We start from the raw sequence: 60948 nt of genomic DNA on the forward strand, positions 1-60948 counted from the left end.
CTATGTGAGTGGTTTAGTATTCAACCAGCGAATGCGTAATTGAGTTTCTTTAAAACAACGCGCAGCGTCGGTCCCATTTCCGGCGATGCCCGTGTTATTTTCTTCAGAAACGTCATTTAATTTAAACCTGAAGAGGCGGGACGGCAGGTTTTTTTTCGCAGCACCCAGATTAAGCGGGATTCGGAGTTTTGCAGTAGAGCACGGACATCTATCTCAAGATAATACTGATTACAGACATGAAGCAATTTAAATAGATCAATATACTTTTCAGAGACAGAAAGAAAACTCCGAGTATGAATATAAACGTAACGCTGATGATACTGAGTTGTTGGCCATAGTCACTAAACTTTTAAGAATAAACCCTTGCTTCCATTTCTCCTAATCGAGGATACAGAAGTAAAATTCCAATAGCCTTCCATGGGCCCAGTCGACCCATTCCTACCTTATACCGTGCTACAATTTTAGGAATCATTCGAGTAAATTTTATTTTTACCCTTATAGCGTCATTTATAAAGTCATCTCATGAATTCTCATCTGTACTGAGACTTCAAACATTCAGTCTCGAACCGTTCTTCTTCTTCCCTTAACAGCGAGCTTGGCAGCAGTTGTGGTCCTATCACGGGAAAGATGCGGTCTCTCCAAATGCGTCACGTATTACCTGGTGGCAATGGCGGTGACGGATCTGCTGGTCATTGTCACGGGCGTGATACTGAATCGAATAAACGGTATCTTTTTCGTGAACAGTTTGCTCTCCACCACTCCCGCCTGTAGTCTCAGCACGGTGCTGATTTATTTCAGCAGGGATTGCTCGGTGTGGTTGACAGTCGCTTTCACTTTCGACCGTTTTGTCGCTATTTGTTGTTTCGAGCTGAAAAGGAGACATTGCAATGAGAAATCTGCTGTTGTAGTTATATCTGTTGTCTGTCTTCTGACAATCGTGAAGAATGTACCCTATTACTTTGTGTATCGGCCATTGTATATACTAGATGGCGTGCCCTGGTTTTGCGATTATAAACCAAGTTTCTTCACTGAACCATTCTGGATAGTGTATGATTGGTTGGACCGCCTTTTAACGCCATGCGTCCCTTTCCTTCTGATCCTGCTGTTCAATGTTCTGACCATTAGACATATTCTGTTATCGAACAGAGTCCGCAGAGGACTTCGGGGTGAGAAAGAGGGGAAGAATCTCGAAGATGCAGAAACCGAGAAGCGTAAAAAATCCATGATATTACTTTTCACTGTCTCCACCAGCTTTCTGATACTGTGGATTACATATGTCATTAGTTTTGTATACGTGAGGATTAAAGGCGGTTCTTATGTATCAGGATTCAATTTCGGGAATCCACGCTACATTCTTCAAGAAAGCGCCAACATGCTTTCAAACCTGAGTTTCTGCACGAATTCTTTCATTTACGCAGTAACCCAGGCTAACTTCAGAGAGGAGTTGAAGAAGACCCTGAAGTACCCCATGACTGCAGTTACAAGCTGTTTTAATAAGCAAAAATGAATAAATTCTGCTGCCATTGAAGTTTACGTCATTCAATTTTGCTTTTCAATATATTTTAAATTATAGTTTTATAAATCTGTATTGTAATGCACTTCTGCACCAAATCAACAAATTTCAAGACATTTTAAACCTGATTCTGAGATGATCAATTTCAAAACCACCTACGCAATCCATATCGCCAATTGGCTTTGTAATTTTGGGGGTGCTGCATATATTAAGCATGTATCATTCAAATCTGGTAAACAGGTACTGTACAGCTGGGAACTTAGAACCAGTGTACAAGTTGGTTTTAAGGAAATGGTTGTGGACTTTAGGAAGGTCAGAAGGATCACCCCCGTCTACGCAGATCTGGCTCCTCCATGAAGTGCACCAATTTCACTTCACGGACGACCTCAACAGGTCCCTCAATTTTCCTCTCTGAATAAAAAGGCACACACTCCCACTCCATCTCCGTTGAATTTTACAGTAGCACCAATGACAGCATCCTGAAAAGCTGCATCTCCATTAGGTATAGGAGCAGCAAAGCTATGAATAAACACTAGAATGAGATGGGAAACTGTTTCTTCCCTCTGGCCATATGTTTCTGAACTTACTACCACATGTCATTCAAAATATCACCACAAAATTTGCATCGTGCCCTATAATAATTAATTTATAAACTTTATTTTGTTTATCTATGCACATTGCATTTCTAGATTTAATTCGTAATGTTTTTACGTTATTGACCCGTACATATGTGTTGCACATATTACACTTGACACCATTTTCCGGAGAAGGTTGGCTCGTTTGTTGGTTTATATGTATATAGTTAAATGACAATAAACTTGTCGTGACTTGATTGGTCTTGTAACTGCCTGCTAACAGGATCACTGCCCTGTTGCTAGTTAAACCAACAATCCCTGGACCTGAACTTTCTGCATCAACTCATATAATTTTGGGAAGGTAGAACTACAGGTCATGGTGAAATATTTCCTGGGAATGGACTAAGCCAATGGACAATGTCCAGGGAATGCGAATTAAATGAGATGGCCGTTGCCAAAATCACTCATTCACGGTATTCAAGGGCATTCATCATAGAACACAATATATTCAATGAAATCTACTCACAAACACTAGCAGCATAAGAAGGCAAACTGCACAAATACCCAAAAATAAGTTAATGGTAAATAAATAAGTAAATTCATAGCTTAATAGACAAATGGACAGATAGATAAATAGGTAGATTGAAATAAATAAATAAATACATACATACATAGACAAGAAAAAATATATTTATTGTTTTATTGCCTTGTTTTACTCCTTTTATAATTGTACTTCAGTACAGGCAGGAGAAAATAAACCCATCACTAAGGATGGAAGATTTCCGATAAGATGGCGTTGTGTGCAAACGCAAGGCCGCCCGCGCGGGGTGTGTTTGGTGGTGGGGGGGGGGAGCTGTGGCAATCAAAGGCGCATATTTCTTCGTAAGATTTCTATTTACGCAACAAAGAACTTCAGGTACTGTAGGGCTACTCCATCAGTGAACTCATTGATCGGAGTAGCTGGATAGGAGCTGGAGGAACCACCCAAGGTGTTGAAATAGCCAGCCGTGATGTTGGGGGAAGGAGCAGGCCGAAATGTTGAAGGGGACAGTTGGGATATCGGAGGGTTCTGCGGGAATGTCGGAGCAGACCTTGTTGCCTCTACTCAGAAGGATCGACGTTGGTGCAGCATAACCATGGGAGATTATCTCGTACATTTCACTTGCGATCACAAGACCCTGTTGGACCTTGATAAAGCAAGATGTCGCAGGCCTGTTACCCTTGTCTGGTGGTGGGACAAATGACATGGGAGCTATATAGTCTCGACTGTAGCAAGAATTAGTCCTCATGCCTTGGGCTTGCCAGATGCTGCACAACAGGTGAAGGATACGGAAGCCCTGCGCCATGCTGTCCGCATTCAGCTGTGCCTGGCCTCTCCAGTCGGTGTTGCCCTCCCGTGTTCGAGAGGTGGAATGACAGACTGGATTGCGCACTTCAGCGCATTGCCGGGAGGACGATCGACTGCCGGATATTGTCACTCAGGGCCTTATAATATATATCTATTATAACATATGTTATTTTGCTCGCTTTTTTTGAATTATAAAACATGTTTTTTGAACTTTACTTGCTGTCTTCAAGTTTGACTGCTGTTTTAATGTTTTGCACGATGTCCCCAGAAAAAGGCTGTCTTATTCCGTAGTATCTATGTATGATTTGAATGACAATTAAACGATTTGATTTCCATTTGATTTCATTGGGCCATCCCTTCACATATTTGGCTATAATCTAATAGTTCTGCCAGATATATTCAAAAGTTCCTCAACATATCAAAAGCAATGAATTCGCCATTGTAAGTATCTGTGAATAAATTCATTACTGTTGCCACCTTGAGTGAATCACCTGAGAGGGAATCATCTGAACCACCGATCTCCTTTGTCTACTCTGCTTGTTACCTTTTCAGATAATTCCAACAGATTTGTCAGGCAAAATTTTCCCTTGAGGAAACCGTTCTGACTATGGCCCATTTTATCATGTGCTTCCAGGTACCCTAAGACCTCTTCTTTAATAATCATCTTCATCTTCCCGACCATTGAGGTCAGACTAACTGGCCTATAGTTTCCTTTCCTCTGCCTACCTCTTTTCTTGATTAGTAGGATGACATATGAAATTTTCTTGTCTTCCAGAAACATTCCAGAATTTAATCATTATTAAAAGATCACTACCAATGCCTCCATAACTCTTCAACTACCTCTTTCAGAACCTTGGGCTATACAGCATCTAGTTCAGGTGATTCATCCACCTTCAGACCGGCCAGTTTCCCAAAACCTTCTGTCCAGATATTGTATGTTCACACTCATTATGACCCCTGACACCTGGAACTTGCAGCATACTGCTCGTGCCTTTGACAGTGAAGTCTGAATCAAAATACTTATTTAGTTCATTCATTATTTCGTTGACCATTTTACTATCGCTCAGCATCTCTCTGCAGATTTCCTTGTGTTTGCATAAAAACAAGAACTGGATTGTGAACAGCTTCTTCCCTCGGGCCATTAAGTTTCGGAAATTCCTGCAACATCGCATTTGAAAAATCACCTGATAGTTTGCATAGTACCCTACAATATTTGATTTGTGCACTTTATCTCTACGTAATACATTTGTAAATGAAATTCTTAGTTCCCCAAGTCGTTATGCGTTATATGTGTTGTGGAAACTATGGTGCTTTCCACAACGCACAATCAAATTCAAAGGATATTTATGATCAAAGTACGTATATGTCACCGTAAGCTACCTTGCGAATGACTTTCTTGCACGGATATGCAGAAAAAATAAAGATACAATGGAATTTATGCAAAACCACACATAAACAAAGACTGAAAGGCATGCAATATGCAAATTAAGACAAATCGCACAAGTATTAATAAAAAAAAGAAAAAGTGCTGAGAAAATGAGTTGAGGAGTAATTGAAAGAGAGTACATAGGTTGAAGAATCAGTTCAGATATGAATTAGTGAAGTTATCCACGCTGCTTCAGGAAGCTGATGATTGTCGGGCAATAGCTGTTTATGAAGTTGTGGCATTTAAAACTCCTGTGCCTCCTGACAGATGGTAGTAGCGAGAAGATATCATGGCCTGGCTGGAAAGGGCGATTGATAATGAACGCTGCGTTCCCGTGGCGGCGCTCTTTCTAAAGGCGCACAATGGTGAGGAGGGCTATTACTGTTATGGATTGCGCTGTTTCCTCCAAAATTTGACGACATTTCTTTTCCTGGGTATTCGTATTTCCTTGTCACTCCATGATGCAACTAGTCACGATACTCTCCACTGATAAAACGAGATATTACGGAGCAACAAAATAAATCGTCTTTTTATATACCCTTTCTACTATCACACAGTTTGCGACAAACGAGAGCACTTGCTCCGGCCACTCCTTGAACACCAAAGTGACTGAATTGCATGAGACTCCTGACTGTACCGCCCACAAGCAAAGAACCGGATGAGTGTTGGTGGCCATATTTACAATTAATGGAGAGACCATGTTGTGAAGCTATCAGCAATCCTGAGTCCTGTCATCAGCACGACCAAAAGCATTCGCTGTTTACTTTTGGCTCGCTACTAACATGCAGGTAATTGGCTCACTGGGGAGTCCCGAGCAAAATATAAATGCTGGAGATAACCATAAACCAGAACCACTTGTGAAGAGAATGCATGGACCAGTAAGCGGACTGCTATATGCCATTTACTATCCTTTTCTGGCAATCATTGGTTTTCCCAGTAAGTAGTGCATCCTCAATCATCTACTGTACCTTGCTTATAGTGATTCCAGAGATGTTTGATACCGAATTCGACTGTTTTGTTTCAGCAGCGCTACTTGTAAGTGAGCAATTACAACTAAAAATCTAGATGGCAAACTTCCTGTATTTACAGATCTGTGTCCAATGGTGATTCTAACAGATATTCTTTGACAACTCTCTGAGCCATTTATATTTTCTCGTTGAAATGTTGCAGATTTTATCTCAAGAAATAGTGATGTGAATATATCTGTGCACGTTAAATGTCTAACCTTTATTTAATACTGTACTGTATGATTTAACATTAGCAGTAACAGATATATAAATGTATCTGATAACGTGCATGATGCTACGATGTATTGTTACACATCAAACAGTATAACGTAAATACACAATTTCATATTGCAAACTAGTTCATGCTGTATAGAATTAATTCAATTTTGTCTTCCATTTTACTGGGAAATGCTCCAAGGACTCCTTTATGTCCAAAACATTAGTTGCATGCTAGTATAATATACTGCAATGAATTTAAAGTTTCGATACGCTCATTTTTTTTCTTCTACTTGACATTAATTCTATTAGGGAGGGACTTCACAGCAAGTATAATTTCTATATTTGTGACTGTACCATACTGTAACGTATTACAATTTTGTTTTGTTGCCTTGTTAAATAATATTTTATGTCTGGCAGGCTGCCGTAGCATTCCAGGCATTTAGCTTATGCAACACAGGCTAAATGCCGCACGATCTGAGCATCCCAAGTAGCATCTATGGAAAGGAGTTAGTTGCCGACTTTTCCGACCGCATACCTTCATCAGGGCAGGAACAAAAGATAAGAAGTTAGGTCAAGCTGGGAGGAGGTCAGGAAGAATGTAGGTGATAGGTGAAACCCAGAGAACGGAGGGCACTAATGAAGGGATTGGAAGCTAATCAATAAAAGAGCTAAAAGTCTGGAGAAGGGGGAATTTGATAGGAGAGGCAAAAAGAACATCGGAAAAAATGGAAGGGGGAGGAGCACCAGAGACAGTTGATGGGCAGGTAAGGAGATGATGTGAGAGACGGAACTGGGAATGGAAGGGTCAAGAAATCGATGTTCATGCCATCAGGTTGCAGCATACACAGACACAATATAAGGTATTGCTCTTAAAACCTGAATATGGCCTCATCGTGGCAATAGAGTACGCCATTAGATTTAGTTTACGCAGAGCTGAGATTATCAGCTCCGTGAGTGGATTAGTACCCAACCAGCGAACATGCCATTGAACTTCTTTAGAACAACGAGCAGCGTCGGTCACTATTCCGGCGATGCCCCTGTTATTTTCTTCAGAAATGTCATTTCCTCATTTAAACCTGAAGATGCGGGTTGGCTGTTTTCTTTGCAACACCCAGATTAAACGGGATAGAGGGTTCTGCAGTAGAGCACGGACATCTATCTCTCTGTAATACTGGTTACAGACATGAAGCAATTTAAATAGATCTGTTCAATATACCTTTTAAAGATAGAAAGAAAATAACGGATATGAATATAGAAGTTATGCTGATGAACAAAGTATACATGATTTGTTGCCAATATTCACTGAACTTTTAAGGATAAACCCTTGCTTCCATTTCTCGTAATCGAGGATACAGAACTAAAAATCCAATCCCATTCTATGGGCCCAGTCGACCCATTCCAACCTTATACCGTGCTACAATTTTAGGAATCACTCGAATGAATTTTATTTTTACCCTGATAGGGTCATTTATAAAGTCATCTCATGAATTCCCATCTGTACTGAGACTTCAAGCATTCAATCTCGAACCGTCCTTATTGTTCCCTTAACAGCGAGCTTGGCAGCAGTTGTGGTCCTATCACGGGGAAGATGCGGTCTCTCCAAATGCGTCACTTATTACCTACTGGCAATGGCGGCAACGGATCTGCTGGTCATTGTCACTGCTGTGATACTGAATAGAATCACTGGTGTCTTTTTCGGGAACAGTTTGCTCTCCACCACTCCCGCCTGCAGTCTCAGCACGGTGCTGATTTATTTCAGCTGGGACTTCTCGGTGTGGTTGACGGTCGCTTTCACGTTCGACCGGTTTGTCGCTATTTGTTGTCTGGAGCTGAAAAGGAGATATTGTACTGAGAAATCTGCTGCTGTAGTCATATCTATTGTCTGTATTCTGGCAACCCTTATGAATGTACCCTATTACTTTGTGTATCGGCCCTTGTATATATTAGATGGCGTGCCCTGGTTTTGTGATTATAAACTAAGTTTCTTCACTGAACCATTCTGGATAGCGTATGATTGGTTGGACCAACTTTTAACGCCGTGCGTCCCATTTCTTCTGATCCTGCTGTTCAATGTTCTGACTATTAAACACATTTTTGTATCGAATAGAGTCCGCAGGGGACTTCGGGGTGAGAAAGAGGGGAAGAATCTCGAAGATGTAGAAACAGAAAAGCGGAAAAAATCCATGATATTACTTTTCACTATCTCCGCCAGTTTTCTGTTTCTGTGGATTACATATGTCATTAGTTTTCTATACGTGCGAATTAAAAGCGGTTCTTATATATCAGGATTCAATTTCGGGGACCCACGCTACATTCTGCAAGAGAGCGGTAACATGCTTTCAAACCTGAGTTTCTGCACGAATTCTTTCATTTACGCGGTAACCCAGGCTAAATTCAGGCAGGAGTTGAAGAAGACACTGAAGTATCCCATGACTGCATTTACTAGCTGTTTTACTAAGCAAAAATGAATAAATTCTGCTGCCATTGATGTTTGCGTCATTCACTTTTGCTTTTCAATATATTTTATATTAACGTTCTTGATCCGTCGATCTGTTGTGGCCATTCAGGTATGACCACTCTGTCCTTCGGCTGGACTGTTCTTCTGTGGTGGACTCATCACTCTGGCATGAGTGGACACACACACAAGCCCCCACCGGCCCTGCTATAACACTGTAAGTCAAATTGACAGATCCTTTGTTCGGTATCCGATGCCCCACACCTTCACGTGGGTTCCAACACTCAACCTGTGCTCAATAGTGTGTCTCCTGGTGTGTCTGAGTGGTGTCTCCCCAGACCTCACTTTTATGCCTACTCACGGGGTCTCAAGTGTCAATCAGTTTTGAATGGCTTTGTCCATCAAACCAGCTCACACCGGCTGACCACTGAGGAATTTTAATGAACAGAATGGTATAAGGTAAACAACCTTCTCAGAAGCCTTTCAGAAGTCATATGGTGAATCAACAAGTCTCTCTCCCCCTGCTTTATCTCTGTCTTATCTGTAGCAGATGTTCCAGTTCCAGCATGATTTTCCCTTACATCTCCCTCTCTCTCTCATTAGCAGCATAGCAACAGTAACGGTTTGCGATTCTCCCGGGGGGGGGGGAACCATGGGCAATTCTCCACTCTTCTGCCCATCGGAGATGTTCATCCTTCATAACACCCCCATCCTTCTGGGGATTTTCACAAAGGTGAAAATTAATTGATACAGCGTCTTATAGAATTACACAATCTAACAAAATACAGAAGTTATTCTTAGCTAGAATAACAGAGTTCTCTAGTCTGGTAGGTATTATGCTTATCTTTTCAAAACTCTCCGGTCCCTCCTCAACACTCCTTTCTGCCTCATCGGTTTTCGTAACTGCACCGACCACCGTGGGGGTCGATTCATGATAACTTTTCATCATGTTTACGTGAACTAACTGGCTCGGCTTTCGTCTGTCAGGTGTTTCGATCACATAATTCAGCGAGTCTATTTTCTTAATCACTTTATACGGTCCTTGAACCCTTGCCTGTAGGGGGTTGGTAACCACAGGGAATAGGACCAAAACCTTATCGCGCACGTGAAATTCTTGCTCTCGAGCTTGTTTATCATACCATTGTTTCATTTTTGTCTGGGAGACTTTAAGATTTTTCATTGCCAGATTGCATACTTTATGGAGTCTTTCTCGGAATTTCAAAACGTAGTCAATCACATTGACTTGTACGTTCGGGCTGGACCACTTCTCTTTTAGTACGGTTACAGGTCCTCTGGGCTTGTGACCAAAAACGAGCTCAAATGGACTGAACACCAGAGATTCCTGAACCGTATCCCTTACAGCAAATAACAGAAGTGACAATGCATCATCCCAGTCTCGAGTGTTTTCCTGACAATAAGTTTAGATCATGGTCTTTATAGTAGCGTGGAATCTTTCCAACGCTCCTTGGGAGTCCGGAAGGTATGCAGAGGCTAAAATTTGTTTCACTCCCATCCGTGGCAACATTGGCTGAAATGCACGGGATGTAAATCTACTCCCCTGATCCGACTGTATTTCCTTAGGTAGCCCCACTGAGGTAAAGAATTGAATGAGTGCCTTAACCACCGCAGGGGTCTTAATGTTCCCCAGAGGCAGAGCCTCTGGAAATCGTGTAGCAGCACACATCGTAGTCATGACGTACTGCCGCCCACTCGCAGTTTTAGGCAAAGGACCCACAAAATCCACATTGATTCGGGAGAAAGGTTCCTCAAAAGCGGGTATCGGTCTGAGAGGTGCCTTAGGAGTAAGTTGATTCGGCTTTCCTACCACCTGACACGTATGGCACCTTTCACAATAGTCAGCAATATCCTTCCGCATATTTGGCCATTAGAAATCTTTCATAACCTATCCACTGTCTTCCTTACTCCCAAATGTCCACCTCGATGTCCCTTGTGAGCCAAGTTCAAAATTTCATCCCGATACTCCTTCGGAACTACCACCTGATGTACCACCGCCCAGTCCTCATCGACTGGCACCGTGGTCGGCCTCCACTTCCTCATCAGCACTCCGTCCTTCAGGTAGTAACCCTCTGGTCCTTTATCCAGTTCTGTCTCAGAAAGAACTGACTCTTTCAGTGCCACAAGCTCCTCGTCACGTCCCTGCTCCTTTTACAAATTCTCTCCTTGCTAAGGGCAGGTCTACCTCCTTTACTCTCTTTCACCTCCCTATTCTCCGCTTTACCATCCCCTAACCCCTCTTGGTGCAGGGTCGGTAAGAACATCTCAGCCAAATCAACACTGGACACATTTAAACTGTCCACTTTCTCAGCCGCCTTTCTCGACGTGCTGCAAGTGATTGCGCATGCGGGATAGATCTCAGAACCTAGGGGTGTGTCATCAGCACTCACAGTCTTGCTTATCAGCTTCACTGCTGAACACAAGTCACCACCTGCTAAATCATCACCAAGAAGGACGTCCACGCCGTCTTTCGGTAATTCTGACCGCACCCCTACTTCGACTGATCCAGATACCAGGTCACATTTTAAAATGATCCTGTGCTAAGGTAGAGCTTCTGTTCCTTTTCCTATGCCTCTTAATACCACCTCTCCAGTTTCAGGACCGAAATCTAGCACCTTACTTAGGATCAATGACTTGTCAGCCCCAGTATCTCTCCAGATCCTCACTGGAACTGGGGTTTCTTCTTCTTTCACATGCACCGCCCCTTCCGAAATAAATTTCTCACGCTCCTCTCATACTCTCTCTACCTTGGCCTCCCTCATTGATCTGCTGACCGACTCAATGCAACCTGCAGGGATCGCTGTTTTCCCTTTTCCTGTCTCCTTCTTCGGAGCAAAGCACTTAGATGCAATATGACCAACTTTTCCACAATTATAACAGGTCAAGCTGGGAAACTTCCTGCCAGCCTGCTATTCCTCTTCCTTACCTTTGCCAGTAGCTCCCGGCTTACTCTCAACCTTAGCCGGCGGGCTTTCTCTACCGTCCCTACGGTCTTTCTGGTAATTCTAACTTTGCCTTGTGGGTTAGGGCGTACTCGTCTGATAATTTGGCAGTCGCAGACAGAGCCTTTGTCTCCTTCTCATCCAAGTACGTCTTCATATTTTCAGGGATACAACTTTTAAATTGCTCCATCAGCATTAACTCCACCAGTTTATCATAATCTCAAGCAACTCCTTTTGAGGCGCACCAACGCTCATGACACATTCGCAACTCAAGGGCAAATTCTAAATGACTGTGGTTCCAGGGCTTTCTCAAGTTCCGGAACTTCTGTCGGTATGCCTCTGGCACCAACTCATAACTCCTTAATACAGCCCTTTTTACTTCCTCATAATTCCTAGACTCCTCCATGGACAATGCCGAATACACTTGCTGAGCCTTCCCCCTAAGTACGCTCTGTAACAGAACGGTCCATTTCTCCTTAGGCCAGTTCTGGTTCACAGCCACTTTCTCAAAATGGAGGAAGAACTTATTATCGACATCCGTCTCCTCAAATGGAGGTACCAACTGGATCTCCCGACTAATCTGGAGCCCCTCACTTGAGCCTACCGCCCGGTATCTTCCCTGCTGCTTTAACCTTTCCATTTCCAGCGCATGCTGCCTCTGTTTCTCCTTCCCCCTTTCCTCCATCTCCCTTTCAGCTTTCTCCTTCGCCCTCCGTGCCTCCAACCCAGCCCTTTCTTTCTCCCTTTTTGTCTCCAAATCCTTTAGCTGGATCTCATAGTCCAACCGTAATTTTTCTAACTGAAACTGGGCCGCAACATCAATCGGTTTCTCCTCAGGGAACAGGTCCAATACATCATAAGTGAACACATCCTCGGTTATATAATGCTGGGCTATAGCCCTCTGTATCTCCCACTTTTTCATTGACGACTTCAACTCTGAGAGATCTAATAGTTTCGCAACATTCACCAAGTCTGTCTTTGTGGCACCCTCTAGCACCTTCAAAGTCCGGCTTTCTATAAATTTGTCTATTTCCATCTCTGCTGGTTTCCCATCTGGTTACCCACGCAACCAGATCAGATAATGGACGCATAGCCCGATTCACTGGCCCCCTAATTTGGCAATCAAAGCCCGGAAGACGAGGCCCCAATTTGTTACGTACCCCGTAAATGGGTGTCTGACCAGCATAGAAAGAAGAATCCGTTGGAGTCTGGTGGTACTATTTTTAAACAGTGTTTATTAGTAAACTACACAATTCAATATCAATAATGCAAATATGTGGATAATACACGTTAGCAATACTAAACATAAAAGTGCGGGTATAATAATAATCAATAATAAACAAGCTCTATCGATGTCTAGGGAATAATGAATTGTCATATACAAGTGTAAAGTTCAGTTCAGTTCAGCCGTGCTGAGGTAGGTGTTGGTTGGTGTGTTGTAATCTTTGGAGAGAGAGAGAGAGAGAGAGAGAGAGAGAGAGAGAGAGAGAGAGGGAGCAGTAACAGCTACAGGCAGGCAACCCTTCCTTTACGTTCTTGATCCGTCGAATGTGGCCATTCAGGTATGATCCCTCTGTCCTTCAGCTGGACCGTTCTTCTGTGGTGGACCCGTCACTCTGGCATGAGTGGACACACACACAAGCCCCCACCGGCTCTGCTATAACACTGTGAGTCAAACTGACCGATCCTTTGATCGGTATCCGATGCCCCACACCTTCACCTGGGTTGCAATACTGAACCAGTGCTCAATAGTGTGTCTCCTGGTGTGTCTGAGTACTGTCTCCCCAGACCTCACTTTTATCCCTACTCACGGGGTCTCAGGTGTCAATCAGTTTTGAATGGCTTTGTCCATCAAACCAGCCCACTTCGGCTGTCCACTGAGGAATTTTAATGAACAGAATAGTATAAGGTAAACAACCCTCTCAGAAGCCTTTCAGAAGTCTTTCAGAAGTCATAATATGGTGAATCAACTAGTCTTTCTCCCCCTGCTTTTTCTCTCTCTTATCTGTAGCTGATGTTCCAGTTCTAGCATGTTTTTCCCTTACATCTCTCTCTCTCTCACTGGCAGCATAGCAACAGTAACGGTTTGCGATGCTCCCGGGGGGTGGGGGGGAACATGGACAACTCTGCACCCTTCTGCCCATCAGAGCTGTTCATCCTTCATAACACTGCCACATCGCATTCAAAGTATCACCGGAAAGTTTGCATTTCACCTACAATACGTAATTTATAGACTTCATTTTGTTTATCTATGCATATTTCATTTCTAAATTTCATTCGTAGTGTTTTTAAGTTATTGTGTGGTATATGTGTGTTGTACATATTACACTTTACACCATGATCCAAAGAAAGTTGGCTCGTTTGGTGGTATATATGCAGATAGTTAAATGATAATAAACTTGAAGTGACTTGATTTGGGATAGCGTTCAGCTGATGTACCTATTGCTTTGGTGACAAATTGCAGGAAAAAAATTACTAAGTTGTCAAAATGACACATGTTCACATGCAATATCATTGCTGTTTTACAGTCTTGCTTTACCCCTCTTATAATTGTACGTCAGTGTAGGCAGGAGAAAGTAAAACCAACACTAAAGATGGAAGACTTCCGGTATGACTACGGTGTGGGCAAACACACGGTCTCTCGATGAGGTGTGGGGTGCAACCAAAGGTGCATATTTCTTTGCAAGATTTCTTTTTACGCAACAAAGACAATTCTACTCCAAGAACTTAGGTGATGTAGGACTACTCCATTAGTGAACTTCTCATTGATCGGAGTACCTGGACTGGTGCCGGAGGAGCCAGCCGAGGTGTTGAAATCGCCGTACATGATGTTGGGCGAAGGAGCCAGCTGAAAAGCCGAAGGAGACAGTTGGCATATCGGAGGGCTCTGCGGGAATGTCGGAGCAGACCTTGCTGTCTACTACTCTAAAGCATCGACGTTGGTGCAGCATAACCTTGGGAGAGTATCTCGTACATTTCACTGGCGATCACAAAACTCTGTTGGACGATACAGGGAATGTAAGTTGCCTCGGGCCTGTTACCCTTGTCTGTTGGCGAGAAAGATGACATAGGAGCTGTATAGCCTCGATTGTAGCGATGTCTAGGCATCAAGCCTTGGGCTTGCTTGCTGCTGCACACCAGGGGAAGGACGCAGAAACCCTACACCATGGTGTCCGCACGCATCTCATGCTTGGCCTGTCCAGTCGGTGCTGCCCTTTCCTGCTAGAAAGGTGGAATGACAGACTGGATTGCACACTTCAGTGCATTGCTGGGAGACAGGACATTTGACTGCCGAACATTGTCACTCAGATCTTATTATATATATATATATATATATATATATATATATATATTATACATGTTCTTTTTGCTTGATTTTTGAATTATACAACATTCATTTTTGAAATTTACTCACTATTTTCAAGGTTTCTTCCTATTTGAATATTCTGCACCATATTCCAGAAAAAGGCTGTTTATTCCGCTATCTCTAGGTAAGATTTGAATGACAATTAAACCTGATTTGATTTTTATTTGATTTAATTGGGCCATCCCTTCACATATTCGTCTATAATCTAATAATTCTGCCAGATATATTCAAAATTTCCACAGCAGATCAACAGCCATGAATTTGCCATTGCAGGTAATTGTGAATAAATTTATTGCTGTCAGCACCTTGAGTAAATCACCTGAGTGAGAATCATCTGAACATGTTAGTGAACTGACTTCGGGAGAGAAATCTTATTTCGAGATATGTTGATTCAGCAGTTAGACCAGACGATATAGCAGCAAAATTAGGCATTTAGTTCAATCGAGTCTGCTCCTCTCAGGTTCCTCTCAGTTTCTCTCCATACTCTTCATGTCCTGACCAGTTAAGGATCTATCAACTTCTACTTTAAAAGTACATAAAGATATGACCATAAAGAATTTCACAGATTCACCATTCTCTGGCTAACGAAATTCCTCTGCATCTCCATTATAAAAGGACACCCAATTCTGAGGCTGCTTCTTCCAGGCTTTGACTCTCCCACCACAGGAAATATCCTCTCCACATTCACTCTTTCAAGCCTTTGAACTTTCGGTAGATTTCAATCTGGTCACCCCTCATTCGTCCGACTTCCAGTGAATACAAGACCAGAGGCTTCAGACGCTCTTCGTATAACAAACAGTTCAATGCTGGAATCATTTCCGTGAACCTCCTTTGAATCCTCTCCAGTCTCAGCACATCCTTTCTAAGATAATGGGCTCAAAGCTGCTCACAATACTGCCAATGCTTACTGAAGTCTCAAAATTCCATCCTTGCTTTTATATTCTAGTCCTCTTGAAATAAATGCTAACATTGCATTTGCCTTCCTCGACACAGACATAACCTGTAAACTCCAGGAAATCCTGAACAAATCCTGCATCTCAGTTTTCAGTATCTTCTCTCCATTTAGAAAATAGTCAACCATTTCTTCTACCAAGGTTCATGGCCATATACTTCCCGACACTTTCATCTGCATTTACTTTGCCCATTCTACGAAGCTGTAAGTCCCTCTACAGCCTCTCTAAATCTTCAGAACTACCTGCCTCTCCAGCTCTCCTGATATTATCTGCAAACTTGGCTACAAAGCCATTAATTGTGTCATCCAAATCATTGACATATAGCGTTAGAAGAATTGGTTCCAAATCAGACACTGTGGAACACCACAAGTATCCTGCAGCCAGTCAGAAAAGGCTCTGTTTATTCCCACTCTTTGCATCCTGCCAATCAGCCACTGTTTTATCTATGTTAGAATCTTTCCTGGAAGGTTCCGGCGACGTCATCGTTGAGAATGGCAACTTAAGTCGTTATCTACTCAGGAAAAACGCATATTTTGCCCCGTTAACCCATCAAATATGGTATTTTCCGGAAGTATTTGAACTGATAAGCGGGGCAAGAATGGGGAAAAGGAATGGAAATAAAAAAAGCGACACTACGGAGCCTGTGGACGAGAGGAGTGCAGCGAGCGGCTCTCCTACACGACTGCCTGCTAGCGAGGCTGACGCTGGGCCTCGTTCAGGTGAAGCGGCGAATATGATCGACAATTTGAAAGAGATAAGGGAGTTCCAGAAAAATATAAAACAGCAGCTCCATCATATTACGTCAGAGCTCGCCACCGTCAATCAAAAATTAGCGGTGGCAGAGACTCGAATTGAGAAGGTGGAAGATCGTGTGCAAAACGTGAAACGAATACTAAGTAAGACCATAAATAGAATTAAATCAACTAGAAGGTAAACTGTTTGACCTAGAGGGAAGATTATGGCGGAAAATTATCAGAATGTACAACGTTCCCGAAGGAGAGGAGGAGTTGGCTGTGACGGAGTTTGTCGGGAAGTTGCTGCGGGATGAGCTGGAGCTTCCTGCGACTATGCAGCTGGAAATTGAGATAGCGCGACGGGCGATCGTCCCGAGGCCTACCCGAGGATGAGCAGATGAGCCACGCTCAATAATAATTGAATTCCCTCGATACAGTACCGAGGCGGAGATTCTACGAAGTCCTGGAGTAAAAAGAGGGTGTTTTTAGACGATGAACTAATAAATTTCGACCAAGATTAAACCCCGTCCACCGCGGTTCTGTAGAAACGTAAAGAATAATCTGAAGTAAAGCGAATACTAAAGCAGGAAAGGATTAGATTTCAAACTCCGTACCCTGCTAAACTTCGAGTGTTTTATCAAGGTGGGATCCAACCGTAACAGACAGTAGAGGAGGCGACTTCAGACATGAAGACCAGAGCGTTGCCCGTCAGCGTGATCAAACCGACTGAAAGCCTGGCAGACGAATTATCCCGCTCTGCTTGGTAAGTAGTGCGAGAATCGAGAAGACAGAAGACGGGAGGTGGCCAAGAGAAGTATATCAGAAAGAAACCGGTAGTTTTCCAAAGACAGCCCTCACCCCCTCCAGAACAGCCATAAGGTTTGGATAACTTTAAAAATGTTGAGAAGCTAGACACAAGCAAAAGAAGACAGTGATATAACTATCTCGAGAAATACTTATTATAATGTGGATTTTATATTACTCAGTTATTCTTCTTTATTTGCTCACTTACTCCTTTTTCCCCACCAAAATAAAAATATATATATGTGTGTGTGTGTGTGTGCGCGCGCGCGCGCGTATATGTGTATGTATATAATATATATGTATATATGTGTATATGCATACTTATATGTGTGTGTATGTATGTATGTATGTGTGTGTATGTATATATATGTATAGGAAGAGTACACAGGGAAAACTTTTCTGTTCACTAACTTTCATGAATACCGCAATGGGGTCCTCAACTCACAGGTGGAGGGATTATCTCCCACAGCTAAACCCCAGGTCATCTACCAGATTCCTCAGCCTTGAAATCACACATACGTTGCCTTTTTTGTTATGGTTAGGGTTAGGGTTCTGTCAAAATATTGGGAAAAATTACGCTGATTGTTTTGACCAGTCAAAGTGTAAAGATGTCATGTTTATCCTGGCTATCAGTGATGTAACTAAAGTCGCACTGTCTGATAAGATAACAGAGTTTGGAGAAGTGAGGCCATGGGCAGTGCAAATTTTTAAGACATATTTTATGCAACTCAGGGTGAAGAACTTAAAGACAAGTTGTTCTCTTTTCAGCAAAGTGAGGAACGAGTTGCCTGACCTGAAAGTTCTAATGGCCCGTTAGCGGTAGATTTAAATTCTGAGCTGGGTTCAGCAATTACATCACTGGTTGATAAATACCAAAAGTATACCTGCAGTGAGCCAAATTTATCATAAGTTGAGAGTGATCTCTCGAATCAACCCCACACCTGATGGGAAAGAGAACATCTCGGTTACTGGATGAATGGTAGTGTTCAGATAATGTGAAAAGTGTTTAAAATGTCTAGTAGCTGATATAGTGAGGCTCCGAAAGGTAGAACATCCATTAGGCACATCAGCTAATTGCTGGCAAGCAGTGGTAGATGCTTTTGGCAGTACTGCAAGTTCAGCTGATCTTTTCATGAAATTTATCCTCACAGTTACGGAGAAAGAAGAGAATCTATCTGCCTACCTTTTTGGCTGGATAAATTGCTGCACTCTTTATGCCACAATGGGGTCATTCAACTGTCTAAGAGAAATTGCCAGAGAATGGAGCAAGTTGTGAAGGGCACGCTGTAACATAACATGAATTTTCTACATATTTGAATAATCCACTAGATGCGTCCTGCTCCTTCTTTTACCAAGTTAATTCGAGACGTTAGAGGGGAAGAAAACATGATTGCAAAGTGGAACATTTCCAAAAGCTGAGTAGTAACTTCAGTGATAGACTCTGCTGCTAAAGTGACACCTGATGCCACAGCGATAGAGCTTTTGAGGAATGATGTGGAAAACCTTTGAGCTGAGTTGATTTGACGGATATCTATAATGTTTCAGCTAATTCTGACACGTCTGTTGGGAAACATGATCCATGCAGCACTTAAAGCGCAGAGGAATGCTGGTGAAAAGGAGTCTTTAATAGAGAAGAAATCGGTATTTTCTGTTATAACTGGGGAGAGCATGGGGATTTTAAGCAAAACTCTGAGGGACAGGGATATCTTTGAAAAGTAAGTCAGCAGTTAATCAAACAAAGAAGAAAAGAAGCAAATCTATGGAGGGACGCAGTAAAGGAACGGGCTGACAACTCAGAGAGGATACATTCTAATCAATGTATCAAAGAAAACAGTGAAGTGCAAAATACTATTCCTGAAGGTTTAGTGGGAACAAACTCTGATGTATCCATATGGATTGAAGGTGTTTATTCGAGAGCCATACATGACATAGGTTCTCAAGTTACTTTGCTTTATAAATGATTTTACAACAGGTTTTTAATGAATTTACTATTGACAACACTCAGTGTCCTTTAGATTTGGGGGCTTAGTACTGTCGAGCATCCATACAATGTTTATTTGTCATTGAAACTGGAGTTTTCAGAAGCGGATGTTGGAGTGAGACCATTGACACACCACTGTTGGTTTGCCTGGATCTGATTGAAAAGTTGAAGCTTTCATTCTTGTGGGAACAAATACTCCCATTGTGAGTAGGGAGAATGCAAGAAGAGAAATGGAAAGAATTTTTTAGAAGCTTTGTCCATTCACTTGATGTTAAGAGCTGCTTTTGAGACGGTGCAAGTTCTCCTAAGCAGAATGATTAGCATAAACGAGGAAGTACATGGTACACCCAGTCTAAACCTGCAATGTTACATCCTGGATGAGTAGCTGGAGTGACAAAGGACATCCTTATCGAAAGAACGTCTCACCGGTTAGCAGCAGTGGAGTTTGAAGATGTTCAATAACACCTGCTTAAAATGAAAGAATCTGAATTCAATCATGGGACAGGGGCAACTGAATTCCCAGAAAGTACAAGTAATAGACGAGGGGAAGCGTTCTCCAGTGGACAGGAAAGGGTTGGCTGACGCTGTAGAAGCTGAAAGTAAGGAAGTCAGAAAATCAGTGGACCCCCGGCAAGGTTGGCAGATGATGCACCTGGGAAATAGAGTGTTATGTAATTTCCCATGGTGAGATATGTAACTTCCATTTACAAATAGCCAATATAGACAATAGGTGCAGAAGTAGACCTTTCAGCCCTTCGAGCCTGCACCGCCATTCTGAGATCATGGCTGATCATCTACTATCAATACCCGATTCCTGCTTTGTCCCCATATCCCTTGATTCCCCTACCTATAAGATACCTATCTAGCTCCTTCTTGAATGCATCCAGAGAATTGGCCTCCACTGCCTTCCGAGGCAGTGCATTCCAGACCCCCACAACTCTCTGGGAGAAGAGGTTTTTCCTAAATGACCTATCCCTTATTCTCAAACCATGTCCTCTGGTACTGGACTCTCCCAGCATCTGGAACATATTTCCTGCCTCTATCTTGTCCAATCCCTTAATAATCTTATATGTTTCAATCAGATCCCCTCTCAATCTCCTTAATTCCAGCGTGTACAAGCCCAGTCTCTCTAACCTCTCTGCGTAAGACAGTCTGGACATCCCAGGAATTAACCTTGTGAATCTACGCTGCACTTCTTCTATAGCCAGGATATCCTTCCTTAACACTGGAGACCAAAACTGTACACAATACTCCAGGTGTGGTCTCACCAGGGCCCTGTACAAATGTAAAAGAATGTCCTTGCTCTTTTACTTAATTCCCTTTGTAATAAAGGCCAACATTCCATTAGCCTTCTTCACTGCCTGCTGCACTTGCTCATTCACCTTCAGTGACTGATGAACAAGTGCTCCAAGATCTCTTTATATTTCTCCCTTATGTAACTCTACACAGTTCAGAAAATAATCTGCCTTCCTGTTCTTACTCCCAAAGTGGATAACCTCACACTTATTCACATTAAAAGTCATCTGCAAAAGTATCTTCCCACTCACTCAGCCTATCCAAGTCACCCTGGATTCTCCTAACATCCTCATCACATGTCACACTGCCACCCTGCTTAGTATCATCAGCAAACTTGCTGATGTTATTCTCAATGTCTTCATCTAAATCATTTATGTAAATCGTAAACAGCTGTGGTCCCAATACCAAGCCCTGTGGCACCTCACTAGTCACCACCTGCTATTCCGAGAAACACTCATTCACCATTGTCCTTCGCTTTCTATCTGCCAACCAGTTTTCTATCCATGTCAATATCTTCCCCCCAATGCCGTGAGCTCTGATTTTACCCACCAATCTCCTATGTGGGACCTTATCAACTGCCTTCTGAAAATCGAGGTACACTACATCCACTGGATCTCCCCTGTCTAACTTCCAGGATACATCCTCGAAAAACTCCAATAGATTAGTCAAGCATGATTTGCCCTTGGTAAATCCATGCTGGCTCGGCCCAATCCTATCAGTGCTATCTAGATATGCCACTGTTTCATCTTTAATAATGGACTCTAGCATCTTCCCCACTACTGTTGTTAGGCTGACAGGATGACAGTTCTCTGTTTTCTCCCTCCCTCCTTTCTTAAAAAGTGGGATAACATTAGCCATTCTCCAATCCTCAGGAACTGATCCTGAATCTAAGGAACATTGGAAAACGATTACCAATGCATCCGCATTTTCCAGGGCCACCTCCTTCAGTGCACTAGGATGCAGACCATCTGGATCTGGGGATTTGTCAGCCATCAGTCCCATCAGTCTACTCATCACGGTTTCCTTCCTAATGTCAATCTGTTTCATTTCTTCTGTTACCCTATGTCCTTGGCCCATCCATACATCTGGGAGATTAACTGTATCTTCCCGAGTGAAGACAGATCTAAAGTATTTATTAAGTTCTTCTGCCATTTCTCTGTTTCCCATAACAATTTCACCCAATTCATTCTTCAAGGGCCCAACATTGTTCTTAACTATCTTCTTTCTCTTCACATACCCAAAAAAGCTTTTGCTATCCTCCTTTATATTTCTGGCTAGCTTGCGTTCGTACCTCATTTTCTCTCCCCGTATTGCCTTTTTAGTTAGGTTCTGTTGTTCCTTAAAAATTTCCCAATCATCTGTCCACACACTCACTTCAGCTCTGTCATACTTCCTTTTGTTTTTAATGCTATGCAATCTTTGACTTCCTTTGTCAACCACTGTGGCCCCTTTCCCCCCTTTGAATCCTTCCTTCTCCGGGGGATGAACTGATTTTGCACCTTGTGCGTTATTCCCAAGAATAACTGCCATTGCTGTTCCACTGTCTTTTCTGCTAGGATATCCATCCAGTTAACTTTGGCCAGCTCCACCCTCATGGCTCCATAGTCTCCCCTGTTCAACTGCAACACTGACACCTCCAATCTGCCCTTATCCTTCTCAAATTGCAGATAAACACATCATATTATGGTCACTACCTCCTGATGGCTTCTTTACTTAGATTGAGATTGCTGAAATCACAACATTCATTTGAATACTGTGTTATTTATAATGGTTTATTAAGTTCCAAAGTCATGAGGACATGACTATTTTTGGTGAGGGAGAATGTAATGCCCTAGTTAACAATTCTACTACTGTGCTGTGAGGTATCATTTTTCGACACTTTTCTTCAAACACAATGTGTCCTGCTGGAAGACATGTTTTGACTTCAGCTAAAGATACGGAGCCATGTTGTCCCACTCAGGAATGTGTGTCAGCAAATTTTATGTTTATGTTGTTACGTATCCCGTAACTGGAGAACTTACCAGCAAAGATAGAGAGGTCTGTTGAAGTCTGATGTCACTATTTTCAATCGTTTTTATTTATAAAGGGGCACAAAAGTAAGGTTAATGCAAACATTCAGATAATGCACATCACCAATACTCAATCCAAAGCGCGGGTATAGTAATAATCATCATCAAGAAGTAATCTCGGCTGTTGTCTAGGGGATAATATTTTTGTCCATTGGAAATATAAAAAGTCATTCAGAAGTCTGCAGACTTTAGCCTTTCGAGGAATCGCTGGGTTTCACGTGTTTTAGAGGGATCGGTGAAAACAAAAAGAAAACTTGCCCGTGTCTTTATGAAGCCACTCCATTAAAATCAGGGGAGCGTTGTTCTCCCCATTGTTAGTTCGAAGTCCTTCTCAGTATTATCAGCCACCCACTCCCCAGGCAAAGGAGTTAGGAGCACACGTGGCGTTGAGTGGCTTCCAGCTCTCACGGGAGCGTTGAGCGAGCAAGTTCTTCTGGTGCATCGCTAGGGTACTGCCTCCTGCAGTCCGCTTTTATCTTTACTTGCAGAGTTGGAGATGTCCATCAAAGTAGGGGGATGCACACTCCACCCCAACATTGCCCGAGGGTGTCCAGGTCCATGGTAGCTGTCACGTAGTAGGGACACACAGGCGCCTCTAAGAACAATGGCCTGAACCGTTGCATTGTCTCTCACTTCCAAGACCCGAATTAATAGAGATCTTGCGATTCTCCGGAAGGAGGGGGCTGCTCCCACTCCTTCAGCCCCTCAGAGCTGTGGTACCTACATAACACCTCCCCTCTAAAAACCGCGTTTTTTTTTCCAGCGGTAAAAAAACGGAGTTGTACAGTGTCTTACAGGATTTTTAATCTAACACAATACCCAAGCTTTTTCTCTTTACAGAATACTACGCTTATACATTCAAGTCAGTATCTAAATAGTTAACGATTACAGTGCCCTTTTCTTTAATATCTTAAAATCGCGTACCGTACTAAAGTCTTCTAGCATCAGACTTCAATTCAATAACCATCTATTTATTATTATTATTATTTTTTCTTACAACAAAACTAAGGAGGTGTGACCTTAGCTTAGGTGCATTTACAAAAATTTATGCGAACACTGATCTTTTCAGTCATTTTACGTAACCAGCAGGTCTCCCAAAAGGGGCTGTCTTTATTATTCACAGGCTTTGGCACAAACCCGTTCAACCTACTTGGCTGTTTAACAATGGCATCTCCATTAACCATCACCTCTTTTACGGCAAGCTCCCCCGTGGTGAACTCCCGCCAGCCTCGTTCATCGGGATTATTTTTGCAACACCATGCCCCAAACTTAGACCCTTTCCACCCAATTCTTCGATTTTACCCAGGTGGCTGGCCCTTTTATCAGTCCCCTTCAGGCTATTGGTGTTTGATTCGAACTCTTCGCTCAAGTAGCATGTCGAAGGCAGCCTTTTCACACCCCATCCTGGCATAACAATAGAGTGGGGGGCCCCGCTATCCCCCGGCTCACTCTGTGAGCGATCTGCCAGGTTTAAGATTTATTCCTTCGATTTGGAAACTACAGACTTTCCGTTTCCTTCAATAACAATCCTCACCCTCCCATTCTTAAATTTGGCGTTAACTTTGAACCCACCTTCGAGTACAAACACCGGGGAACTCACACTTCCCCTGGTTACCAAGTTTAACCCTTTTCCCAATGAACCAAGTCTATCTGACCCACAAGGACGGCCGCCCTGTTCCACTGAATCAGATACCTCAGACTTCTTCTGAGCTCCATTACCAGGTTCAGCACCTCGTGCATCCCCATCTCTGACACACTCAAACTGGACATTGGCCTCTTCCAGGCTTTCAACACCCGTACCTTTTCCAAATTCTCACTTCCCCCCCCCCCCCCCCCCCCGATCCTCCCAGTTACTCTCTGGGCAGCTCCCACCCAAGGAAGGCGCAACCCTGCGAGCTGAAACAACCTTCTCGGCCTTTTCAGCAGACTCCTTCGAGGCAAGGGTATCCTTTCCATCTAGGACTGTCCTCTTCTCATTATCGGGAACACCTTTAGAACTCTCAAGTTCTTCAAATAATTCTGCCAAACCAGACAGATCATCCATGTCCAACTCTGGACCTTTTAACAGCTTCATCTGTTTGTCATCAGTATTTCCTACCTTTAGGACCTTTCTCTTCACTAAGGGCAGATCTATCTCCTTTCCCTTACGCCCTTTCACTTTACTACTCTTCGTCTTACCACCCTCTAAACCCTCGTGGCACAGGGTCAGCAAAGACGTCTCGGCCAAATCAAAACTGGCCAGATTTAAACTGCTCTCGTTCTCAGCTGTCTCTCTCGACATGCTGCGAGTGACCGCGCTGGCGAGATGGTCCTTGGGCGCTAGGGGCGGGGCCACCACAGTCGCCGGTCGCCAGGTCGACAGCATGGCTGACCAAACCTTACCCCCTGCTAAGTCGTTTCCCAGCAGGATGTCCACATCAGCTCTCGGGAATTCTGAGGGTACCCCTATTTCAACTGGTCCATACACCAGCTCACAATCCAGAATGACCTTATATAAGGGCACCATTTCTATACTTTTATTTATCCCTTCCACCTTTACCATGCCCGTTTCCCGACCAAATTCTAGTACCTTACGGCTAACCAGGGATAGTTCAGCGCCCGTATCCCTCCAGATTCGTACGGGAACTGGTGTGTCTCCCTCCGTCACAGACACGGTTCCATGTGACAGACAACTCCCAGAGCCTTCTCGTACTCTGTCTACCCTCGGCTCTCTGGTTGATTTGCTGATTACCACGGCACACCCGATAGGGACTGCGGCTTTCCCTCTTCCTATCTCCTTTCTCGGAGCAAAGCATCGAGATGCAATGTGCCCCTCCTTTCCACAATTAAAACAGGTCAAACCCGGAACCCTCTGGCCGTCTTGCCTTTCCCCCTCAACCTTACCGCTAGCTCCCGGTGGGACCTCTGCCTCACTCGTCGGACTTTCTCGATCGTTCCCACGGTCTCTCTGGGGACCTTTATTCGAGGAAGTCTTTGTCTTGTGGGTTAGGACATATTTGTCCGCAAACCTGGCAAATTCTGAAATGGACATCCGGCTTCTCATTCAAATACATCCGGATCTCCTCCAGAACACAACTTTTACATTCCTCAATCAAAAATAACTCCCTGAGACACCCATAATCCTCGTCCACCCTTTCCGCGGTGCACCAACGGTCCAAGAGCACCCCCTTCTCATGGGCTAGCTCGGTATACGTTTGATTCCACCCTTTCCTTAAATTTCTAAACTTTTGTCTATAGGCCTCAGGTACCAATTCATAAGTCCGGAGAATGGCCTTCTTTACCTCATCATAATTCTCCGCTCCTCCCTCCTCCAGGGACAACGCCGCATATGCTCGTTGGGCTTTCCCCTTTAACACACTTTGTAACAACACCACCCACTGCTCTTTTGGCCACTTCTGATTTACTGCCACCTTTTCAAAAAGCAAGTAATAACTATCAACATCTGTCTCCTCGAACGGGGGCACGAATCTCAACTCCCTACTAACATTAAACTGCTCCGCTTGGTCTAACCCTTGATCTCTTCGCTCGTTCCTCACCTTTTCAATTTCCCAGTCATGTTGCCTCTGTTTCTCTTTCTCGGCCCATTCCCTCTCTTTCTCTTCTGCTTCTAGCTTCTTTAGGTGAAATTCATGCTGTCTTTGCCTTTCTCTCTCTCTCTCAACCCTTTCTTTCTCTCTCTCCACCGCTTCCAGCTCTTTTAACTTAATTTCACTTTCCAACCTTAATTTCTCCACCTCTAACTGAACCGTCCCACTTGATGGTACTTTTTCAGGGATATCTCCCAATACCTCATCTTCAAACACATTCTTCCCAACGTAATACTGAGTTATGGCCCTTCGTACCTCCCGCTTTTTCATGGACGACCTCACTTCTGCGAGGTTCAACCCCTTCGCTAAATTTAACAAGTTTGATTTGGTGGCCGCCTCTAGCGCCCCCACCGTCGGGTCTTCCATAAATTCACCCACGTCCATCTTTGCTGGTTTCCCGTCTGGCTACCTGCGTAACCAGATTCAAGTTTTGGATTTGCAAGCCCAATTCACTGGCCTCCCAATTTGGTGTCAAATCCCGAGACGAGAACCCCAATGTTGTTACGTATCCCGTAACTGGAGAACTTACCTGCAAAGATAGAGAGGTCCGTTGAAGTCTGATGTCACTATTTTCAAACGTTTTTATTTATAAAGGGGCACAAAAGTAAGGTTAATGCAAACATTCAGATAATGCACATCACCAATACTCAATCCAAAGCGCGGGTATAGTAATAATCATCATTAAGAAGTAATCTTGGCTGTTGTCTAGGGGATAATATTTTTGTCCATTGGAAATATAAAAAGTCATTCAGAAGTCTGCAGACTTTAGCCTTTCGTGGAATCGTTGGGTTTCATGTGTTTTAGAGGGATCGGTGAAAACGAAAAGAAAACTTGCCCGTGTCTTTATGAAGCCACTCCGTTAAAATCAGGGGAGCGTTGTTCTCCCCGTTGTTAGCTCGAAGTCCTTCTCGGTATTATCAGCCACCCACTCCCCAGGCAAAGGAGTTAGGAGCACACGTGGCGTTGAGTGGCTTCCAGCTCTCACGGGAGCGTTGAGCGAGCAAGTTCTTCTGGTGCATCGCTAGGGTACTGCCTCCTGCAGTCCGCTTTTATCTTTACTTGCAGAGTTGGAGATGTCCATCAAAGTAGGGGGATGCACTCTCCACCCCCACATTGCCCGAGGGTGTCCAGGTCCATGGTAGCTGTCACGTAGTAGGGACACACAGGTGCCTCTAAGAACAATGGCCAGAACCGTTGCATTGTCTCTCACTTCCGAGACCCGAATTAATAGAGATCTTGCGATTCTCCGGAAGGAGGGGGCTGCTCCCGCTCCTTCGGCCCCTCAGAGCTGTGGTACCTTCATTACACTATAAAATCTCTTCTTATTATTCTGAATTCAAGTGAGTACAGATCCAGGCGACACAATCTCTCCTTATAGTCTAACCTCCTCATATCTGTACTCAACGTGGTGAACAACCTCTGAACCACCTCCAAAGCCAGTATATCTGTCCTCAAGAACGGAGAGCAGAACTGCACACAGTTCTCCAGGTGCAGCCTCAGCACTACCCTGTACATTTGCAGCATAGCTCCCTGCTCTTAAATTCAACCCCTCCAGCAAGGAAGGCCAGCATCCCATTTGCCTTCTTGAAAGCCTGCTGCACCTGCAAGCCAACCTTTTGTGATTTATGCAGAAGAACTCCCAAGGCTCTCTATACAGCAGCATGCTGCGATTTTTTAATATATAAATACTAATTTCCTCTTTCGTTTTTCCTTTCAATGTGGGTGACCTCGCATTTACCAACATTGTAATCCATGTGCCAGACCCTGGCCCACTCATTGAACCTATGTATATCTCTCTGCAGACTCTCCATATCTTCTGCAGAATTTGATTTTCCAATCAATTTAGTACCATCAGCAAACTTAGATACACTACACTCAGACTCCACTTCCAGATCATCAATGCATATCATGAACAGTTGCAGGCCTGGCACCGCTCACCACCGATTGCCAATTATAGCAACAAACATGTATCCCAACTCTCTTTATACAAGTTAAACCATCCTCCATCCATGCTAATACATCAACCCCAACTCTTAACCCTGTGCATCGTGTGAGAAGTGCTTTGTGCAGACATATGGTTCAAAGGAAGAAGGGCCAAGACTCCTGAATTAGCCAGTTTGTTTCAAATGGTCTTTGAGGGAAGTTCATTTCAGTATAATATACTGCAATAGAATTAAAGGCTCGATATGCTGATATTTTTTCATACTATTTGCTCATCATGCCCGGCTGCGCAAAAATTCCAGACTAGATTTAATTTATGCTGCACACGCAAAATGCTGGAGGGACTCAGCAAACCAGGCAGCATCTATGAAAATAAGTAAATAGTCAACGTTTCCGGTGGAGACCCTTCATCAGGACTGACAAAAGATTCAGATTCTGATTCAGATTCAGTTTATTGTCATTTAGAAACCACAAATGCAATGCATTTTAAAAATGAGACGACGTTCCCCCAGAATGATATCACAAAAGCATATGACAAAACAGACTACATCAGAAAATCCGCGTAATGTTTAACAATCCCCAATCCAGAGTACGGAGAGGCTGCTGCATATTAATACTGCGCTACCGTCTACCGTGTTGCCCGGAAAGGAGCTCCAAATCCACCAGACAAAAACAAAACCAAAACCTAAAGCTACAAGACCTGCACAAAACCACATAATTACAACATATAGTTACTACAGTGCAAACAATAGCATAATTGATTAACAAAATACACTATGGGCACAGTAAAAATAGTCCAAGATGTTAAAGGACTGTAAGTTCAAAAGAAATCACCACCGTTTCCACAAGTCCCCAAGATTCCGACAGACTCGCTATCCCACGCCAGCGGCAGAAGGGAGTACCCCTGCTCTCGACTTGCACGGCGCCGTCCGTCTCGAGAGGATAATAGGGGGTTGCTTACTTTCCATCAGTGACTTTTATAGGGACTTTTGCATGCTCAGTGCCCTTATTATGATCAATAATCCCTCGTTTTCAACCATCAGGCAGGAGACTCCTATGTATAAAAACAAGAACTGGATTGTCAACAGCTTATTCCCTCGAAGCGTCAATGGATAGTTTGCATTGTACCCTACAATATTTGATTTGAGCACATTGTTCTGCGTAATTCATTTGGAGATGAAATTCTTAGTTTTCCAAGTCATTATGTGTTCTATGTGTTGTGAATACTATGGTGCTTTCCACAACGCACAATTAAATTCAATATACGAAGGATATTTATGATCAAAATACATATATGTTACCGTATAGCACCTTGTGATGGATTTTCTTGCACGCATATGCAGAAAAAATAAAGAAACGCAATAGAATTTATGCAAACCCACACATAAACAAAGACTGAAAGACAAAAGCTTTGCAAAATAAGACAAATCGCACAAATACTAATAACAAAAAGGAAAGAAAATAATGCTGAGAAAAGGAGTTGAGGAGTACTTGAAAGTGAGTGCAGAGGTTGAAGAATCAATTGAAATATTGAAATACGGCCACTCTTTGAACACAAAAGTGTGAATCGCATGAGACTCCTGACTGTACCGCCCACATCTGAGACCCGGATGAGTGTTGGTGCCCAGATTTACGGTTAAAGGGCCGACCATGCATTGAAGCTATCAGCCCTCCTGAGTCCTGTCATCAGCACGACGAAAAGCATTCATTGTTTACTTTTGGCTCGTTACTAACATGCAGATAATTGACTCACTGGGGAGTCCCAGGCAAATATAACAGCTGGAGAAAAGCAGAAACTAGAACCATTTACACAGAACATGCACGCCCCAGTAAGCGGACTGCTATATGCGATTTACTATCCTTTTCTTGCCATTATAGGTTTTCCCAGTAAGTTGTGCATCCTCAATCATCTACTGTACCTTGTTTATAGTGATTCCAGAGATGTTTGATACCGAATTCCACTGCTTCGTTTCAGCAGCGCTGGTTGTAAGTGAACAATTACAATGAAGAATCTAGATGGCAAACTTGCTGTATTTACAGATCAGTGTCCAATGGTGATTCTGATATTCTTTGATAAATGTCCGAGCCATTTAAGTTTTCTAGTAGAAATGTTGCAGATATTATCTCAAGAAATAATGTGATGTGAATATATCTGTTCACGTTAAATGTCTAACGTTTATTTAATAGTGTACTGTATGATTTAACATTAACAGTATTAGATGTATAAATGTATGTCATAACGTGCGTGATGCTACGATGCATTGCTGCACATCAAGCCTTCTTAAATAATATTTTGTGTCTGCCAGGCTGCGGTAACATTCCAGACATTTGGTTTATGCAACACACGCTAAATGCTGGCCGATTGGATCATGCCAAGTGGCATCTATGGAAAGGAGTAAGCAGTCGATGTTTCCGACCGAATACCTTCATCAGGACAGGAAAAAAAGATGAAAAGTTAGGTCAAGCTGGGAGAAGGGCAGGAAGGTGATAGGTGAAACCCGGAGAACGGAGGGCACAAGTGAAGAGCTTGAAAGCTGATGGGTAAAAGAGCTAAAAGTCTGGAAAAGGGGGAACTTATAGGAGAAGCTACATGACATCGAAAATATGGAAGGGGGAGGAGCACCAGAGGCAGGTGATGGGCAGGTAAGGAAATCATGTGGGAGAGGGAACCGGGAATGGGAGGGTCGATGTTCATGCCATCAGGTTGGAGACTACACAGATACAATATAAGGTGTTGCTCATAAAACCTAAATGTGGCCTCATCGTGGCAATAGAGGACGCCATTAGATTTAGTTTATGCAGAGCTGCCATTATCAGCTATGTGAGTGGTTTAGTACCCAACCAGTGAACATGCTATTGATCTTCTTTAGTACATCGCGCATTTCCAGCGATGCCTGTGTTATTTTCTTCAGAAACATCATTTCCTCATTTAAACCTGAAGATGCAGTTGGCTGTTTTCTTCGCAGCACCCAGATTAAACGGGATAGAGGGTTCTGTAGTAGAGCACGGACATCTATCTCACGATAATACTGATTACAGACATGAAGCCATTTAAATAGATCTGTTCAATATACTTTTCAAAGACAGAAAGAAAACTACGGGTATGAATATAGATGTAACGCTGATGAATAAAGTATACATGATACTGAGTTGTTGGCCATATTAACTGAACTTTTAAGGATAATCCCTTATTTCCATTTCTCGTAATCGAGGATACACAACTAAAAATCCAATAGCCTTCCATGGGCCCAGTCGTCCAATTCCTACCTTTTACCGTGCTACAATTTTAGGAATCACTCGAGTGAATTTTATTTTTACCCTTATAGCGTCATTTATAAAGTCATCTCATGAATTCTCATCTGTACTGAGACTTCAAACATTCAGTCTCGAACCGTTCTTCTTGTTCCCTTAACAGCGACTTTGGCAGCAGTTGTGGTCCTATCACGGGGAAGATGCGGTCTCTCCAAATGCGTCACTTATTACCTAGTGGCAATGGCGGTGACGGATCTGCTGGACATTATCACGAACGTGATACTGAAAAGAATCACTGATATCTTTTTCGGGAACAGTTTGCTCTCCATCACTCCCGCCTGTAGTCTCAGCACGGCGCTGATTTATTTCAGCAGGGATTGCTCTGTGTGGTTGACGGTCGCTTTCACGTTCGACCGGTTTGTCGCCATTTGTTGTCTGGAGCTGAAAAGGAGATATTGCAATGAGAAATCTGCTGCTGTACTTATATCTGTTGTCTGTTTTCTGGCAACCGTTAAGAATGTACCCTATTACTTTGTGTATCAGCCCTTGTATATACTAGACGGCGTACCCAGGTTTTGTGATTATAAACTAAGTTTCTACACTGAACCAGTCTGGATAGCGTATGATTGGTTGGACCAACTTTTAACACCGTGCATCCCTTTTCTTCTGATCCTGCTGTTCAATGTTCTGACCATTAGACACATTTTGTTATCGAACAGAGTCCGCAGGGGACTTCGGGGTGAGAAAGAGGGGAAGAATCCCGAAGATGCAGAAACGGATAAGCGGAAAAAATCCATGATATTACTTTTCACTATCTCCGTCAGTTTTCTGTTCCTGTGGACTACACATGTCGTTAATTTTCTATACGTGCAGATTAAAGGCATTTTATATATATCAGGATTCAATTTCGGGGACCCACGCTACATTCTCCAAGAGAGCGGCAACATGCTTTCAAGCCTGAGTTTCTGCACGAATTCTTTCATTTACGCGGTAACCCAGGCTAAGTTCAGGCAGGAGTTGAAGAAGACACTGAAGTATCCCATGACTGCATTTACTAGCTGTTTTACTAAGCAAAAATGAATAAATTCTGCTACCTTTGATGTTTGCGTTATTCACTTTTGCTTTTTAATATATTTTAAATTATAGTTTTTATAAATATGTATTGTAGAGCACTGCTGCACCAAATCAACAAATTTCAAGACATTTTAAACCTGATTTTGAGATAATCAATTTCAGAACATCTACGTCATCTTCGCAATCCCTTTCGCCCATTGGCTTTGAAATTTTGGACGGCCTGCATATATTAAGCATGTATCATTCAAGTCTGGTATACAGGTATTGTACAGTTGGGGACGTAGAACCAGTGTACGAGTTGGTTTTTAAGGAAATGTTTGTGGACTTTAGGAAGGTCAGAAGGACCGTCCCAGTCAACGCAGACATGGCTCCTCCATGAGCTGCACCAGTTTCCTGGGTGTTCGCAACACAGACGACTTCAATTTACCTCTCTGAATAACAAGGCACATACTCCCCCTCCATCTCAATTGAATTTTACAGAAGCTCCATTGGGAGTATCCTGAAAAGCTGCATGTTCATTAGGTATAGGAGCAACAGGGCATCAGATGGGAAGAATAGTAAGAATTGCCTAGAGGATAATAGGGGTTTCACCTCCAACCATCATTGAAATTTGTTGGGAGCGCTATTTATGCAGAACACTCAGTATTATCAAGCATCCCACTATTTCATCCAGAATCCTCCTTAACATTCTGCCATCAGGCAGAAGACTCCAATGATTAAAAACTAGACTGATATGGGAAACAACTTCTTCCCTCAGGTGATAAGCTTCTGACCTTCCTGCCACATCGTATTCAAAGTATCACCAGAAAATTTGTATTGCACCCTACAATATGTAATTTATAGACTTTATGTTGTTTATCTATGCATCTTTCATTTCTAGATTTAATTCGTAGTGTTTTATGTTATTGTGTGGAGAAAGTTGGCTCGTTTGTGGGATATATGTATATAGTTCAATGACAATAATCTTGACATTACTTGATTTGGCTTGTCACTACCTGCTAACGGGATGACTGCCTTGTCACCAGTTAAACCAACAATCCTGGGACCTGAACGTTCAGCATCAACCCATATGGCAAATAATTTTCGGAAGGTAGAACTGCAGGTCGTGGTGAAATATTTCCTGGGAATGGACGAAGACCTTACAATGGACAATGTCCATGGAATGTGAATTAATATGAGGTGGCCATCGCCAGATACACTCATTTATGGTATTCAAGGGCCTTCACAATAGAACAATGAAATACAATGGAATCAATGAAAGCTACTCACAAAAACTAGCCGCATAAGAAGCCAAACTGTACAAATACCAAAAAAATAAGTTAATGAAAAATAAACAAATAAATAGATTCATTGCTTGATAGACGAGTGGACAGAAAGGTAGGTAGATACATATAAAATAAATAAATAAACAAAGAAACACGTAACTAACTAGATAGTAAATAGATAGACAGATGGATAGATGGAAGTGTTGGTCCAAATATAATCAACTTGTTGAACACAGAGCTCAGCTCATACACCTATTCCTTTGGTAACAAATTGCAGAGAAAAAAATATTATTAAGACGTCAAAATTACATATGTTCACATGCCATATCATTATTGTTTTACTGCCTGACTTTACACACATGGCCTCTCGAGGAGGTGTGGGGTGCAACCAAAGGTGCATATTTCTTTGTAAGATTTCTTTTCACACAACAAATACAATTCTACTCCAAGAACATCAGGTCCTTAGGGCTACTCCATCAGTGAACTTCTCATTGATCGGAGTACCTGGACTGGTGCCAGAGGAGCCGGCCGAGGAGTTGAAATGGCTGTACGTGATGTTGGGAGAAGAAGCCAGCCAAAATATCGAAGGAATAAGTCGGGATATCGGAGGGTTCAGCGGAAATGTCAGAGCAGACCTTGCTGTCTACTACTCAGAAGCATTGACGTTGGTGCAGCATAACCATGGGAGATTATCGCGTACATTTCACTTGCGATCACAAGACTCTGTTGGACCTTGATACAGGTAATGTAAGTTGCTGCGGGCCTGTTAACTTTGTCTGTTGGCAGCAAAGATGACATGGGAACTATATAGTCTCGATTGTAGCGAGAACTAAGCCTCAAGCATTGGGCTTGCCTGCTGCTGCACACCAGGTGAAGGACGCAGAAACCCTACACCATGGTGTCCGCATGCATCTCGTGCCTGGCCTGTCCAGTCGGTGCTGCCCTTTCCTGCTAGAAAGGTGGAATGACAGACTGGATTGCGCACTTCAGTGCATTGCCAGGAGACTGGACAATCGACTGCCAGACATTGTCACTCTGATTTTATAATATATAAATATATAAGACCTCATATAATATATGTCCTTTTTTGCTCGATTTTTGAATTATACGACATTCATTTTTTAACTTTACTCACTATTTTCAAGTTTTCTTGCTATTTGAATGTTTTGCACCATATCCGAAAAAAAAAGCTGTCTTATTCTGCAGTAACTATGTCAGGTTTGAATGACAACTAAACTTGATTTGATTTTTATTTGAATTCATTGGACCATCCATTCACAAATTCATCTATAATCTAATAATTCTGCCAGATATATTCAAAGGTTCCACAACATATAAACAGCAACGAATTTGCCATTGTAGGTATTAGTGAATAAATTCATTGCTGTCAGCACCTTGAGTAAATCACCTGAGGGAGAATCATCTGAACATGTTAGTAAACTGACTTCGGAAGAGAAATCTTATTTAGATAGATGATGATTCAGTAGTTAGACCATAAGATATAGGAGCAAAATTAGGCCATTAGTTCAATCGAGTCTGCTCCTCTCAGTTTCCTCTCAGCTCCTCCCCACGCCCTTCATGTCCTGACCAATCAAGGATCTATCAATCTGCTTTAAAAATACATAAATACTTGACCTCCACAGCTGCCTGTGGCAAAGAATTTCACAGATTCACCATTCTCTAGCTAACGAAAGTCCTCCTCATCACCATTATAAAAGGACACCCTAACCTGAGTGTGGTGAACTATGTGCCTGTCTGGACACGCCCCCTGCTGACTGCTCCTGTGGCTCCTCCCACAGGCCCCTGTATAAAGGCGATCTGAGGCCTGACGCTCGGCCTCAGTCTCCAGGACATAGTATGATGGACACTCACTCCTGGTTCCTTCTTCCAGTCAATAAAAGCCGATATCTCGCCTTACGTCTCAGTGTGAGTTATTGATGGTGCATCACTGAGGCTGTGTCTTCTATTCTTTGACTCTCCCATTGTTGGAAATACCCTCTCCACATCCACTCTATCAAGGCCTTTGACCTTTCAGTAGCTTTCAATGCAGTCACCCCTCATTCTGCCGACTTCCAGTGATTACAAGCCCAGAGGCTTCAGACGCTCTTCATAAAACAAACCATTCAATACTAGAATCATTTTATTCAACCTCCAATGAATCCTCACCAGTCTCAGCACATCCTTTCTATGATAATGGCTCAAAGCTGCTCACAATACTGCCAATGCTTTATGAAGTCTCAACATTCCATCCTTGCTTTTATATTCTAGTCCTCTTCATCTGAATGCTCACATTGCATTTGCTTTCCTCACCACCGAATTAACCTGTAAATTAAACCCCACGGAATCCGGTAAAAACCCTGCATCTCAGTTTTCTGTATTTTCTCTCCATTTAGAAAATAGTCAATCATTTCTTCTACCAAAGTGCATGGCCATACACTTCCTGACACTTTCATTTGCCCATTCTCCTAAGCTGTAAGTCCTTCTGCAGCCTGTCTACATCCTCAGAACTACCTGCCCCTCCAACTATCCTCAGATTATCTGCAAACTTTGCTACAAAGCCATCCATTCCATCATCCAAATCATTGACATATAACATTAGAATAATTGGTTCCAATTCAGACCCTGTGGAACACCACTAGCCAGTTGGAAAAGGCACGGTTTATTCCTACTCTTTGCCTCCTGCCAATCAGCCACTGTTTTATCTATGTTAGAATCTTTCCTGCAATATCATGAGCTCATTTTTTGTAAGCCACTTCGTGTGTGGCATTTTGTCAAAGGCCTTCTGAAAATCAAAGTACACAACCAATTCTCCTTTGTCTATTCTTTTCATCTGATTCTTTTCTATTCTTTTCTATTCCTTTTCAAAGAATTCCAACAGATTTGTCAGGCAAGATTTTCCCTTGATGAAACCATGCTGTCTATGGCCTATTTTATCATGTGTCTCCAAGTACCCTGAGATCTCTTCTTTAATAATCAACTTCATCTTCTCACCACTGTCAGACTAACTGGCCTATAGATTCCTTTCTTCTGCCTCTCTCCCTTCTTGATGAGTTCATGGCATTTGCAATTTTCTTCCAGAATAATTCCAGAGTCTGATGATTCTTGAAAGATCATTATTAATGCCTCCACAACTCTGCAGCCACCTCTTTCAGAACTTTGGGGTATACATCATCTGATCCAGGTGACCCACCTACCCTCAGACCTGTCAGTTTCCCAAACCCTTCTGAGCCAGATATGGTAACTTCACACTCTTTATGACCCTGACACCTGGGGCTTGCACCACACGGCTAGTGTCTTTGACAGTCAAGTCTGATGAAGAATACTTATTTAGTTCATTCATTGTTTCATTGCCCCATTTTACTATCTCTCAGCATCCCTTTCCAGTGATCCAATATCTTCTCTCACCTCTCTTTTACACTTTAGATATCTGAAGAAACTTTCGCTATCTTCTTCAATATTATTGGCTAGCTCACGTTTGTACCTTATTTACTTTATTGACTTTTTACTTGCCTTCTGTTGGTTTTTAAAATCTTCCCAATCTGCTAACTTCCCACTAATCTTTACTCTATTATATGCTCTCTCTTTGGGCTTTATGTTGGCTTTGACTTTTCTTGTTAGCCAGATTCGTGTCATCTTTTCTTTAGAACACTTCTTCCTCTTTGGGACATATATGATCTTGTGCCTTCTGAACTGGTTCAAGAAATTACAGTGATTGCTGCTCTCCTGTCATCCCTGCCAGTTTTCTTTTCCAATCAACTCCAACATAAGAAACATAAGAAATAGGAACAGGAGTAGGCCATCTGGCCAATCGACTGAGCTCCGCCATTCAATATGATCATGGCTGATCTGGCCATGGTCACAGCTCCAACTACCTGCCTCTCAGGAGATTGGGAGTCTGATATACACCAACCACCTTGACTGGCATCAAGTCAATTCACAACGTCACTTCGATCACATTTCTTCTCTGTGCCAATGTTCAGTTTGAACAACACCTGAACATCTTGACCATGTCTGTTTTCTTCTATGCATTGAGTTGATGCCACATGATTTGCTGATTGGATACAGTATTTGCTTTACTCAGCAGGAGTACTTGATACAAACGCCATTGAGTGTGGATTACCTTGATTCAAGTCAAATTTGGGCCCCTCCCTCTATGATTCTTTTGTTACAGCAATGGCTGAATTTCGGAGATGGATCAGTGAAACAGACAGAGACAGAGGGAATCTGTGAAACAGAAGAAGAGAGAGGCAGTAGGTACATCAGAGTTGCTACAAAGAGAAACAGGAATGTTACCTTTGTGAGGTGAAAGAATTGAACGTGTTTATGTTGGAAGGTGGTGATATATGGTCAATGATATGAAAATAGCTTGTGTGAAATCTCCAGGTCTGGGTGAAGGAAAATACAGAGAGGCAAGAAAAAGAGAGAGGGTTATATTGGGACATGAAGAGATTTGAGAAATATTAGTGTGATAAACAAATACAAAACTGAAATGGATGAGTAGAAACAGGCAGGGGCTGGGAATGTGGAAAATATGAACTGCAGCTGATGGGAATAGAGAGATATAGCATCATGTCTCTATCTCTCTCTGTCTCCCTGTCTTTCTCTCTTCTTATTGAAGTGTAGGTCAATGCTGACATGAAATATCAGTAGAATGACACTCACTAAAATGTGTTAGATGAGGAGTGGATTGTTAGATCTTTCATGGAGAACTCATGACTCCCCATTTCATTCAGAGAGCACCAGAGATCTATTTATTTAAAGATTTTATTTATTTAAATCTATGCATTTATAATGATTGCCTTTATGATTCAATGAAATTCATTATTCAATTAGGAGACTGTTTCACCACGTTCATCAACTCTGCTCGGAATTTGTTCTAAGGAACAATGTAAGTAATTGTGTTGGTGTAGAAACCGAGTACCGGCAATAGAATTGCTGTTGTGATATTTACAGTATAAATATGGATCAGCAGCAGGCTAATGAACAATCTGTCACAAGGTGGGGATAAGGGTTCTGGGAGAGGACCCATAAGCAGGACACAAACACGTCTTTCTTAGGTTCAATAAAATAGTGTTTATTACTTGCTATACAGAAAATCGGGAAATCAAGGAGGACAAAGAGGAACAGGAAACTTGGACTAGGAGACTAGGGACTTGGATCGCCATGGACCTGGGAATTGGAAAAGGGGAAATGGGATCATTGCAGCCATAACTTGGACAGTGGGAACATGGATCACCGCGGCCCTTGGACTTGGACAGTGGGGACCATAGATCGCTGCAGCCGGGAACAGGGAACCTGGATCATTGTGGACCTTGGACTAGGTCTAGGAGAATAGGACCTTGATTCACCGCAGCCAGAAGCGTGGACACCATGGATCGCCACAGCCAGAAACATGGACACCAAAACACAGGTCAGGAACACTGAGCCAGGACTCCTCCTTCAGATCAGGCATTGAGCTGGGACTCTTCTTCAAGGGAACAGACGTGTACACAGGGCATGAACATCGAGCTGGGACTCCACCTACAGATCAGGCATCGACTCTTCTTCGAGGGATAGACACAGACACTGGGCATGAACATCGAGCCAGGACACCGGCTTGCACTCACCCCTTGCAGTTTGACCTTGCCTGGACCCACTCTGGTGAAAGAAGGCGAATTGCTGGTACTCTGACGCGGGCTGGATAACTCTGGCTTGTGGTAGTGACAGCAACTTGCTGATGCTTCTTAACACTCTCACCCCGAATGGCTAAAGCCAAGGGCTTATAAGCTGCCAGTTCAGGTCGAGGGTAGATTACCTTGATTGCCAAGCTGAAGGGACACATGAAACAGAATTAGAAGGGAACAAGGAGTCAATGGTCTGGAACACAACCTAACTAAATTTAAAGGGGAACCGATCCAGACCATGACACAATCTGATTAATACATTGATTGATATCGAAATCCACAGCAACATGAAAGTGCCTGCTATACTGAAGGGCAAACCATGGACTTCTTGCAGCTATCAATCCCTGGATCCCTGTCAATCACCCCATTACTGTGGTCCTGCAGTCTTCTGAAAACTCTGCTGACTACTGCAATCTGCCTAGCTGTCAAAAAAATTAACGCAAGGACACATTGAATGGGATACAAGGAATCAGAATATGATGAAATGTACTGAAGGCAGCCATGCAGGGTATGTATGCAAATTTCATTTCGAGATGCGACCCCAGGAAACACCACCAACTTTTATTACATATCTGTAGAGGAAGTACCGGAGATACTCTCTCAACATCACATCGCAGTCACTGTTCCGTCAGTGTTTTGTCTTTAGCTTCTCACAGCAAACGGCCACAAATTGATGAAATGGTAAAGCGACCATCACCCAGATAGCAATCAATGGTTCGATGTTTCAATTTAATATCAGAGAACATATAGAATTAGCAACCTGAAAGTCTCACTCCTCGCAGACATCCACGAAACAAAAAAACCCAAAGAATGTGACAGAAATGTCTGAACCCCAAGCCCACCCTCCCCCTTATACAAAAGCAGCAGCAAAAGCATCGACTATCCTCCACCCCCACTTGCTCCAGCAAACCCACTGACCCCTGCTCCCCACCCCACCATGCAAGCAATTGCAAAGACATCAAAGACACCATGATCTAGAGAGTTCATCAAAAAACTACACTCCATCCCAAAACTTCTGTATGTCAGAAAGGCATTTTCTCACTGACGGTGGAAAAAGAGGTCACTCCTGCAACAAACAAGAGCAAGACACCTACAGCTCACTGTTTTGATGTTATGGAATTACATATCTCTGAACTTCCTGACTCAAGGACCAACAGGCTTTCACCTACCTTCAAGAGAGAGTGAGAGAGGATGACTCAAGTGCAGAGGATTTTTTCTGACGGTAGAACCACACATTGCCTACTGTCTCGATATTTCAGATTCTTCTGACATTTCAGTTGGTAGCATTGGTGAGGAACCAAGTTGTCTACCATCTGCACCTTGAAGGCTCATCTCTTCCAGGCCACAACTGGAGATATCGGAACACCAGGTCACATAGCATGTCTGAGACCCCACTTGCAGAGAACTGCAACTGTACATCACAGACTCCAATAGGACCACATCCACATTGAAAATAAAAGGAAGACCTGAGAAAAGAAGAATAAACTTTCACAGATGAATTGCAAGAAGTTGCCTTGGTCTGCAAAAACATCTGGCACCATGTATTCTAGCTCCCACTGCTTGCTAAGCAAATCACAAAGCTGCATTTGGTGGCAAGGTAGAGTAACTAAACTTGGAAATATATCATGAAGGTCCATTTCAGACAGAAGTCAGAAATAACAATCATCAGATCCATCACTGCCATTTCCACCAGGTAGCAAGTGATACATTTGGGGAGCCATTATTTTCTGTGGGATAGGATCGAGATCACTACTATAGTAAGTGGAACAGAGAGGAAGGAAAGCAGGGTTACACTATTAGCATGTTTGGAGAGGTGCTGGGACCACCAGGAGAGTTGAGAATGCATGTGTGTGTGTGTGTGTGTGTGTGTGTGTGTGTGTGTGTGTGTGTGTGTGTGTGTGTGTGTGTGTGTGTGTGTGTGTGTGTGTGTGTGTGTGTGTGTGTGTGTGTGTGTGTGTGTATTTGAGAGAGAGTTGAAGAATGTCCATTCCCGTCATGTTTTTAGTCCCCGTTCCCCCTCTCCCCCACACCAACACCCCATCCCACATCCCTCTTCCCCTCCCCACTCCCCCTCCTCATCTCCCAGACTCACCCCAATTGGCAATCTGCCCCACTCTCCTCTCCATCTCCCCTCAGCCATTCTCCTCACTGCCCTACCCTCTCACCCTCCTCTATCTCCACCTCCCCGAATTGCTCCCTATGCTTTCTACTCCCCTCCCTCCCCTTCCATCCCCCATCCTCCTTCTCACTCACTCCCCTGTCCCTCTCCACCTCCCCTTCTGCATCCTCACCATTCCTGTTCCCAATTTCTCCACTCCCCCCTGTCTCCCTCTCCCCTTCTATCCCCTACCCCTCTCTTCCCCTAATCCCCTCATTCCCCCTCCCCTCTCTGTATTCCTACTCCATCTCTATCCTCTCGTCTCCCTCTCACCACTCCTCTGCCCCCTCCCCCTCACCTCCCCCACTCTCCATTCTCATCCCCCTCACCCTCCTTCTTCAGCCTCCCCATTTCCCCCCCCTCACCCCTCTCCTATCCCACCCTTGCTCTCTTCTCCCACTCTCTCCATCCCCATCATCTCCCCTCCATCTACCCTCTACTCCCCCACTCTCCTTCCTCCTCCCACCACATCCCCTTCTCCCCTCTCCCACCCCCCCTTCCTCACTCACCTCACTTTCCCATTCCTGCTCCTGCCAATCTCTCCATCCCCCACTCTTCCCCTCCCTCCCAACTAAACCCTCTCACCCACTCCACCCACTCTTCACTACCCTCACTCTTCCTTCACCTTCTCCCCCTCTACATCCTACCCACGGTACCCACACAGACCTCTCCCACCCTCCCCCATCTCTCCCCTTGCCATTACTATCTCAACTCCCCCAACTCACTCCCCCAGCCCCCTCCACCCATCTCTTGCATCCACCCTCCACCCTCTACCCCGCTCTACATTCCCACCTCTCTCACCCCTTCTCTTTCTCCCTGCATGCCCCCATTCTCCCCTCGCTCCAACCAACACCCTTTCCCCCTACCATCCACTCCCCCTCCCCTCCTCCTTCACCTCTTTTCTGCCCCCTCATTCCTAGCTTACTCCTGCTTCCCCTCTCCCCTTCCTTCCCCTTCTCTCCTCCTCCTTCCCCTCCCCCTGCACCCTATCCCCCTCCCCACTCCATCTCCACGCTCCACCCTTCCCTATGCCCCTCTCCCCTCTTCTACCCCTTCTCCTCCCCACTCATCTGCTCATCACCACTCCCTTCCCCTCACCACACTCTACACTCTACACTATACCCCCCTCTTTCCCCCTCCTCCCTCTCTCCCCCTCCCCACACCTTCTCTCCTTCCTCCCAAACCCTCCCTCCACCCTCACCACACTCTCTCCCTCGTCCCTCAATGTCCCCTTCCTGCCCACTCTGCCCTTTCTCACCTGCTCTCTCCATCTCCACATCCCCTCCACTCTCCCCCTCCCTCCCTCATCCATTCTACCTCTACCTCTCCCTATACCACCCTTTCCCCTTCCCTTCACCTTGTCCCCTCCTTTCTCCCCTCTCCTATCCCCGCTCTTCTCCCATTGCTCCTCTCCCCCACTCGACATCTCACCCATCATCCACCACCCTCTACCCTGCTCTCCGTCTTCTCCCTGCTCTCTCCCCAACCCCCATTCTCCTCCCTCCCTACCCCCACAACACTTTCCTCTCCAGCATTTCTCCCCTCTCTGCAGTCTCCCCAACTTGGTCGCCACCCTCCCTACCCCCTTCACAATCCCCTCCCATCCCCACTCCCCTTCCCTTCTCTTCCCCAACTGCTTTCTCCCCTTCCCTCCTCTCTCTGCACTCACACATCCCCCTTCCCCACTCAATTTCCTCCCTAAACTTCCTGTCCCCTCTTCTACACTACTCTCCTCACTAATCCACCCTGATCTCACGTCCCCTCCACCCTCTACACCCCCCTCCCCCTCCCACCATAACGCCTCTCTCCTTCCTCCCAAACTCTCCATCTCTCCCTCTGCCCTACTCTACCGCTGCCTACCCACTCAACCCTCTCTTCCTCTCCCTTCCCCTCTCCACCATTAAACCACTCGCTAACCACTCTGATCTCTTCCCCACCCATCTCACCCTCTCCACTGCCCTCACCCAACCTCTCCCCTCCCCTCACCCTCTCCCACTCTCCCCTTCTCCACCTCTCCCATCTCCCGCATCCCCATCCACCACCCTCACCCATCCTCCTCCACCCTCTACTACTCTCCCCACTCCCCCTTTCTCGCCCCTTCCTGTGCTCTCCTCCCAGCTTCATTCACCTCCCTCACTCCCCACCTCTTCTTGCCTCCTGCTATCTCTCCCCTCCCTACACTCTCCCCCCAAACCCTCCCCTCCTCCAATCCCCCTCTCTTGCCCCACCCCCTCCCTGCCCCGCTCCCCACTTTCCCCCTCTGCCATTATCCCCCTCCCCAACTTCTTCTTACACCCTCATTCCACTTTTTACCCTCACACCCTCTTCCCCCTCACTCACAGTCTTCCTTCACTCCCTCTCTCCACAAACTCCCTACCCTCCCCGTACCTCTTTCCCACCTCCCTCCGTTCCCCCATTCTCTCCACTCCCCTCGCCCCTCTATCCCTTCGCTGTCTCCCCTACTCCTCCCTCTCCCTTCATGTCCCTCCCCCTCTCCACTCATTCCCCCTCTCCCCTCCACCCCCACCCACCTCTCCCCATCCCCCTCTCCCCCTTCCCCCCTTTATTCCCCTCCCTCCCTCTCCACTCTCCATCTCTATCCTCCAATCTCCTCCTCTGCTACACTCTTCACTACCCTCTCCCCTACCACTCCCCTCTCACCATCCCCCTCTCCTCTTTCCCCAACCTATCTCCTCCCCTACTTTCATCCCTCCTCTTCCCCTCTCTCCTCCCCTCGCACTCACCCTCTCCTCTCTCCTTCCTTCTCCTCCCCTCCCCTCTCAGTCTGTACATGTCTAGTACACTGTACTAGAGATTGACAGGACAGTATTAGCCTACACTTTGTACTATAACAGAGGCTGACAGGTAAAGAATGAATCCTGAAATCTCCTTCCAACAGACAATCTCAGATAGAGGTTGATGTCCACACTCTCACACTATACCATCCATTACCATGTGTAGAATAAACCCCCAATCACACTGTAACAGAGATACACAGGTACAAAATGAATCCCTCCCTCTCACAATGTCCAACAGAATGGCAGGGCGAGAATGCATCAACACAGTCACAATCTACCAGAGAATGACAGGTATAAGTTACATCCTATGTTCTCACACTGTACCAGAGACTGACAGGTACAGAATGAACCCCACACTCGCACACAGTACTAGAGACTCACAGCTATAGACCAAGTCCCACAGTCCTACATTTATCCAGAGTTTGAAATCTGGACACTCACATTACCTTAGAATCCCTTTGCTGATTCTCCCAGTGCTGCCTTCGCGTGCTCTCTCTTCAATTCTGCATTTTAGAAACATAGAAAACCTACAGCACAATACAGGCCCTTCGCCCCTCAAAGTTGTACCAAACATGTCCCTACCTTAGAAATTACTAAGCTTACGCATAGCCCTCATGTACCTATACAAATATCTCTGAAAAGACCCTATCATATTCACCTCCACCATCATTGCTGGCAGCCCATTCCACATACGCACTACTCTGTCAGTAAAAAACGTATCCCTGTTATCTCCTCTGTACCTACTCCCCAACACCTTAAACCTGTGTCCTCACAGTCTGCTGAATACTTCCAAGATTCCCATTAAGCGTTTTCAGTTCAGATTTAACCAGTTCGAAGGAATTCTGTAACAAGTCAAACTTGGATTCCAAATCATCCAGTTTATCCAATTCTTCGAGTCTCTCTGACATTTGTTGAAACAGTTCAGTCAAAGCCTCTAAAGTAGCCTCTTTTTTAGAGTGTTTTCTACTCATGGTGCTCTCACCGAGATAGGTATAAACAGCAAAGTAAGCGAATAATTTCAGAGCACGTAGCTACTGCGACCTACTCCATTACAGCCACCGGAAGTCTCCCTGCACCATGTGCCTTCTTAACCACAGAGTCAACTTGTGCAGCTGCTTTGAGCATCCTATGGACTCGGACCCCAAGATCCCTCTGATCTTCCACACTGCTAAGAGTCTTACCATTAATATTACATTCTGCCATCATATTTGACCTACCAACATGTACCACTTCACAATTATCTGGGTTGAACTCCATCTGCCACCTTTTAGCCCAGTTTTGCATCCGATCAATGTCCCACTGTAACCACTGACAGCCCTCCACTCTATCCACAGCACCTCCAACATTCGTCATATCAGCAAACTTACTAACATATCCCTCCACTTCCAGGTCATTTATAAAATTCACAAACAGCAAGGGTCCCAGAACAGATCCCTGAGGCACTCCACTGGTGACTGAACTTCATGCAGAATATGACCCATCTACAACTACTCTTTGCCTTCTGTGGGCAAGCCAGTCCTGGATCCACAAAGCAATCTCCACTTGGATCCCATGCCTCCCTACTTTCTCAATATTCAGCTGACATTCTCTGAATAATAATCTTTCACAATACTCAGCTAACATAAACTCCAACAAAGATGTTGCCTCAAAAATATCATGATTTCAAATTTGTACTTTTTTAGAAAGTTAAGACTGGTTCAACTAAGATGCTCACTGGTATATTGAACTATGTGCTTTAAAACCAGGAATTTGAAGAACAGTCAATTAATTTTGACATAGTTGGAGCATTTCAAGCTTCTAGTGCTGACTGCAAGTGTGGATTCAATCAACTGTAAATCCAGAAACAGACTAGAAGTGGAACATTTGGATGATCTAATGAGGATTGACATATTTTTCATCAGAATGTGAAAGTAAACTGGACAGTGCTTACAGAAAATGGATTTGTAGTAAAGACAGCCAAGATAAAGTTCACAAAACTTGAAAGATTTTCTTTGTTGTCCTGTATTTCAATAAACCTTCCAATTAATAAATAAAGTAAAATGCATGTACTGTTTCAATTTTCATTTTAATTATCTGTATCGTGCATTTACCAAAGAAAAACATTTAAATTGCCTAGCAGTTTTCAAGCTATGGAAACATTTTCTGCTAGTTGTAAAGGTTAGTCTACGCATCTGTGAAAGTATTAGAAGGCACATTGACAAAATATCTCTGAAAGGGACTCTCCTCGGTCTCCGACAGCAGCCAGGAAAACATCTCCCCAGGCTCTGAGGATTTAATTTTTTTTAAGTAAATCTTTTAGATCTTTGGTAATCTCAAAGCTGGATTTCCCTACTCCAGCTGAAAATTCTTTATATAATATCTTTCGCTTACGTGGATATAGATGAGAACTATTCACTTGGACCTTGCCCAAAGTCTCTGGGCCCATCAATGTGTTATAACTTTGGCCCGTTACAGGTCCCACTCATTTTCCGAATACCCTGCTGCTCTCGGTGTACTTAAAACACATTAACGAGGGTGCAGACTAGGGTAAATCATAAACGGCACAATAGGTGCGCGGCAGAAGGTAAGAAAGAAGGCGGAGAGAAAGTGAAAGCAGGAAAAGGGGAATCAACAAAGTAGCATTAAGTGGTCAATTCCTGTCAGTCACCTTATGTACACTCCGACACCTAGTATCACTTTCTGTACACATAATTTGTCCATTTATATATGGTATATACGCCATATTCAGATACTTGTACATTGTGTACAATGTTTGCTTTCATATTTATATTTATTGTGTAAATATACTGTTACAATCATTTGATTCTCCTTTACATTCGTGTACCGAAGAATGACAATAGACAGTCTTCAATTTTGAATCTGAAGTGAAGCGAGTAAATGGAATGAAGTGGATTTCACGGACCAGCACACGCACAGTCACAGACAGATGAAGAGAGAGAGAAAAAAAAAGGGAAACAAGTTTACATCACAGCAGAGTGGCGCAGCGGAAGCGTGCTGGGCCCATAACCCAGAGGTCGATGGATCGAAACCATCCTCTGCTATGGCAATGGTCGTTAATTGTCGGTGTTTTTGAAAACACGGTAAGTTTCATATTTTATGTACTATTTCAAATGAAGTCCTACCGATACCTTTTTATGTCATCAGTTTTTAGTTCTGTTGAGTTTTTACTTGGCTAGGAAGATTCTGCCATTGTGTGCAGTTCTATCTGCTGTATAAAACAGAAAGTCTACAGCACAGTACTGGCCCCTCGGCTCACAATGTTGTGCCAAACATGTACAGTACCTACTTTAGAAATTACCTAGGGTTACCGATAGCCCAATATTTTTCTAAGCTCCATGTACCCTCTATAAAGTCATATTCTTCTGTAACACATAATATAAAAGACGCTGAAAACGCACAGCAGATTGGGCCGCTGCCACGGAAAGTGGAACGAATTTAAACATTCAGATGGATGCTTGCTCATCAGAATTGAGAAAGAGAAAACAAGCAAGAAGCACATCTTAATTCTTAATTAGTTAAACATATATGTGTGTGTGTGGGGGGGGAGAGAGAAAGAGAGAGAGAGAGCATTTTATTGAGTGTTCGCGACGTACAGTGGTATGAAGCTTGATTCTGAGGCTAGGTGAGTGGCTGCGATGATTAGACTCAGGTAATTAACACTGTGTAATTAACACCTAACACTGTTCTGAACAACAGAACGGTGGGAACTGCGCCGCGAGGCGCTGTGGGAAAAGAGAAAAAGAAACGGCCTAACTATACATGTCAGGCAGAGATGAGTGTTCTAGCACAAGGAGCAGAGGAAGCTCTCCCCCCCCCCCCCCCCCACCTTCCCCGATTCCCTCCGGAAGGTCGGGATCAGCAGCGCAATGTCTCCATTGACGGTGAACTTTGCTTACCAAAGCACAATCAGGCCCGAATCGGAGCGTCTCATCCGGCCTTGTGTCAAAGCCGCAAAAGCATTAATGTCTCGAGGATCTGGAATATAAAAGCACAGGTGTAACACTCAGAACTTGTAAGACGTTGGTCAGACCGCACTTGGGAGTATTGTGAGCAGTCCTGGGCCCCTTATCTGAGAAATGGTGTGTTGGCATTAGAGAGGGTCCAGAGGTTTACGAGATTGACCCCAGGAATGACAGTAGTTAGCGTATACAAGTGGCTTTAGGCCGTGCACTGACTCGCTAGAGTTTAGAAGAATGAGGGTGAGAAATGACAGAAATATCATTGAAACCTGTCGAATATTGAAAGGGTGAACGTGGAAAGGGTGCTTTCCATAATGGATGAGTCTAGGACCAGAGGGCACAGTCTCAGAATACAAGGGCGTTCCTTTAGAATAGGGATGAGGAGGAATTTTAACCAACGGGTGGTGCATCTGTGGAATTCATTGCCACACATCGCTGTGGAGGCGAAGTCATTGGCTACTTCTAAAGCGGTAGTCCGGGTGTCGAGGGTACGTTTGAGAGGGATAGTAAATCACTCACGACTGAATGGCGGAGCAAATAAGACGGGCCGAAGCGGCTAATTCGCTCCTATGTCTTATGCCCTTATAATCATATGGAAAGCAATCCTGAGATCTCCGAGAGGCTTCACAGTAAAAAAAACCAAACAATGCTGTAGTCCCCTCGCAAACAAAAGAAAATCCACAGATGTCGCAATACTGCCTTCCTGTACTCTGTTAGGGGAGTTATACAACGCGCTGTTACATCAGTTCCTCGTTAGTATAGTGGTTAGTATCCCCGCCTGTCACGCGGGAGACCGGGGTTCAATTCCCCGACGGGGAGAAGCATTCTTTTATGTTTCTATATTAATACAAATCTAAATCGCTTTTTGTATCAATGCTGAAAGAAAACGATTAAAGCGCTATTTTAGTCTTAGTGTTGAAGTAATCCGTCCGTTTAAGGTTGCGAATATACTAGTAAATTTTCTTTCCTGTTAGTACACAGTTAGCGCGCTGTGAATGGGTCCTGAGTGCTACGTTCCTCGTGTGTGAAATGTGGAAAATTTGGGAGACCTCAAGTCTCCCTGATAACTACACCTACAAAAAATGCACCAAGCTAAGCTCCTTAGAGACTGTTAGCGAACTGCATTGAAGTTGGACGACTTTCGGTTCATACTGGGAAATGAGGAGGTGATAGATCGAAGCTGGAGGCGGGGAGTCACCCCTAAAATGCAGGAGGCGGGTACCTGGGTGACTGTCAAGAGGGGGAACAGAAATATGCAGGTAGTGAAGAGGGGGAAACCGCAGCGACATGATTTCTCGCAGTGTGCCTGCCTCTGTAGCTCAGAAGGGGAGGGGTGGGGGAAGTAGAGGAGAGCAGTAGTGATAGGGAGTTCAACAGACACCAGATTCTGTGGACCTGAAAGAGCCACCCGCATGGTTTGTTGCCTCCCACATGCCAAGGTCAGGGTCTTATCTGGTCCACAGCATTTGAAAACGGGAGGCTGAATAGCCGGAAGTCGTGGTACATATTGATACCAACGACATGGGGAGGAGGTGCTAAAAGAGAGAATATGAGAAGTTAGGCAGAAGGCTGAAAAGCAGGACCTCGTAGTTATCTCTAACCTGCTGTCTGTGCCATGCATGAGTGAGAGTAAGAAATAGGATAATTTGGAAGATGAATGCGTCGGTGAAGAATTGATGAAGGGGGCAAGGAGATTACTAAATCATTGGAATTCCTTCTGGGGAAGGTATGACCTGTACAAAAGTGGCGAGTTGCAAACGAACCCGAGGGGGTGGGGAATCAGTGAGTACCCACCCATACAGGCAAGTTTGCTCCAGCTGTCAGAGTTTAAACTAATTTGGCAGGGAGATGGGAACCGACGGGATAGGCAGAGGATGGGCCAATTGACTGGAAGTCTTCCGTCATTCCGGATCGGGAGCAGCATCTCCAACACCATCATATTAAGCACGCCCCCCCCCACCCCCCCAGGGCTGTGTGCTCAGTCCACTGCTGTTCACTCTGCTGACCCACAACTGTGCAGCAATACGCAGCTTGAACCATATCATCATTTTCGCCGATGACACGACCGTGGTGGGTCTCATCAGCAAGAACGACGAGACAGCATACAGAGAGGAGCTGACTGTAAGATGCACCATCAATAACTCACACTGAGACGTAAGGCGAGATATCGGCTTTTATTGACTGGAAGAAGGAACCAGGAGTGAGTGTCTATCATACAAGGTCTTGGAGACTGAGGCCGAGCGTCAGGCCGCAGATCTCCTTCATACAGGGGCCTGTGGGAGGAGCCACAGGAGCAGTCAGCAGGGGCGTGTCCCGACAGGCACATAGTTCACCACACTGTACAGAGCTCCCAGACTGGTACAGAGCCAACAACCTGTCTCTAAATGTGAGCAAAACAAAAGAGATTGTTGTTGACTTCAGGAGAGCACAGAGCGACCACTCTCCGCTGAACATTTACGGCTGCTCCTTTGAGATCGTTAAGAGCACCAAATTTCTTGGTGTTCACCTGGCAGAGAATCTTAACTGGTCCCTCGACACCAGCTCCATAGCCAAGAAAGCCCAGCAGCGTCACTACTTTCTGCGAAGGCTGAGAAAAGTCAATCTCCCACCCCTCATCCTCACCACATCCTACAGAGGATGTATCCAGAGCATCCTGAGCAGCTGCATCACTGTCTGGTCCGGGAATTGCTCTGTCTCGGATTGCAAAACCCTGCAGCGTATAGCGAGGTCAGCTGAGAAGATCATTGGGGTCTCTCTTTCCGCTATTACGGGCATTTACACCACACACTGCACCCGCAAAGCTGACAGTATTCTGAAGAACTCCACGCACCCCTCACACAAACTCTTCTCCTTCCTTCCTGCCGTCCGGCAAAAGGTACCGAAGCATTCGGGGTCTCAAGACCAGACTGTGCAACAGTTTCTTCCCCCAAGCCTTCAGACTCCTCAATACCCAGTCTAGACTGATATCTACATAATTTATTATTATATTGTAATTTGTCCTCTACTATGCTTATTGTCTTGTTTATTAATTATTTTACTGCCCTGCACTGTTTTGTGCACCTTATGTAGCCCTGTGCAGGTCTGTAGTCTAGTGCAGTTTTTATGTTGTTTTATGTAGTCTAGTGTAGCCTTGTGCTGTCTCACATAGTCCAGTGCAGTTTTGTGGTGTTTCATGTAGCACTAGAGTCCTGGAGGAACGTTGTTTCATCTTTACTGTGTACTGTACCAGCAGTTTATGGTCAAAATGACAATAATCTTGAATTGACATCCAACTCGGTGCAGATGATACGGCAAATTTGCAGTCAGTGGGATGGAGTTAAGGTGTAACGGGGGTCAAAATCGAAAAGGGTGATGAATTGAGGACAGAAGGTGTTAAATTTGAATGTTTTCAATATATGGAAGAAAGTGGCTCCTCTTGTATCACAGTTAGTATTTGGCAGGTGTGATGCTATGGGCAATGCTGAGTCATGCCTGAAAGAAGATTATAGGTAGGACTTAACATCCAAGAATACTCATTGTATCAAAATGACAGGCAGTTAGCCAGAGTAAGTGGGATGGCTCTGTTGCTAGAGAAAATAAATCCTTAGAAAGAGGAGATATAGGATCTGAAGATGTAGAATCCTTGTTCGAAGAGATAAGAAATTCCGGAAGTAAAAAATTCCCTGATGGGAGTTTTCTACAGACCTCCAAACAATAGCCAGGATGTGGGCTACAGATTACAATGGGAGATAGAAAAGGCATGTAAAATGTGCAATGGGGCAAAAATCATGGAGGACTTCAATATGCAGGCAGATTGGCTGCATGCTGGCTGCATCAGGTTCATGCTGGCTCCCAAAAGAGGCAATGTGTAAAAGGTCTATGAGGTGGCTTTTTAGAGCATATTGCAGTAGAACCCACTAGGGGAATAACAATTCTGGATTGGGTGTTACGTAATGACCCAGTTTGATTAGTAAGAATGTGAAGGAACCTTTAGGAAGCAGATATCATAGTATGAAAAAAAATCACCCTGCAGTTTGAGGAGGAGAAGCTAAAAGAGGATGTGTCCATACCACAGTGGAGTAAAGGGAACAACAGAGGCAAGATAGAGGAGCTGACCAAAGTTGATTGGAAGGGGACGCTAGAAGAAAAGCAATGGCTGGAGTTTCTGGAAGGTGCTGGAAAGATAAAGAAGATAAAGGGAGGATGAGGCAATTGTGAGTGACAAGCAAAGTTAATGATAACAAAAAGCAAAAGTGAGGGCATATAATAGGACAAAAATTATTGGGAAAGTAGAGGAATGGGAAGCTTTGAAAAAGCAACAGAAGGCAACTAAGAAACCCATACAAAAAAAGATGAAATATGAAGGTAAGCTAGCCAATAATATAAAAGGGATTACAAAAAGTTTTTTAAGATGTATAAAGAGTAAAAGACAGATAATAGCATATATCAGACTGTTGGAATGGTAGTAATGGGGAACAAATAAATGGTGGACAAACTTAATAAATATTTTGTGTTATTCTTCATTGTGGGAGATACTAACAAAATTCCAGAAATGCAAGAGTATCAGGTGTCATTGTTTTTACTAAGAAGAAGTCACTTACGAAGCTGAAAAGTCTCAAGGTAGATAAGTCACCTATTTGAGTAGCCCAGGTAGCTGAAGAGGTTGTGGAGGATTATTCAAGAATCACTGGATGTTGAAATGGATCCAGAGTACTGGAAAATTGCAAATGTCCATGGCAGGAAAGCTGTTGGGGTCCATTATTAAGCATGAGATTTTGGGGTACTTGGAGACACAAGACAAAATAGGACAGAAGAGGAAACCTTGCTTGACAAATCTGTTGGAATTCTTTGATGAAATAATAGACATGATAGATAAAAGATAGTCAGTCAATGTAGTTTATTTGGATTTTCAGAAGGACTCTGTCAAAGTGCCACACATGAGGTTGCTGAACAAGGTAAAAGCCCATAGTACTGCAGGAAAGATACTATCATGGATAAAAGGTTGTCTGACTGGTAGGAGGCAAAGAATGAGAATAACAGGAATCTTTTCTGGTTTGGTGCCTGTGACTAGTAGTGTTCCACAGGGGCAATATTGGGACAGCTTCTATACATTATATGTCAATGATTTAGATGCATTAATTGAAGGCTTTATGGCCAAGTTTCCAGATGATCCAAAGATATGTGGAAGGACAGGTAGTGATGAGGATGCAGGGTGTCTTTAGATTGGGAGAATGGGCAAGGAGTGACAGATGGAACATAGTGTAGAGAAGTACATGCACGCACTTTGGTCAAAGAATGCACTGTTTTCAAAATAGGGTGAAAATTCAAAAGTCGAAGGACAAGGGAGTTTTCGTACAGCGTTCCCTAAAGTTTACCTGGCAGTTGCGTTGATGGCAAGGAGAACAAATGCAATGTAAGCATTCATTTCAAGAGGACTAAGTTTTTAGAAGCAAGGATGCAATGCTAAGGCTTGGAGTATTGTGAGCAGCTTTCCCCACTTATCTAAGAAAGGATGTGCTGGCTATGGAGAGGGTCCAGAAGAGGTTCGCAATAATTAACCCAGGAATGAAAGGGTTAATGTGTGGGGAGAGTTCGATGGCTTTGTGTCTATACTGACTGGAGGTTAGAAGAATGAGGGGAGCAGGATCTCAATGAAAACTACTGAATGTTGAAAGGCCTAGTCAGAGTGGGTGTGGAGAGAATGTTTCCTATAGTGGGGGAAGTCTGGGACCAGAGGGGTCAGCCTCAGAATAGAGGGACATCTATTTAGAACAGAGATGGGGAAAGTATTCATAAGCAGATGGTGGTGAATCTGGGTAATTCTTTATCACAGATGGCTGTACAAGCCAAGTCATTGGGTATAGTTAAGGAATTTGATAGGTTCTTGCTTAATCAGGGTGTCGAAGGTTACAGGAGAAGGCAGGAGAGAAGTATTCAGAGGGATAATAGATCAGCCATGGTGGAATGACAGAGCAGACTTGATGGTCTGAATGGCTTAATTCTGCTCCTATGTCTTACGGTCTCAAAGCCCAATGGAACATCCAGGCCTGCAAGTAAGCAGAAGAAGGGAAGAATCTCCCAAGAGGAAGGGAGATTCTTTCCACCAATACCCTCCCAGTGAGTCTGCATCTGAATGCCATCCGGAGTTACACTCAGTAACCAAATTTTATACTTGGTGCCTCAATGTTTTGAATGTTAAGCAAAACCTGGTCATCTACTTGATTAAAGGATCAGTAATGAGTCAGAGCCCAGTTGATCAGGCCAGTATCCCCATTACCATTACTGCCTGAGAGCTGGGTCCAAATCTAAGATTCTTGTCATTGAAAGCCCTCACCACACGAACCACCGTGGCTCTAGAAGGCGACCTGGGCACCACCTTCACCAGGAGAGCAGAAACGATCACTGCCCCTGCTGCTGAGTCAACCCTAGGGATTACTGTAGTCATAGCTGAGTAGTTAAAATAATGGTCTAGAAACCCATTAGGGTTTCTCTGCAAGATTCAAGTCCTGCTGATTCCATGTTTCCACTGTGGCAGATGTTAACCCAGAACAATAATGATCTGTTAAGCACATGGGGAATCTGTTTTATGCACAGTTATCTTTATTGGCTCAGTTGACATGCACACAAATTTTCAAAACTAAATACCTCTCTGCACACCCATTGGGCTTTCATGACCCTCGCTGCAGAGTCGAAAAATAGAAAAGGTAATACTTGGGAAAAGGAGTCATATGTTCCTCTACATCCCAATGTAATCTCCATGTTTCTGACATGGGGGGCATCTGTCCTGCAATGGTTGGTTTCCAGAGAGATGTCACTGCTTGTATTCTTAAAATTCTCCATTCTTATCCTTTTTGCTTAACAGATTAATCTTTTGATATTAAAAACAAAAAGTTCTGCAGATGTTGGAAATACAAAGCAACACACACAAAATGCTGGAAGAACCCAGCAGGTTCTTCAACTCCTGTGCTTCTATTGTCCATACTGTTTTGGACCTCACTGCTGGTGCTACGGTCTTCAATCTCTGCCTATACTCAGGGAGTAGAAGTACAGCCAGGTGATCAGACTTTACGAAGTTTGGGTATGGAATAACAACTAGGCATTCTTGAACGTGGTCTAACAGTGCTCCAATGTGATGTTGCTGTGACTGGAGGACCTGAGTTATAGGAAATTGAATAGGTTAGGACTTTAATCCTTGGAACATAGAAGATTGAGGGGAGATTTGTCAGAGACATATAAAATTTTGAGGGGTATACATAAGTTAAGTGCAAGCAGGATTTTCCACTGAGGTTGGGAACTACAGGTCAGGGGTTAAGGGTAAAAAGTGAAAAGCTTAAAGGTAACATGAGGGGAAACCTTTTCACTCAGAGGGGTGTGAGGTTGGGGAACAAGCCAATGCACGTGGTGCATGCAAGTTCGATTTCAAAATTTAAGAGGTTTAGATAGGTACATGGATGGTAGGAGTATGCAGGGCTATAATCCTGGTAAGGTCGATGGAAGAAGGCAGCTTAAATGGTTCAGCATGGACGAGATGAGCTGAAGGGCCAATATAACTCTATCCTGTTCTCCTTGTGCATATGTAAAATGAAGTCTGATTGAGGAGTAAATGTGCATGTGTTCTGAGTCCAGTTCTCCATGATGACTGTATCAGTGGATCATTTGGATAAGCTCCCCCACTCTGGAACCACAAATTTTGCATTAAAACAACTCATTCTTATGAGTTTTTGCAATTCTGTTTATATATTTTTTATTTCTGTTCAACCTTAAACTGATTTTTCTTCTTTCTTCCAGTACCCCCAACTGCCCTGTCCATATGAAACACGTTATTTCACTAACTTGCTAGTCTTCCTTTTCCTCCTCAAGATTACTTTGACTGCGATTTCATCTTGAAGACTCTGTATTCTTATTCTTTCAACTATGCTCAATAGCCATGTTATTAAGTACAGGAGTGAAACTCAGTGAGGTCTTCTGCTGTTGTAGCCCATCCAAACTCCAAAGTTCAAAATTCAAAGTAAATTCTATTATTGAAGTACACATATGTCAATATATAGAAACCTGAGATTTATTTTCTTGTGGGCATAATCAATAAATCAATAGAATTGCAACTGTAATAGAATCAATGAAAGACCATTCAACTAGGGTGTACATGCAGAATACAAAAGACAACAAACTGTGCAAATGCAACTAGTAATAAACAAGCAATAAATATTGAGAACGTGAGATGAAGAGTCCATTGGTTGTAGGAGTGCCTCACTAACGGGGCTAGTGAAGTTAATTGAAGTTAGCTCTTTTTTTTCAAGAGCCTGTTGGCTGAGGGGGCTGTAATATGTTCCTGTACCTGGTGTTGCGATTCCTGAGGCTCCTGTACCTTCTTCTTGATGGTAGCAGTCAGAAGAGAGGATGTCCTAGATGGGGGAGATTCCTGATGATGGGTGCCAACATTTCATGTAGATGTGCTCAATAGTTGGGAGGACTTCACCCATGATGTACTCTGCCCAATCCACTACATTTTGCAGGATCTTCCGCTCAAGGCATTACTGCCCCTCACACCAGACCGTAGTGCAGCCACTCAACATATTCATCATTACACATCTATAGAAGCTTGTCGAAATTTTAGATGTCATGCCGAATCTTCTCTTCCAGGCTGGATATGTTATGCACTCAGATATACACTTCTGCACACCACTTTTGTAACTTATGGTTCTTTGAGTTACTGTCAGCTTAAGTCCATCTGGCCATTCTCTACTGAATTCTCTCACTAACAAGGAATTTTCCCTCACAGGTCTGATGCTCACTGGATGTTTTTTTTTGTTTTCCGCATCATTCTCTGTAAAGTCTCGAGACTGTTGTGATGAAAATCCCAGGAAATCAGCAGTTGTGAAATGCTCAAACAACTCCATCTGGCATTCCTCAGTCACTAGATCACATTTCTTCCCCATTCTAATCTTTAGTCTGAACAACAACTGAACCTCTTGATCATGATTGCATATTTTTATGCATTGTGCTGTTGTATCATAGCTTGCTAATCAGATATTTGCATTAATGAGCAGGTAACAGGTGTAACTAATAAAGTTGGCACTGAGTGCATATCTGACAGTCAATTCTCTTTTCACATCTCATAGACATGAGGAACCTTCTTCAAAAAAATGTTTTTTTTTCCCTTAGTAACATACACAAATTGCTGAAGGAACTCAGCAGATCAGGCAGCATTTATGGAGGGTAATAAACAGTTGACATTTTGGGCTAAGACCCTTCATCAGGACTGGAAATTAGGGAGAAAGAACCCAGGGTGGTACAAGGAGATAGGGTACAAGCTGGCAGATGATGGGTAAAGACAGCTGAGGGTGAGGTAGGTGGGTGGGTGAATTGGGAGATGAAGTGTAAAGCTGGGAGATGATTGGTGGAAAATGTAAAGTGCTGAAGAAGAAAGAATCTGATAGGAGAGAAGACTGGGCCATGGGAGAAAGGGAAGGTAGAGGGGCAAAAGAGGGAGGTGATAGGCAGGCAGGGCAATGAGAAAGAGGTAAGAGAGGAGCTAGAATCTCGAATGGAAAAAGAGAGGAGGGGAATTACTGGAAGTTTGAGAAATTGATGTTCATGACATCAAGTTGGCATCTACTGAAATGGAATATGAGGTGTTTCACCTCCAACCAGATGTATAATTTCACTCAACTCAACTCTAAACTGATTCCACCACCTTTGGACTGACTTTCCAATACACTATAACTCATGTTCTCAGGATTATTTTGTTTTGCATTTGCACAGTTTGGCTTCTGAAATTTATTTATTTATTTATACATTTATCTTTTTTTTGTATTTGAACAAATTTTCTTCTTTTACGTATTGGTTGTTTGTCCTATGTCAGGCTCCTATTTGTTGATTACATCTCAGCGTTCAACACAATCACACACTCAGTTCTAATCACCAAGCTTCAAAACCTGGGAGTCTGTACCTCCCTCCTTGAAGACATTACTAGGAGAACACAGTCTATGCGGAATGGAAATAACATCTCCTCTTTGCTGACAATCAACACTGGAACACCTCAAGGATACATGCTTAACCCACTACTATACTCTGTCTACATCCTTTACTCTGTGGCTGGGCACAGCTCAAATGCCATCAATTTGTAAATTTGCTGATGATGTAATTCTTGGCAGAATTTCAAATGATGATGAGGAATAAAATTGGTGGCTACTGGGAGATCCCGCTTGTTTTGGCAGGCAGAGCGTAGCTTGGTGAATCAGTCTCCTAATCTACATCGGGTCTCACTGATATACAAGATGTCACGCCTGGAGCACTGAACACCACCCCCAACAGGCTCACAGGTGAAGTTTATCCTGCCTGGAGGGACTGTTTGGGGCCCTGAATAGTAGTGAGGGGAGAGGTGTAGGGGCAGGTGTAGCACTTATTTTGCTTGGAAGGATAAGTGACTGGAGGGAGATCAATGTGGAGGGATGAATGGACAAGGGAGTTGCAAAGGAAGTGATCCCTGCTGAAGCAAAAAGTGAGGAGGCGGAAAAATGTATTTGGTGGTGGGATCCAGTTGGAGGTGATGGAAGTTTTGGGGCTTTTTCTCTCGTGTCCTGCCGAAGCGTTTCCTCCCGAAACATCGACAGTACTGTCGATCCTATGGTTTTCCTGTTCCTGAAGTCTATAATTAGTTCCCTGTTCTTATTGACATTGAGTGAAAGGTTTCTGTTATTACACTACTCAGTCAAATTTTCAACCTCCTTCCTTTAAGCTGATTCATCACCTCCTTTAATAAAGCCCACAACAGTGGTGTTATCAGCAAACTTGTATATGGTGTTGGACATGTACTTAACCACACAGTCATAGGTGTAAAGCGAGTAGAGCAGGAGGCTAAGGATACATCATAGCTGTACCCCTGTGGCTTCATCTATTTTGCTTGTTCTCATTCCCCTCCCCGCCACTGACATCTTCCCCCCTTCCTTTCCAGTCTTGATAAAGGGTCTTCACCCAAAATGTTGACTGTTGATTTATTGGCATAGAAGCATCCTGACCAGCATTTTGTGAGTGTTCTTCTGTATTCCCAGCACCTGCAGAATTGTTTGTGTTTATGAAGGGCAGCTTCTGTTGGACAAACTTACTGGAGTTCTTTGAGAGAATAATGCGTCCACTGGATAAAAATGTGAACAGGTGGATTTTGATTACTTGGATTCCCAGAAGGTGACTGGTAAGGTGCTGTAGAAAAGACAAATCCATAAATCAGGATGCATTAAATTGGGGTAACTTATTAGATGGGTGACGAGGTAGAGATACACTCAACCAAAGGAGGTGTAAGGTGCTACTTCCCTCCGGTAGCCTGCAGGTCACCCTTGGGTAAGGTATAGCACCTGCTTAGGCCCCGATGAGGGCCATGTGACACCATTGGAGGAAACGCGGGAGACCAAAGTCCTGGTTATGCGACCACTGATGCCAGGCAGACAATCTTAGAAGAGAATTGATAATGGCTGGGGTCACCCATCTTCTAAAGACACAATCCAGAAGAAGGTAAAGGCAAATCAGTTCTGCAGACAAAATTACCAAGAACAAGTCTGGTCATAGATCATGATCATCTATGTCACATGACACAGCACTTAATAATGAAGACTGTATTAGGATGGATAGTAAACAGTTGGGATAAATGTGGCTTTCTCTGGTTGGCTATAGAGAGTGGCACAAGGGTCAATGCTGGTCAAACATTGTAACCCAGGTACGGTTCAGGGTCCTCATTTCTGCTTCTACGGTATAGCACTTTATTGACTGTGGTCTCCCGTGTTTCCTCTACCCATCACGGACCCAATGAAGAGCTGTCTTGATGATGAAGTTTGCCTCCCCTCTCTTCATGTGCCCAATCAATCTTCAATGTTTCCTCGTGATGATCGTGTAGATCATATATGTCAAACTCAAGGCCTGCGGGCCAGATTTGGCCCGCGGTGGAATTATCTTTGGCCCACGAGATAATATCTAATTACTATTAAAGCTGGCCCCAGTAATCGAAGCGCCTATGGTGTATGATATGGCTAATGCTGAGTTTATTCAGGTACCAGGTTTTCAGGGTTTTTAGTGTTTATTCAGTTTCCCTGATTTATTTCCTGAATATCATTAAAGAATAATTTTTTTTCTCTATTAGAGCTGGCCTGCCGGTATATTGCATGCACCACTAATACTACAAATCCCACAATGCACTGCCAGTGCATTGCTCGCGCTTGCCTTACTCTCTCATCAGCATCCTTATGGCGCTAGTCACGTGTGGTCAACTTTCAGCTATCCCTCACCCCAAATATGGCTGAACGAAAGGTGGACTTTGAAAACAGGGGTTTTCAAGGCAGGTGGGAGGCAGAGTATATGTTCGCAGATATAAAGGGCAAACCTGTTTGTCTTGTGTGCGGAGACGGTGTGTCTGTAATTAAAGAATATAACGTAAGACGACACTATGAAACGAAACACCACGACAAATACAAGCATCTGGACAAGAAACAGAAGCCCGCGTTGTGTGGTCAGAAGAGTGGATTGGTGGGCAGGATCCGGGAGAAGCTGCGGGAGGAAAACGGTGCAGGTGAGCTGACAG

The 60948-nt window shown here is 43.8% G+C and overlaps 1 long non-coding RNA gene and 2 other non-coding genes across 4 annotated transcripts; 2 read left to right on the top strand and 1 right to left on the bottom strand.

The window, feature by feature from the left end:
* Window positions 1–31396: 31396 nt before the first annotated feature.
* LOC132380771 (uncharacterized) lies at window positions 31397–49077 on the bottom strand. 2 transcript variants are annotated; one of them, XR_009507853.1, is made up of 4 exons: window positions 48921–49077; window positions 48339–48417; window positions 40656–40952; window positions 31397–31925 (listed from the first exon to the last, which is right to left on the bottom strand). It is a non-coding gene; the product is annotated as an uncharacterized LOC132380771 (long non-coding RNA). The 2 variants fall into 2 exon arrangements; XR_009507852.1 differs by lacking the exon at window positions 31397–31925 and adding an exon at window positions 39139–39630.
* trnam-cau (transfer RNA methionine (anticodon CAU)) lies at window positions 47412–47483 on the top strand. Its single transcript has one exon. It is a non-coding gene; the product is annotated as a tRNA-Met (tRNA).
* Window positions 49078–49148: 71 nt separating the features above from the next.
* trnad-guc (transfer RNA aspartic acid (anticodon GUC)) lies at window positions 49149–49220 on the top strand. The gene has a single exon. It is a non-coding gene; the product is annotated as a tRNA-Asp (tRNA).
* Window positions 49221–60948: the final 11728 nt, after the last annotated feature.

Source organism: Hypanus sabinus, chromosome 24, assembly GCF_030144855.1.
Source record: "Hypanus sabinus isolate sHypSab1 chromosome 24, sHypSab1.hap1, whole genome shotgun sequence".
Lineage (NCBI taxonomy): Eukaryota > Metazoa > Chordata > Chondrichthyes > Myliobatiformes > Dasyatidae > Hypanus > Hypanus sabinus.